Genomic DNA, 72,089 nt, shown 5'->3' on the forward strand with positions numbered 1-72,089 from the left:
GAACCATTTTATCCTCATAAAGAGCGGAAATGTTTCTGGCTGCCTCCGTTGCTGCCACCCCTCTACTGAACTCAAACAGAAGAACATGTCGGAAGTGTTCCGATTTCTCTACGTGGCACTCCATTTTCTAGCGTCCACACTTCCACTCACTACCTCCAAATGACTAAACGACAGTACGCAAACTCAAATAACAACGGTGAGCTATAAAAGTAAAAAAGACAATAGATAAATAAACCTATAGCAACTGGAATACCACACGCAAAATAGAAACGGTACGAACTTACGCACCAACCTAATATTTATGCTCATTGTACTTAGTTTCCTTTCAGACTTGAATTATCTCGCAATTTAATGTTGTTTTTACAGTATTCAAAGCAACGGTGGAATCAAGCTTTCTTGATTATGTTGTGGGAAATAGAGACCCAATCTTTAGTTAAGGGCGTTGAATGGAAGCGTAAGCTTCTGCAACCATTGCCGCAATCAGTAAAATTCTTATGTGACTGCATTGTCAGTGTGTGCACATTGACAATGCGATCAAATACAAAAAGGAATTTTATTGATTGAAGAACTTCGAGGTTTGAAACAGTTTGTGAATAAATCCATTTGCAGTAGTTCAGGTCCACCGTTAAATCTTACGCAATCACAGGAAATAATGTCAGTATTTCGATATACAGTCTCTGTTGCAAATGTCATTTAAAATAGCATACAAAGTTAAAATTGCTCAGTAATTATTTGTAATTAACTTTGGTCTATATATTATTATATCATACACTAGAACGCATCGTAAATACATTGCTACGCAACTATTCAGAAGAATCCAGGGAAATATTTCATCTATGCAAAAAGTTATCTTTAAAAATGCAATTATGATTTAGCATATGTATCTGTTCTCATGTTAAGTATGAATCTGAATGTGTGCATGCTTGTCGCTAACGTCGATTGTCATAGACAAGAGCAGCAGTGAAGGTAAAAGCGTTAAGTTCGACTGTAGTCTACCACTGAATTATTTGGGTGGAACCGTAGGAAGCAAAGGCGTATCATTTTCAGAGACAGTTTATGACAGTGGTAGCTAGAAGCCATCGTAGCAAACAGCACAGGTATTCGGACGTACGAAAGCAGTACTGCAGGTTGCTCTCGCAAACGGTAGCAGTGCATCATATTTTAATCTTCTACTTGCTACTGGCAGCGACAGAGACAGTAAGTGGTCGTTTTAATGAGATTAAGCAGTATTTCAGTGTCATTTAATCTTTTTTTCGTTTTTTTTTTTGCCCTAGTGATGTTTAGGAAGACAGTGTAAAGGCTGTAACTTGTCAACCCTAATGGTCAGTGTAGTTTTACAACTGCGTTAACTTATCAAAACAGACTTTTTGCTTTTGCATCTCAGTGAAGTCTTTAGTCTTTTCCCTAACTGTGTATGTGATATCATTTTATGCTGGATAGGTGCTGTACGTAACCATTGCTTACACCGGTGGTCGGTTTAAATGAAGATACTAAAATATCTCGAAAACTGTGCATTGGATCAAAGAAAGTGAGCCATAAAATGTTTTAGACTCGTAATGGGAAAGTTCATGGTGAGCAAAATTTTTCCATCCTTCTGTATTAGGAATGTAATTTAAGATTTTCAAGTTATCCACCCATACGCCACTCCTAATAGAGAAGGATGGACATGTACTCAGGTAAAGTGTTTCCTGTAGCAAATATCACAAACAACAATGTAAAAACCTATCAAGGCATATGTTTCCAAGTCACAGTTATATCACGTTATTAAAAATATTATCATCAGCATATTATTTACAACATAGAACCGGTTTGTGTGACTTCTTTGGATGTGAGTAGGCCAGACAAATGAGTGTGTTTTTAAAATATATGTTGTATTAATAGACTGATATGGGAAGTAGGCCGATGGATACGTATGCGCCGTATTTAAACCAGTTATTTTTATAAAACTGTAACTGCAGGCTAAATTCGAAAAAAACTCTGCGAGTGATACAGCTTTTTCGAAGACTGTCGCATTTAGAACTATTCATACGGCTATGAATCACGATTGCCGTTAATGAATTGCTGTAGTTTGTTCAGTGGCTAGTAGTGCTGCTGTAACGGGGATGTCTCTGATACGAGAATAAACGCAAGTTTAAACCTTAATACACCAATTTGGACTACATCACTGAGGCTTTCTCTAATGGTTCAAATGGCTCTGACCACTATGGGATTTAACTGCTGAGGTCGTCAGTCCCCTAGAACTTAGAACTACTTAAACCTAACTAACGTAAGGACATGAGACACATAAATGCCCAAGGCAAGATTCGAACCTGCGACCATAGCGGTCGCCCGGTTCCAAACTGTAGCGCCTAGAACCGCTCGGCCACTCAGCCGGCAGGCTTTCTCAGATCACCTCGTCATGCATCGACTAGTTTTCTGTGATCCAACTGGGCACAGCAGCTCACAACGTTAGGTTTTGTGCAAAGAGTCCGTAGTCTTCCCCTGTACAACGAAGAAGAGCCGATTTATCGCATAGCACTCTACTCTTAGGAGTCTATCTAAAGTAGGTAGCAGCATCAGGTTTAATAAGTGCGAGATTCGTTTAATAAGTAACGCAACACACTTTTTCCCAGCCAGTTTCGGTTCCAGAAATGGGGAACTCGTTGTGGGATATCGTGGAGCATTCCCGTTTCAGATGCTAGAGGTTCATGAGGTGTCAATTGGTGGCGGCGATATACGTAGCCTTTAAAATGGCATCTGAAACGGAGCTGCGTTCCAAGCCCAGGGTTGCCATTGGGTTTCTTTTGGCGGAAAACCAGAGCATCGCAGATATTCATAGGTGCTTGCAGAACGTCTGCGGACACCTGGAAGTAAACAAAACCATGGTGAGTCGTTGGGCGAGGCACCTGTCATCATCACAACAAGGTCGCTCAAACCTGTCCGATCTCCCGCGTGCCGGCAGGCCACACCCAGCTGTGACTCCTACAATGTTTTAAAGTGTGGCCACCTCATTCGATGTGAACCACGGATCACAAACACCTCGCCAGAGCAGAGGTTGAAAATACCACTTCAGTTGTAAATTACTCTATTTTCACACGACCGGTTTCGGACTGTTATAAGTCCATCCTCAGGTGTCGTAGCTGTGCTGTGGTCCCCGAGCGCCGCGTGTACCAGGCGCGGTGTGCTGCCTATGAGCGCAGAACTAGACGTCTCTATTGGTAGTGCTGACGCATTCGTCCACCAAAGGTGTGTCCCGCTGGTTTCCTCGCCACCTAGCAGAAGATCGAAAAGAGCAACGAGGGACCAACTATGAGGAATTGCTTGCGTGTTTCAAGGCTGATCGTGACAATTTTTTGTCGAACGTCGTCACAGGGGATGAAACATGGGCTCATCACTTCGAAATGGAGAGGCGCCACACTACCTCGCCACCGAAGGAAAAGTTCAAAGCCGCACACTCAGCGGGTATAGTAATGGCCGTATCTGAAGTGGTTGTTCTGTTTGGTGTCCTCCCTCATGGTGCAACGATCAACTCTCAGGCATACTGTGCTACCAACAGAAAATTAAAAAAACGACTTGAGTATGTTCGTCGCCAGAAAAATGCCAACTTCTCCTTCTCCACGAAAAGAAAGGGCTCATACAGGTGTGAGCACTTGAGAGAAGCACACAGAACTTCGGTGGACTGTTCTTCCTCATCCAACTGCAGCTCGAATGTCACACCTTCCGACTTCCGTCTAGAGTGGCGTAACGAAGGGTGTAGTCCGCGGTAAGCAGTTGCGGAGGGTACTGATGCAGCGGGACGTTGGCTCCGACATCGACCAGGAAAGTGGTTTATGACCGTTGCATCGAACACAGATTATCTTGAAAAACAGAGTTTTATAGCCAAGACAAAGGGGAATGATATGGTGTATTGGAATCCTGAATAAAAACGACCTACTTTCGGAAAAGTATGTGTTGCGGGACATATTGAACGCTCATCGTACGTGACTGACGGGTAGTGAGCAGGCAGCAAGAAAGGCCAAAACCGTCGTAAGATGATAACAATGACGACGACGAAGGTGACGACAATCTCGACGAAAAGGACGAGGATGGTGATGTCAGCTAACTGGACGCAACAAACTGGGACACGACCAGTCCGCTTTTATATGTGTTCGCAAGTACGTGTATAACTGTCGCCATCTGAATTAAAAAAAAAAAAAAAGATTAGCACCTTTGTTAAGATGTGACTGTCAGGGAAAATAATTACTGTAGCCGATTAAAAGTACGCCATAATTCCGGTAATTTCTTTGTACAAGTAAGCATTGCAAACATGGCTGAAGGTAAGTGTTAATAACGCACGTAGATCAAGTATGAAACCACGGGTACTACAATGGAAATATTGATTCAGTCATCGAGGGTACCGTCCATTCTTCTGCGTCATTAAGCACCAACATCTCAATACAAAGTATTGCTTACCGCAAACAGGCTTCTTTGTCGTTCAGTCTGCCTAACGATTTCCCTTAAAATTAGAAGCAAGAGGAATGAAGCAATTTTTCAGTCGAATGTAAGGACGTTTATTTTGCCTGGGATTAAAGTAAACATGAAACAAACGACGGAGAAGGAGAGGGAGAAACACAGATTAGTGGTGTCCATTAGAGTCCATTTACACTACGTACTTTCTCCTAAAATAATATGTCCTGTAGCGCTATTAAACAATGGAATTTCCAATTTAGAGTCACTTATTTTAGCACTACCATGCCCGTGTAATTATTAGAGTATTTGACGCGGGAAACTTAGATCGTGGACCGTCATTTGCAATCCATTAACGAAGATCTGAAACACAGTGCCCGAATAAAAAAGTGAATCGACCAGAAGACATAATCGGGTTTAAAAACTTCTTACACGTACACACCATCGATGGTTTTGTGAATGATTAGAGATGCATTTCCCTGAAACAGGTAGAACGGTCAACATTACGCATTAGTACTGTTACCAGACGTGATAGGGTATACAAGGTGATTCGGTGATGACGTTACAAACTTTCGGAAATGATGAATAAGGTTGAATGTTTCATTTTGAGGTACGGGACTCTGGTCCAGAAACTACCGAAGTTATAAGCGAAAACAGTTCTGACGTTGGAAACCATGTACCGGTATTGCTGTTGCTAAGATTGTAGGGAAGACGACTTCCAGAGGTGGAACTATGGACCAAAAAAAGAAAAAATGTCTAGCAGACCTGGGCTCTAAAATGCATGTCTCTGAGAGCTAAGGGCACATGTTGAGTAGCATTTTCAAGAGTTGATATTTACTGCACATTTCTTCTTACTTTGGTCTGTACTTTTTCAAAAATCAGTCTTCTGACTGGTTTGATGCGACTCGCCACGAATTCCTATCCTGTGGCAACTTCCCTCTCAGAGTTTCTTTATTTCTTTATTTTGAGTCACCAATCTTGTGACTGGTTTGATGGGGTCCACCACGAATTCCTCTCCTCAGATTAGAAATTACACCAAAGGTCCTCAATTATTTGCTAGGTGCATTCCAATTTCTGCCTTCCTCTACATTTTTTATCCTCTCTAGCTCCCTTTAGTACCATGGAAGTTCTCCTCTGATGCCTCAGCAGAGGTCCTATCATGCTGTCCCTTCTTCTTGTCAATGTTTTTCGTATGTTCCTTTTCTCGCTGATTCTACGGAGAACCTCCTCTTTCCTTCCTTTAAAATTCTTCTGAAGCAGCACATCTCAAAGACTTCAATTCTCTCCTGTTCTGCTTTTCTCACAATCCGTGTCTCACTATCACACAAAGCTGAACTCCAAACGTACGTTCTCAGAAATTTATTCCTCACGTTAAGACCTATGTTTGATACTAGCAGACTTCCCTTTGCCCTAAAACCATTTTTCGCCAGTGCTAGTTTTTTTATGTCCTCCTTGCTCCGTTGGTTGTAGGTTATTATGCTGCCTAGGTAGCAGAATTCCTTAACTTCCTCTAATTCGTGATCTCCAAGTGTAGTGTTAAATTTTTCACTGTTCACGTTTTTGATACTTCTCATCGCCTTGATCTTTCTTCGATTTATTCTCCCTCCAAATTCTGTACTCATTAGACTGTTTATTCCATTCAACACATCGTGCAATTCTTCTTTATTTTCACTGAGGATAGCAATGCCATCAGCGAATATTATCATTGATATAATTTTGCCCTGAATTTTAATCCCACTATTGAAGCTTTCGTTTATTTCCCTCATTGCTTCTTCGATTTACAGATGGAATAGTGTGGACGAAAGACTACATGCTTGTCTTACAACCTTTTTAATCAGAGCACTTCGTTCTTGGTCTTCCAGTCTTATTGTCCCCTCTTGAATTTTGTACATATTGTATACTACCCGCCTTCCCCTACTGTTTACCCATGTTTTCCGCAGAATTTCGTACATCTTGCACCATTTTACATTTTCGAACTCTTTTTTCCAGCTCGAGAAATTCACTGAGGGCGTCTTTATTTTCTTTCAATCTTGCTTCCATTACCAAGTACAGCGTCAGAACTGTCTCTCTGGTGCCTTTAGCTCTAGTAAAGCCAAAGTGATCGTATTCTACTAGATCCTCAATTTTCTTTTCCATTCTTCTGTACATTATCCTTGTCAGCAACTTGGATGCATGAGCCCTTAGCTGATCGTACGATAAATCTCGCACTTGTCGGCTCTTGCAGTCTTCGGAAATGTGTAGATGATGTTTTACCGGAAGTCTGATGGCATATCGCCAGTCTCATACATTTGATACACCAACGTGAATAGCAGTTGCGCTGCCACTTCTCCCAATGAGCTTAGTAATTCCGATGAAATGTTATCTGTCCCTTCTGCTTCAATTGATTTTAAGTCGTCCAAAAAGCACTCCGTCTTCAGGCAACGAGTGGCCTACCGGGACCATTCGACCACCGTGTCATCCTCAGTGGAGAATGCGGATAGGAGGGGCGTGGGGTCAGCACACCGCGCTCCCGGCCGTTATGATGGTATTCTTGACCGAAGCCGCTACTATTCGGTCGAGTAGCTCCTCAATTGGCATCACGAGGCTGAGTGCACCCCGAAAAATGGCAACAGGGCATGGCGGCTTGGGTGCTCACCCATCCAAGTGCCGACCACGCCCGACAGCGGTTAACTTCGGTGATCTCACGGGAACCGGTGTATCCACTGTGGCAAGGCCGTTGCCTTTTAAGTCGTCCAACGCTTTTTTAAATTTTGATTCCAAAAACCGGAGCCCCTAACTCCTCCCTGTCGACTCCTGTCCATTCTTCCATCACGTCGTCACACAAGTTGTCCCCCTCACTGAGGCCTTCAGTGAACGCGTCCCACCTACCGATTTGCATTTAACAGAGGAATTCCCATTGCAATGTTAATGTTACTGCCTCTGAAAGTTACCTACTTTACAACCTTAGGAACAACAGTTCCGGTATATATATTTTACTGTCAGAGATACTAGGTTGATTTTCGCTTTTAACTTTCGACTAAGTCGTTTCCGGTTCAGGGTCCCTAACCTCTAATTGATACATTTACCATTCTCCATCATCCCTGACGTTTGTAAGATCATCTCGGAACTACTTTGTGTAGGGGGCGTGTACGGCGTCAGATGGTGAGTGACGAGATGCCGTCTAATCGCATGAGACGTTGTTACGAACAGTCTGCTGTTTGCAATGGCCCATCATTGTGGGTCTTCATTTGGCCGACTGGTCGAATCGTGGAATATACAGATTTGTGGTGCATTCAGATTTTACAGTGGCGCGATGCTGGACTGCATGGAAACGTGAGGGAGGTACACTCGTCGTGAACGTTCTGGACGACCACGTCTCACCACCACAAGGGGAGATCGCCGTATTGTGCGCCAAGCGTATCGTAACTCCCTCCCAGCTGCGCCTGCCATCTGATAACAAGAAATGTCTCGCTGCAAAAATCTGTATCATCCCGCCCCAGGGGTTGCAGACTAGCAGCTGATAACTAGGACATTATCTTACCACGCGCAGGCTGCCGTTGTCACCAGAAGATAAATGACTGCGTTTGGGGAGGTGCCGTGACCGGGTGTAAACTACAAGTTGTTTCAGTGTACAAGAAAATAGGTCTAAATAGAAACAGATGATGGGAACTTGTAGACAGAGTGCATCGAAATAAAAACAAATTCTTGGATGGGAATCTAGAGGGGCAGGACAAGGGTGTAGACAACGGAGAGCGACGGCTGTACAGATGAAATAACCCAATCAACAAAGCATAGCGAGCAGAAGAGAAAGTGTGCTGACCCCTATACATGACCGTTTCCGCCCCGAGATGTCAGTCTCTCCGCTTGTGACTCAAGGCCGGCTGGAGTGGCCTAGCGGTTCTAGGCGCTACAGTCTGGAACCGCGTGACCGCTACGGTCGCAGGTTCGAATCCTGCCTCGGGCATGGATCTTTGTGATGTCCTTAGGTTAGTTAGGTTTAAGTAGCTCTAAGTTCTAGGGAACTGATGACCTCAGAAGTTAAGTCCCATAGTGCTCAGAGCCATTTGAACCATTTTGAAGACACTTGGAATTGCAAGTGTAAGATACTTTACGTCTATCTTCAAGAGCCTTCCAGTTCAGCTTACTCAGTATCTCTGTGACACTCTCCCACGGATCAAACAAACATGTGACCATTCTTGCTGCCCTTCTCTGTACATGTACAATATTCTCTGTTACTGGTGCGGGTCCCACACACTTGAGCAGTATTCCAGAACCGGTCGCACGAGTGATTTGTAAGCAATCTCCTTTGTAGACTGATTGCACTTCCCCAGTATTCTACCAATAAACCGAGGTATACCAACTGCTTTACCCACGAGTGAGCCTAACTGATAATTCCATCCCATATTCTTACAAAGTGTTACAGCCAAGTATTTCATGAGTTGGTCGATTGCATCAGTGACTCATTGATATTATAGTCATAGGATACCATGTTTTTTCGTTTTGTGAAGTGCACAATTTTGCATTTCTGAACATTTAAAGCTAGTTACCAGTCTTCGCACCACTTTTAAATCTTATAATGATCTGACTGAATATTGATGCAGCTCCTTTCATATAGTAGTTCATTATGGATAACTGCATCATCTGCAATAAGTCTGAGATTACCATTAATATTGTCTGCAAGGTCGCTTGTATACAACATGAACAGCAAAGGCCCCAACACACTTCCCCGGGACACCTGACGTTGCTTCAACATCTGACGATGGACTCTCCATCCAAATAACATGCTGCAACCTCCCTATCAATAAGTCCTCAATTCAGTCACAAATTTCACTTCACACCTTATATGATCGGACTTTTAACGATAAGCGTAGGTGTGATACTGACTCAGATGCTTTTCGGAAATCAAGAAATGCTTCATTTACCTGACTGCCTTGATCCAAAGCTTTCAGTACGTCATGCGAGAAAAATGAGGGTAGGGTTTCATATGAACAATGTTTTCGGTATCCTTGCTGGTTGGCACTGAGGAGGAAATTGTCTTCAAGATATCTCATTAAGTTTGAGCTCAGAATATCTTCTAAATTTCTTCAACAAACTAATGTCAAGGATACTGGGCGGTAGTTTTATAGATCACTTCTACTACAGATGGGTGTGACCTGCGCTTTTTTCCAAGAACTGGGCGCGACGTTTTGTTCGAGAGGTCTATGATAGATTAAAGGTAGAAGAAAGAATAACTCACTCGCAAATTCCTTGCAGAATGTGACAGTGATCCCATCGGGCCCTGTAGTTTTGTTCAGTTCTATTTCAGCTATTTCTCAACAGCGCTGACATTAATACTTATTTCATTCATCTTTCCAGTGATATGCGGGTTAAATTAGGCCAGTCATGGGTTTTCCTTTGTAAAGGAACATTTGAAAACAGAGATAAGCATTTCAGCTTTTGCTTTGTACCCTCAATTTCATTTATTGTCTCATTCACTAGGGACTGGATGCTAACTTTGGTGCCACTACAAGAGAACGAATGAAAAGATGTGGTACAGACGAATGTTGAAAATTAGGTGGACTGATATGGTAAGGAATGAGATTCTGCGCGGAATGGGACAGGAAAGAAATATATGGAAAACACTGACAAGATGAGGGACAGGATGATAGGGTAACACCGAAAATTCGGATAAAATACCTTCTGCGCCATCCAAAATTTTTCGGCGTTTAATATCCGTTGACAGCTTGTACTGTACTTCTGGTTCTAAATCTGAGGACTTTATTACAGAAATTATATTTAATATGTAAAGAATATAATAGTATATTTATTTGTGAATGTATGTAATTGAATGTAATTATAAAGTAAATATTGTAAACTGCTGGGTAATAGCCAAGAGAACTTTATTTTAATGTATCGATGGCAACGTAGCTGTTCCGTTGTTTATCTTTGCGTATGAAGAGCCTCTGTAACGCCGAGACCAGAGAGAGGAAGCAGAGCAGCTTGAGTCATGATAGAATGCGGAAGGGTTAGTTCACGCTCCTGGAAACGCGGTATGCAGCTGTGATCGCGCCACTGTAGACGCACCTAAGTCGTTAGCCCGCGAGTATTGAGAGCGCGATAGTAGTGGACAGGTGGAGCAAGCTTCAGTTCTAAGTGTTGCCTGTCCCATAATTATCCGTGGCTCTGGAGGCGACTCATGGTTCTCTACCAGCACCAGCACCAGCAACAACAGGGGCAACTCAGTATTGTCGTCCGCCGCATTCTTCGTCGTCCGCACAGCTACAACATCGTAAAACTGTTAACTAATATTGTACAGTCGTTACCCGGTGGCTTTTCTTTCATAACCTTTAAAAATTTTCTTCAATGATAACCCGCAATAGATAAAACTTGTAAGGCGCCTGCGTCGCCATTATCCTCAGACATCATTACCAAGCAGAGTCCTTTTCCTTTCCAGGCAGTCACGCAGTGTCGTAAAAATATAAAAACTGATTAACTATTTACTACCAGTTTTGTTTGTTTGCTATTGACCAGTTCCAGTCTAAATTTTGCAGCCTCAGTAACAGTTTATTCCTGTATTGCATAACAGCGGCTTAACTAATTTGCTATTTTGAGTATTAACTTCACTCACTTCAAGCAACATAAAATTTCACTCTAAAAACTAATAAACAAAGATACAACACAAAGCTAGTCCTCTACTAAATTTTGCCTTACGTTACGCCGAGGTTACTGGATGTCATTTTTTGCGTAGCAAAATTTAGTACTTCAGAATAAGTAACTGCAAACTCAGTGCTTTCTGATTCATTTATTTTATCGTGAACTGTTATGTTGTGAAAGAGCCTGACAACCTTCTGTTGCCACGGCAGTGATTATTTACTTAACTTTCTTTGCAGTTACCTTTCTTAGGATTGTAGGTATTCATTGTAATAGTAGTATGGCTATCGTTTAATTATCCTTTTTTTATTGCCAATCCGTATTTTTTGTATTAAAATATTACGTGGTACTCTTTTGCCCCGCGTGTGGTTGCTGAGCGATCGCTCTAAAATTCCACCCATTTCAGTATTATTTACAGTATTTAGAGTTGGTTTGGAATAGATTGTTCCTTGGTTCAAATGGCTATAACCACTATGGGACTTAACATCTGAGGTCATCACTCCCCTAGACTTAGAACTACTTAAACCTAACTAACCTAAGGACATCACACATATCCATGCCCGAGGCAGGATTCGAACCTGCGACCGTAGCGGTCGTGCGGTTCCAGACTGAAGCGTTAGAACCGATCGGTCACAGCGGCCGGCGATTGTTCCTTCAGAAAGGTCTGTTGTACACTTTTACCCTACTAAAGGTATTATTTTACTTAGCCTTACTCGCTGTAAAATTTCATTAGGTGTACACGATTGTGGTCAATTACATAGCTTTCAGTTGGCCGATTATTAAGGGGGAGGTTGCAACAGAACGTCTTCTAAATGGTTCAAATGGCTCTGAGCACTATGGGACTCAACTGCTGTGGTCATAAGTCCCCTAGAACTTAGAACTACTTAAACCTAACTAACCTAAGGACATCACACACATCCATGCCCGAGGCAGGATTCGAACCTGCGACCGTAGCGGTCGTGCGGTTCCAGACTGTAGCGCCTTTCACCGCTCGGCCACTCCGGCCGGCTCAGAACGTCTGTTAAGACTTCACCGAATGACTTCCATGGTACTAGAAGGAGCTGTGTATGATATAAACTGTAGAGGAAATCAGAGATTGGAATACATCCAGCAAATAATTGAGGAGGTTTTGTTGCAATTGCTACTCTGAACTGAAGAGGCTGGCACTGGTGAGGAATTCGTGGCGGGCCACATCAAACCAGTCAGAAAAGTGATGACTCAGCCTTTAGATACGACCAGAATTTCTTTGGGTTTCGTGAAATATCATTTGACAATATTCCGCTACGGTAGTGATTGAAGGCATCACGCCTTCCCTTCTACTTGCTATGCATGAAGAGAGAAGAAGAAGGAGGGAGGGGCGCTAGTCCAAGGAGTGTGATACTGGAATTCCATTCTCGTGCAGGGACCATCCCGACCTGTGGAAATGCAAGCGGTGGGGCGGTAGGAGGCACTCACGTCTCTACGCGTGACTGGTCGCCGGCGGCGGCGGCGGCGGCTGCGGTAAAAACCCGATCCTCCGCAGCGCCGCGTAGCGCTAGCCGACCGGTCGCGATCGCCTCTCGAGTTACTATGTAGCCACAAAGTGACCGGACAACGATTATTCAGTCATCCCGTAGCGGGATAAACATGCGCCGGTCACAACGTAGTCACCTTTATGAACTCTCTGCGCGCCGCATTTGAATTTAAAATGGGCCGCCATCCGCGTGCAGGCTGCCCCGGCAACGAGCGGCGGCTTACATGCGAAAGAAGTCTGCACGGTAGCTGAAGATATAACGATCGCGAGAATGGAACTCAGTGTTTTGTACCAACTGAATTATAGAATGTATAACAATATGCATTATTGATATCTACAGGGTTTTCTACATCAATTACGCTGAAATCTGCATCGGAAGCTACGATCGGTGACACACTTGACACAGAATGAAACATTCTGCCACTGGGAGAAATTTACAACAGTATTTTCTCTGGAAGCAGTTGTGAAGTGGTGGCACACAGTTCATGGTGGCTAGACTGTCTGCCGAAGAGCTGGTTAAACCTTAGACTTCTTCAGCGTGTTGTTTGCAGTGAGCACTTGTTAGACATAATGCCCTTCTGCAGGTGATTCGTCCATCGAAAGGGGTCACCAACGCTGGCCCGGTTAGCCATATTCGACGAGAACAGACTGTGTGTCGCACTTTGACAATATCACTTTTATCTAGTTATCATCAGCGCCATCATAATGACCATCATCATCATCAAAAAAATGTTCAAATGTGTGTAAAATCTTATGAGACTTAACTGCTAAGGTCATCAGCCCCTAAGCTTACGCACTACTAAACTAAATTATCCTAAGGACAAACACACACATCCGTGCCCGAGGGAGGATTCGAACCTCCGCCGGGACCAGCCGCTCATCATCATCATTAATAATTACAACAACAACGCAAATACATTACCCTCACCATTCACTCATCACAGGCACTCCACGGAACAGTTGATTGCACTCAAGGAACAACATTCGCACTTTGCAAAGAAATGGTATCCAATGAGAACTCTCTATTCTTCATTTATCCTGTGGAAGGGGGTTTGCAGGGTTTGGCAAATTTTATTTATGAAATATGAACAATAACGCCTTCAGTCACAAGGTTTTTCCTGCTTTATTGTATTACACAATGCATCTCAAACGCCGTGGCTCCATCTACAGTAGCATATCATTTTAATAAATTATTAGCTTTGAACGATGTACGTCGTTCTCGTATGCTTTCCTCATTTTGTTTCTCCATTGCTTATCTAATTCGGCTTCTGTCAGTATATTATTTTTGTCACATGCTGTTGCTGATGATAAGAGTTTATTGTGGAGCGGACTCCATGAAGTCACGGAACCAAGTTGTCAACAAGGCACTGTGCTAGCTAGTGGTGGCTCCATAATGGTGTACCATGTCTTTACATGCAATGGACTGGGTCCTTTGGTCGAACTGAACCGATAATTGACTGAGAAGATTTATGTTTGGTTACTTGGTGATTATTCGCAGCCATTCGTGGACTTCACGTTTCCAAACAACGATAGAACTTCGCATGACAATGCTTATGTCACTGGACCTCAGTTGTTAGCGACTGGTTTGATGGACATTCTGGACAGTTCGAGCGAATGATGTGGCCACACATATCGCACGACATGAATCCCATTGAACATTTATAAGACACAATCGGGGGTAAGTGCATGCACGAAATCCTACACTACCAACACTTTTGCAATTATGGACGGCTACAGAGGTATCAAGGCTTAAAATTTTTGCTGGAGACTTTCAACGACTTATTGAGACGATACCACGTCGCGATACTGCACTACGCCAGGCAAAAGGAGGTGCCCACTGCTTTTGTGACTGCAGAGTATTTTATATTTGATTTACTTGTTGACATTAACTACGTCTCTTTCGAGTACCAAGTCTTCGTCTTGCAGCCTCCAAGAGATGGGAACATGGCTCCATAGCTTCCTTTCTTGCCTTGTCGGGTGATGAGGAAACGTCTGTTAGCTCCTTCCGAAAAGAATTTGGTGGGCTTGAGGCTCGCTGTTCAAAAGTTGCAATGTTTGATTAGCCACGTTATAGCCAACATAGGATATTGTGGAAGGGTCTGGTCTTTGTCTCTGCTCAGCAGTCAACCCAAGGAAATGAACAGCCAAGCATTTTTCGAACCCTCTGGTTGGCCCAGGGTCTCACAGTTTTTCATCGCAATAGGGCGTGGCAAGAAGCACCTATGGGTCAGGGTTGCGTCTTGACTAGTAAAGGTCATGGGTCCCAGGTTCGAACCTCGGCAATCCTTCAATTTTGAATAAAATTCATCAGAAATGGTGGCCGAAGACTTCCTGCTGAGCATCAGAGCACTCTCTTGCCTATGGGGTGGGAAACAGTCCTTGAGGGGAATTGGAACGCCCTATCCCAACAATGTTAAAATTAATGACTAGGCTCCCCTGTATTTCAGGAACCACTGTAGCCATTGACATGAAACTTTTACAGGACATTAAACTGTATGTACTGGGTCTACTGAACTACAATAAGTCCATTTCAGCCACTCATTTCGTAAATACAATTTTTTAATTACGCGTTTAAAATTTTGTGTACTTTTCTTGCACGTTATCCTAAATCATTTTAATTATACGTAACATTATGTCCTTCTTTAGTTCAGTAGACTCAGGATATGTATGTTTTTACTCTCAGAAAGTTTGAATACTCTACTCCAAGTAGGAAATGCAATAGAAAATGTAAATATTCAGGAACGGCTTCTAAACTTTGAAAAGACTGTAACTCAATTACTATATGCTTCATTTTCAACCAATTCTTAGTATTATTTCTAATGGCCATCCCATAATTGTACTGTAGTTCATCAATCATTTTGTCTGTCAGCCTGCCTCTTATGGTTTTACCATCAGAAAGGTTCTTGTCTCTCAAACTTTATTTTAAATTCCTCAACCTGGTGCCTATCCTCTTCTGGACATGAATCGATTTAAGCTTCATAACAGAGAAATTCACAGCCTTCTATATAAAAAATTACCGATTAAATTAGATCTTGAGGTAAAGCACGTAAAAATTTTAAAATTTTTAAACGTGGTAGTTTATATATAAACAAGTAAAATGAAATATTTCCCATATGAGTTCATAAATTATATAATTTTATTCGGAAAATTAAAAATTTTATAATGAGATAAAAATCGGAAAATGTGAAAAAAAATTTCCCTTTGTAACTCCCCTTAATCAATAAAGAAATTTATTGATGTGTCTCCAACACCACGAACTTGAGACATGGTAATCATGAACGTCCGATAACCCAGAACATCACGAGGAGGTACTTGCTCTAAAGACGTTGCAGTAGACATATAATATGAACGTCAGTTCGTCCGTTCTGGTTGATATTTTGAAAGGACAGACTGTGTTTCGAGGAGGTCGTTTTGACTTTTCATTTTCTGTTACCGACAGTCCTGTTGGTCAGTGTTGGATAACTGTTGCAATAATACGTATTGATACAACTACGAAGTCTACTGCAACGTCTTTGAGCAGGTACCTCCTCGTGATGTTCTGGGTTATCGGACGTCAAACGGGCCGACTTGGAGTAGAAGAGGCACCACAGTACATTTTAATTTCCACTGTCTATACTTTTACAAACAAATTCATAAAACTTTGTCAGCATGACCAGGAAGAATTCAAAATTCACATTCTTAGCAGTGGAAGTTCAAAAACATAACAAAGTAAGTTTTTTTACATGTGAAATTTCATGATTTTTTCACTTACTATTGGCTGCATTTGTTGCTATAGGAACACTTTTCTTTATAAGTAAGAGAGATTCTTCGATGAATGTTGCACAGCATACAAATCATACTTACGGTGTATGAAACTCTACAATTTTCCGAATCTATTAAAAACTGTGGTAAAACCTGAGGTAATTATCTATAAAATTTTAGTTATTTCTAAACATGAAGTTTAAAATGTAATAGCTCATTCATTTTTCATAAATTAAATAAAGTGTAGCGTTTCATACACCTGTAAGTATGGTTTGTATTCTGTGCAAAATTCAACGAAGAATCTCTCTTACTTATGAAGAAAAGTGTACCTATAGCAACAAAGGCAGCAATAGTAAGTGAAAAAAAAATTGAAATTTCACATGTAAAGAAAAAAACTCATTTGGTTATGTTTTTGAACTTCCATTGCTATGAGTGTGAATTGTGAATCTTTCCTGGTCATGCTGACGAAGCTTTATGAATTTATTTGTAGAAGTATAGACAGTGGAAATTAAAATGTCCTGTTGTGCCTTTCCTGCTCCGCGTCGGCCCGTTTGGCGTTCTGCCTCCCTCAAAAGCCGGAAGAATCACGAATGATCAACGGCATGAGGATGCAGAAGACAATGGAAACAACGAAATTAAGAACACATAATGTGCATCCTTGAGGCCTTGATGATCTCTCCAAAGGCAAAAGATTATGGACTAGTCCCCTATTCTGGAATATGATGGAACAGTTGACAATGAGAAACATACTGGATAACCAACGACAACATAACCTTTTATGAGTTGGGGTATGAACGTCAGATGTTTGAATATGTGAGGGAAGCTAGAAAATCTAAAAACGGAAATGGTATGGCTCAATCTACATACAGTTGGGGTCAGTGAAGTGAAATGGAGAGGAAGAAGGATTTCTGGTCAGATTTGTGTAGGGTAATATCAACAGCAGGAGAAAATGGTGTAACGGGAGCAGGATTAGTTATTAATAGGAAGGCAGAACAGAGAGTGAGTTACTGTGAACAGTTCGGTCATAGGATTATTCTCCTTAGAAGCGATAGCGAACAAACACCTACAACAATAGTTCATGCATACATGTTGACGTCGCAACCAGAAGATGAAGAGACAAAGAAAGTATGTGAGGATATTGAAAGGGTAATTCAGCATGTAAAGGGAGATGAAAAACTGATAGTCATGGGAGACTGGAATGCGATAGTAGGAAAAGGAGTAGAAGAAGGGATTACTGGAGAATAAGAGCTTGGTAGTAGCAGTGAGAGTGGAGAAAAACTAATTGAGTTCTGCACTAAATTTCAGCTAGCAATAGCAAATACTCCATTCAAGAATCACAAGAGGAGATGTTATACTAGGAAAAGGTCGGAAATACAGCAAGATTCCAGTTAGATTACATCATGGCCAGGAAAAGATATCGACATCAGATACTGGATTGTAAGGCGTACGCAGCAGCAGATATAGACTATCACAATTTAGTAATGATGGAGAATAGGTTGAAGGTTAAGAGATTAGCCAGAAAGAATCAGTGAACAAGGACGTGGCATACGGAAGTACTAAGGAATGAAGTGATACGCTTGTAGTTCTCTAAGGCTATAGAAACTGAGATGATTAATAGAGCGGTAGAAAGTTCAGCTGAAGAAGAATGGGCATCTCTAAAAAGGGCAATCACAGAAGCCACAAGGAAAAAGATAGGTACAGGGAAGGTAACTGCGAAGAAACCATGGGCACCATAAGAAATACTTTAGATGATCGACGAAAGAAGGAAGCCAAAAATGTTCTGGGAAATTCAGGAATCCAGAAATACAGGTCACTTAGAAATGACATAAATAGGAAGTGGAGGGACGTTAAGGTGAAATGGCTACATGAAAAATATGAAGAAATGGAGAGAGAAATAGTGGTCGGCATATAGATACGTCAAAATAACTTTCGGTGAAAAAAGTAAGAACGATAATATTACGAGTGCAGTGGAGGACAGAGCGATGGAAAGAGTACACTGACCGCCTCTATCATGAGGAAACTTGTCAGATGTGATAGAAGAAAAAAACAGAAGTCGACAAAGAAAAGATAGGATATCCAGTACAAGAGTTAGAACTTAAAAGAGCTTTGGACGACTCAAGATCAATGACGATAGAAGGGATAGATGACATTCCATCAGAAATTCTAAAATCATGGGTTGTGGTGGTGGGGGGGGGGGGGGGAGGGAAGGGGGAAGGGGCAACAAAACGACATGGCTGGTGTGTAGAATGTACTAACCGGCGATATACCATCAGATTTTCAGAAAAAACGTCGTCCACATATTTCCGGAGATAGAATAAGAGTGAGGTAATTATTGCAGAATCATCTTAACAGCCATGCACCCAAGTTACTGACTGGAATAATATACGTACAGAATAACAGGCAAGAATATTGAGGATCTGTTAAATAACGATCAGTTTGGTTTTAGGATAGTAAAGGCACCAGAGAGGATGTTCTAACGTTGCGGTTGATAATGGAAACAAGATGAAGACAAATCAAGACACTTTCATAAGATTTGTCGAAATCCTGAGGAAAATAGGGATGAGGTATAGTGAGTCAGGCAGCAGTAGCCGACCGCGACAGACACAGCTACAGATAAGTAAACCGCTTTTGTGACTTTTACGAGTCCCTAACCAGGAGCGAATTTTATTATATCATCTGTGTGCTTTAATAGTTTATTTTCTTGAGTTTCTGTGGATAAATATGAAATCTAATAGCCACAGTTCTCGATTTTGCGTTTGCGTCAGAAAGTAAACCGATTTTGTGACATATTACAAGTTCCTTATCGGGGGCAAATTAGTTAGTTTCACCTGAGTGCTTCGGTAGTTAGGTTCTTGAATATCTGCGTATTACTAGAAACAGTTCGTGCGTTTTCATCAGGGTCTACATCAAAGTTGCGCAGCACGTGCCGATAGTCCGTTTATCTGCATAGTTTAGTTTTCCACTGTCTTTGGTATGGACAGAGACTGCGATTGTTGTGTACAGATGCGAGCCGAGTTGGTGACACTTCGCTCTCAGCTTCAGGCCGTGACGGTTTCGGTTACACAGCTTGAGGCTGCAGTGGATGGGCACCACCGTTGTGGGCCGGCCGTGGGGATCCAACGGACGTCCAGCGCGTCAGAGTCCTCCGATCGGTCCTCACCCGTGGCCAACCCACTTACTGCTCGCAATGAGGCTGACCCCTCACCTTTGGTCGAGTGGAAGGTCGCCCCGGGGCAAAGCACGCGGCGAAAGACTTCCCAGGCGGCCGCACGTAAGGCCTCCCCGGTTTGTCTGACAAACAGGTTCCAGGTGCTGTCTGTGGCTGACACTATCGCTGAGTCGGATGCTGTCATCTGTCCTGTTTCAGAGGAAACCACTGAGCCTGCAAGATCCAGGCAATCGCAGAGGGTGGGATTATTGACAGTTGGGAGCTCCATCGTTAGGCGCGTTATGGGGCCGGGTGGAGTCATTCCAGATGTGGAAAGGATCCTCCCGGATGCCATGAGGAGTACAGGGTGCAGCCAACTGCAGGTGGTTGCTCACGTCGGTACCAATGATGTGTGTCGCTTTGGATCAGAAGAGATTCTCTCTCGTTTCGAGCGGCTAACAGAAGTGGTAAAGGCTGCCAGTCTTGCTTGCAGAATGAAAGCATGGCTGACCATTTGCAGCATAGTCGACAGGACCGATTGCGGACCTTTGGTACAGAGCCGAGTGGAGGGTCTGAATCAGAGGCTCAGACGGTTCTGCGACCGTGTAGGCCGCAGATTCCTCGACTTGCGCCAAAGGGTGGTTGGGTTTCGGGTTCCGCTGAATAGGTCAGGTGTCCACTATACGCAGGAGGCGGCTACACGGGTAGCAGGGGCTGACATGAAAGCCGTGGCATTATCTAAGATTAGGTTTCTACATGGTCCAAAAGCACCAAAAACTCCCTTCAGACATTCAGAGCTGCCACAGCATTAATGTTGGTTATTCTCTTACTAGTACACGTAGTTGTGTTCACGCAACCCATAGCGAATCGGTTTCCCTCCTTTGGCAGTGGAAACAGACTTACGTAATCAATGTACATTTTGTGCATCAGGTGTGTATAACGCTAGAGAACACTATCGGTTATCGGGTGTTCAAAGCAGATTTGCTGAGGCAACAGATCTTAAAGAACTGTACGAACTTCTGACTCCCCTTTCCCATCCCTTTCCAAATAAAATTATCGCAGATCGTCGTCCTAGTTTTAAAATTTCCTAAATAGCCTCCCGTATGTATCTCATGATAATACTTGAACAAGGATGGATCAAGTTCCGAAGGTAACTCAGTTTTATCTCCGTGACGTCCACAAGGTGGATAATACAAAAGATTTTCCCCCGCAACACAAGGTTTTTCAAACGCTGTTTCATGGGAACCGACTCAGGTCCGCATCTTGCTGTTGCGAAAGTCCTTGGAAAGGAACGGAAGTCCTGTCACAATCGGGCACTCTACTTGGCCTGGCCCGAAGTTAATAACTTCATACTGCTCCTCTTTCTGAGCATCTTCACCATCTTCTTTGGCGATAATGCGGCTCAGACCATCAGCAACCTCATTTTCTGTCCCCCGGATGTATTTAACCACAAAGTTTCTTTCTTGTCATTTACTGACACCCCCATCTTTATGTAGCCAATTGCTGGCCAAATGATCCAGATGGTTACACCCGAAGCATCTGCTTTTATCCCTATTATGGTCCCTAGCAGGCTGTTCTCTATCCTTCTCCCATACTAATTCAAGTCACTCTCTCTCAACGTTTTCTGTGACCTTCCCGTATGGCTTCAACTTGTAAAATACGAGTAATTTACTCCAGTTGTGCAAAATTCCTTGGTCGTGTATTAAACATCTTCTTCCATATTATCCGTCGGACACATTCCTGCAAATACTTTATTAACAATTTCCTTCCCAGAAAAGAAGAGGGACATATATCGAGCGCAAAAGGAAAGGAGCAACGTCGAGTACCTCTTTAATTCTAGTGTCACTGTCCTCCACTGTAAGAGACTATTTTTTCTCGATAGCATCCATAGCTGCTGGTCTCAGACCAATGGTGCGAAATGACACAGAATGTTGCTGGGTGTCAATTACTTATTCTCACATGACAGGCGCAGACCGCAAGAGGTTTGCGACTTGCTTGATGCACAACACAGCGACCCTCTCTTGTGCTGTCAGACATGATCGACTGGAACACTGACCACCAGTATGCCTACCACCAAGTTCCCACGCAGTCCAACGTCGACCCACCGTCACATACAAATGCCCCACTGATCTCTGTATTGCATATTTCGAGAGCCGACCAAATGGAGACCTACAGTGAGTCCCCTTCCAAACTGTCATGTGCCAATAACGCTGTCTCAAATTTTCCTTAATTTCAGAACTCTCACGTCTTTTCAAAAATGAAAGCAGTTTCTTTCCAGATCATATTCTCAATTATCTGGAAAAGTTTACAGTAGCGGTTGGGACTGCGACGCAATGAGAAAAATAGAAATAAAAATTCTTAATATCTGCTCAAAGGATTTCTTTAGCGGTGGAAGCCATGAAACTACTTTTTAGGTCACCTGTTCAGTCTTTTCGGTATTTCGTGATTCTTCATAATGATGATTCTCACCAGGATCACAACACTTCATTTTATGTCAATCGTTTCGTAAACGACTGGTTCTACGAACAACACCCGGACGAGAAGCAGTACAGCTATTACATGACAGCTAAGCTATAGTGGACTCTAAGCTCTGAAGACCGGACCAGCAAGCGGAGAACCGTACATGGATGCATTATCTCCATTGTGAAAGGGGCGTTAAAGGGGTAATGTCTCCAGGCAAAGCAGTCCTCAGTGTCCCCACATAGTGCAGGAATGGCGTACGGGAGATCTAATGTTCCCCCGTCACTGGGCCCATTAGCTAAGCTGGCTACGACAGCACAAGCATTCGAATGTTGTATTGTTGATGAGATCATACCGGTACCTACGTAATGGGCTTTAGCGACACTGTGGAGAAGCCAAACAGACATGTCAGGCGGGTCTGGAAAAGTGCCACTTTTGAAGATAACACTATAGAACGAATAGAGTTGTTTCTTTGTTCCTATACTTACTTTTTCATTCTTTTCTGCTTTATTTCTATGATACACTGAGAGAGTTATTTCAACATGGGTTTTGTAAATTTAATTCTTTGTGCAACTATGTTTCTGTTTATGCCATGTAGTGATCATGAACGCAATTTTCGTTTGTTCTTATGCTCTCCGTTCTTATCTTTATTAAGATGTTTTAATTCATTTTCCCTCAATAAAGTGATGCTGCAGATCTACATGAGAATGTCAGTCGACGTATTTGGAATTTTGAAAAAATAATGTGAAACGACATGTGTTGAGCGGTATAGAGATATATCGATAGGTAACAAAGAGTGTGTAGCGAGGAGAAGAAGAAGGTGATTATTGTGGACGGTGATACGTTTTGTGCTTTCGGTGTGCATAGCGACAAAGGAACTAATAACTATACGTATCACGTTGATAATTAGTCAAACTGTTATTCACCACATAATCTGTGATATGCAGTCCGATAAGCTGCGTTAACGCGAAAAGTGTACTATTTTTGACTGAAGACAGCACAGACTGTTTAGTGTAAACCGCCGGTAGGGAACTTAAAAAGAAATATGATAATGCATTTCCATGTCATGAATCGGTACAGAGAACTTAATCATGAATGTGCGGTATGAAGATCGCCGCGCAGTTGATGTATCTATGGGGATTGTTGTGCACGGTGCGGATTGTTTGACGCACTCCGCGGGCTGTTTATTGAAATTAAAAATACACTGACGGAAAAAAATTGCAACACCAAAAAATAATTAATGTAGTGTAATGAAATTACTGGAATGTATTTGTCTAGGTAACATATTTAAATAATTCTCTCGAACAGGCCATGAAAACCCAAATATACCGACCGGCCGCCGTATCATCCTCAGACCACAGGCGTCACTGAATGCGGATATGGAGGGGCATGTGGTCAGTACAGCGCTCTCCCGGCCGTATGTCAGTTTCCGAGACCGGAGCCGCTACTTAATCAAGTAGCTCCTCAGTTTCCCTCACAAGGGCTGAGTGCACCCGGCTTGCCACCAGCGCTCGGCAGACCGGATGGTCACCCATCCAAGTGCTAGCCAGCCCGACAGCGCTTAACTTCGGTGATCCGGGAACCGGCGTTACCACTGCAGCGAGGCCGTTGGCAACATATTTAAATAGCCTAATTAATATTGCAAGATGAGATTAATGTAAGCGCGAGATGCAAATGAGAAATGCTGGTACATTAATAACTGTTGTAATCACCATAATGTTGAATGCAAGCGTGTTATCGTCAACGTATTGTGTTGTACAGGTGACGAAAGTCAGTTTGTGTGCCCGTTGCACTTAGTCGGTAAATAGAGGAACAGTTAGTGCCACTTGTGGATGACGCTGGAGTTATCGGTTGGTGATGTCCAAAATACGCTAGATTAGAGACAGATCTGGTAATCGAACAGGCCAAGACAACATGTCCATACTCTGTACAGCATGTTGAGTAACAACAGCTCTGTGGACGAGCGTTGTCCTGTTGGAAAACACCACCTGGAACGCTGTTCGTGAATAGCAGGAGAACATGTCGAATCACCAGACTGAGGTACAAATCTGTAGTCGGGCTGATTGTCGTACAAAATCGCACCCCAGACGCCAGGTGTAGGTCCAGTGTGTCTAACACGAAGGAAAACTGGTTTCAGGACCTCAAATGACCTCCTTCTAAGCAACACACGTCCATCACAGTCTACGAGGCTTTCATCAGAACACACAATGAGCTCTCGCTTGACACCAGTGAAGTTGCAAATGGCGGTGGTTCGGGGTTAGTGGAATCCACACCACAGAGCGTCTGACTCAGAGCTTTCCTTGAATTAAACGATCTGTAACAGTTCGTTGCGTCATTGTGGTTCCAACTGCTGCATAAATTGTTGATGTAGATGCAGTACAATGCACCAGAGCCGTACACCGAACACGACTGTCTTCCCTCTCGGTAGTGCGACGTGACCGTCTAGAGCCCGGACTTCTTGCGCGCGTACATCCCTGTGAATACCGCAGCCAGCAGTCATTTACAGTGGCTACATTCCTGCCAAGTCTTTCTGCAATATCGCATTATGAAACCCAGCTTCTCGTACCCTATTATACGACCTCCACCAACATCAGTCAGGTGCTGATAATGGCGTCTTGATCGTTCTAAAGGCATTGACTTATATCAACCCACCACGTCCAGTCTCAAAGGTAACTAACGGTCACGACCGTTACAGCGTATATTTAAATCAACCTGATTTGAATCCTTATGGTGACGCCACTAGCGCCACTCTTAAGCGACTGGCGGAAAATTTGGGTAGACTCATCCTTCAGATGTAGAAAAACGTCTACAAACTTCCGTTTATATCACGCAACTCCTTGGCGCTGTCATTTTTTCCGTCAGTGTATCTTCTCATTGTGGATGGTTGTACAGTGACACGTGCAACGCCGCGATCGAGTAGAAGACCATAAAACTGAAACTGTGATCGGTAACCGCTATAAGAATGCGTGGTGTCGGTTATATTGATACGCCTAGCTGGGCAATGGGTTCACATTCTTCAATGCGGATGCACAAATACGTCCGACCTCTTGTGGGAATCCCAGAGTAGCAAGCATGGAGGCAATGGACAGGGACTGTGGGTAGTAGGCACTGGGTGGGAGTGTGGATGGATAGTGAGGCGTGCCAAGATATTCCGCGCAGATCCGGACGGCGCAGTGGGTAACGCGTCTGCCTAGTAAGCAGGAAATCGCTGGTTCAAATCCCGGTCTCGTACACATTTTCACTCGTCGCCGCTGATTCCGCGTAATGTGTGTGTGTGTGTGAAATCTTATTGGACTTAACTGCTAAGGTCATCAGTCCCTAAGCTTACACACTACTTAACCTAAATTACCCTGAGCCGGCCGAAGTGGCCGTGCGGTTAAAGGCGCTGCAGTCTGGAACCGCGAGACCGCTACGGTCGCAGGTTCGAATCCTGCCTCGGGCATGGATGTTTGTGATGTCCTTAGGTTAGTTAGGTTTAACTAGTTCTAAGTTCTAGGGGACTAATGACCTCAGCAGTTGAGTCCCATAGTGCTCAGAGCCATTTGAACCATTTTGAATTAACCTGAGGTCAAGCACACACACCCATGCCCGAGGGAGGACATTCCGCGTAATGTTCCGCTGCAGCTGACAGCAGCGATATCCTTTAATTTACATACTAGTAACAGCTAACAAAGCTTTATGAAGTCGGGATTCGTCACGTTTTAATTGAACGCAGTCGCCTTTCGGCTGACTAGCGGCTCGGACGTCTTGTTTACGTCCTCGACGTGCAGCTCGCTCGCTTAGTTGTTTACGTGAGTCTGCCGTCTGAGTGCGCTACAGTTCCCTCGAAAGAGAATGGCTCATCCCACAAAAAATCGACACTGAAGATTAGCTTTCCACCTGAATATGCCCGACCTAAATCACTTGTAATCGAACAGTTTACCAGAGATGAAGTCAAGATTGCAACGATCTTGTTGGGAGCCACCTGTATATAGTCAGCAGTGTGCTATACGTGAAATTGGTTAACGAAGACACAAATAACAAAACACTAAGTGCAGCCCGAAACGGTCTTAAGTCCCGTCACTCTGACGGATGCATCGGTGACGTAACTGTGGAGCATGCGGTACTTGGGCAACGGACGATCCGTGTATTTGAACTACCTTCTCGAGGTGCCTTCAGAGGTAGTGGTACGTGCATCCCACACATATGGAAAGGTGATTATTCATACAGCTGAAAAGTGGGTTCAATTCACTACATACCCGGTTCTCAATGGAGTACGACAGATCCGAGTAGAGCTAACCAAACATGTGCCGTGTGCCGTGCAATTACAATTTATGATGGCCAACCGAAGACATGCTCGGGTTGTGGCAAAAAAGGACACCTCCGTTCTAGTTGTGTGCAACGCAGAATCACACAGTTACCGCCGGGGGACCTGCAGGCAACGACCGCTTCGTCGACGCTCCCGCTTCGTTTGTCGAAGATCTCCTTAACCACCCCCGACGCGATCACCAATGGCTCCTACTACTGACACATCATCGTCTCCGGAAATGCTTTAGGCTGTTGCGAACGGAGCGACGACCTTGCCTCCTCCTCCTCCCGTCATGTGCAGTGGTGAGGAATCTCTAGTACAGGGGATGGCTCTTGACTCCATGGTTGTGCCTACCGATGCTTTTGTGCCTGACCATCCGGTTCCCCAGGCGTCTTCGGACACTGAAGATCACGTGCGCAAGCAACGGCCGCCGAAGAGACGTCGGAAACGGTGGATCGCCCCGTCCGACACCTCAGGATGCTGTCTCAAGACGATGTGGGTCACAACTCCCAAGATGGTCCCCCTATGGGGAAACACCCACCGTTGCGACAGCAGCGAACGCTGCTGTTCTAACCACAACTGCTAATCGACGGGGTTACTGGATGGGGATACGCAGCCTGCTGGGACAACGTTCCTGTTCGCTGCTGCTCTTCGTGCCTCCATCAGCATCCCATTAGTCCCGATGCTGCGACAGGCTTACAGGATTGACTCCATCAATGTCAAAATCTTTGGCACCCCTGTCGAACTACAACTTCTCCCTGAAATGCGAACGGCGTCTGACCTCAATGTTATCCTTCTGCAGAAAGTTCACCAAACGACGTTTCCTAATATCTGTGGCTATGTTTCTTACCTCACGCTGTGTGGTAACGGTGGCAGTGAGACGGCTATTCTCTTACAGGAAGGCCGTGAGGTAGACGACGTGATTTGCCTCCCATCGGTTGGAGGTCTTCCTGCGACTTTTCACGGTGTTCGAATCATCAATGTTTACGCTCCCTCGGGCACGGCAAAGCAACGGGAACGGTCGCGATTGTATTCAGAACAGGTCGCTCCTTTGTTTGTGGGCCGCTACGACCATATTATTCTTGGCGGCTACTTCAATTGTTTTATTCCCCGAAGGACCAACATACCCATTTCACCGCAGGCCAGGAACTCAAGCTGCTCGTGCAGCGATACTTGTGATACTTGTGATACTTGTGAGCGCGTCCATGGTGATCGACCTGGATATACGATGTCACCAGCCATTCAGCAAGTCGTCTTGACCGTGTCTACGTTTCCAAAGGAATCGAAACTGCCACGCTTGACGCTCAGTTATGGCCTAACCCCTTCTCCGACCATACCACCTATATTTTCAGTGTTCCGCTCCAGAGGCAGAAAGTGTGGCGGGAAGCTGAATGGCGCCCATCTGAATGATCCAGAATGCAGGAAGATCGCAGAGAGGGCGTGGAACAACTGTGAGACGCCTTCTAGCGTATCCTTCAACACTCCGGCGGTGGCTCCACTGCACCAAGCTTGCTTTACGTCAGTCGATGATAAATTGAAGTCGCGACAAAATGCTGTGACAACGACATACCACGGAATGCTATTTCACAACGCTAATTCTCAAACCATGCCCCCTCTGTTCAACGACAGGTTGAAATTCCACGGATTAATGCCAAGATAATTTCTCTTATGCGTCGCCGCCTTGAAGGCACAATACGACGCGCAAGATGTCACGATTGTGTACTAGGAGAACCCCCGTCAATGTAGCATATTATCCCAGAGAAGCAGCGGTGTTCGAAACAGGTGTTCAACGCCCTCGACATGCCAGCTTTGTGGATCACTACAAACAGTTCTATGCAGAAGTGGACCAGAACATGGCGGTAACGACTGATGTCCTCCGTTCCTTGACAGGTACCCTCGACGGGGCTGCTGCGGAGATTCTCACAGCGACAATACGGCTGATGACGTCGCTGATGCTCTTCATAAGGGTGAGGCGGGCAAAGCACCAGGTCCTCACTGGTTTCTACTGGAGATTTACCACAAATTCCACGACATCATGGGAGCAAGCTGGACTGCGATGTATGAAGAACTGATGAACGCTGTCCGTTCCCTCCCACCCGAATACGTAGAAGGCTTGCTTATCCCGGTCCCCAAGCCATCGGGATTTTTACGGGGATTCTTGCCACTCACCTTCGTCGCGTCATCCCTCAAGTCATTTATCTGGATCATACGTGCTTCGGTGGTGACAGTAACATTCAGACGGCACTCAGCGATTATGGTGACGTTATAACCCTGGTCACGACCTTCCTCAGTCACCGTGCCTTAGCGACAGTGGACTTCGACCATACGTTTGACAGAGTGACTCACGACGTTCTAGAAAACATACTCCGACGGATGGCCTTCCCCCACAGATTTATACACTTCCTCGTGCCTCTCCTCCGTGGTGCCACGTTGCGAGTGCTGGTCAATGACAGTGTGGCGGGCCCTATTAATAACATGCCGTCGGTACGTCAAGGATGTCCGCTGTCGATGCTCCTTTTCGCCATCGCCCTTGAGACATTGTTACACGTTTTGAGGAGCCGGTTGAGAAGGATAACAAAGAGGGGTAATGACTTCATCTGCCACGCCTAAGCAGACGACGTGGTGTTCTTGGTTCTATCGGAGGATGAAGTGCGAGAGGCACTGGCACTGGCAGTACGGGATTGCTGCGGGCAGCCGTGTGAACCTGATGAGATCTAGTGCTATGTTCGTCGGTAGAGGTCTTTCAGCAGAGAGTGTGGCTCCATTGGCATTACAGGACAAGCTCAAATGTTTGAGGATCACCTTCACGCGTGATATACAGCGCTCGATCTCATTTACCTATAAACGCCTGCCTCAAGCTCTCCTCTCGAACGTTCGTGGCACCCTCCTGAGAGCATTGGACATGTTACAAACGGTGGATTCTGTTAACACTCATTTAGTTTTGCGACTAACCCATTTAGCACAGATTTTACCGATGCCAAAAGCAACGGCACACAGACTTCAGGCGGTGTTCGGCTACTTTGTAAGCTGGGGTCTTATCTTCAAGGTCCGCTACGACACCCTGACACTTCCCCGTCGAGATTGCGTCCTCAGCCTTGTCCACATCCAAGCGAGAGCAGCTGCTCTTTGTGTAAGTACGGTGGTTAAATCGTGGACCCGCCGCCGAACCGGATTATCGGGCAGCCTGATTGAAGAATTGGCCCTTGCCTCTCGAGTGACACCTGTTGCAGTAGCCCATATTTCTTCCTCTCTCTCACATGTCAGGACCTTTTTCATCGAATACAGTTGTGTCCATGCCGACTTGCCTAGTACCAGGAACACTACGGCACGTGATGTTTACCGCCTAATGATGATAAATCATACTCGGAAAGCTGTGGAAAGCCGATATCCTACGATCACAAGGCCCGTGGTTTGGCGTCCTGTGCCCCATGTGCACCTCGATGCGAGCGCTCGTGCGACCTGGCATCTGGTCGTTAAAGGAAAATACACGACACAACTTCGTCTACATACCATAAAAATGACAGATTCGCCACTATGCCCTCGTTGTCACACGCTTGATCCGGTCGAACATCGACTGATGTGTGCATCTTCTGCAAAGGTGTGGCAGGTGATTCAGAAGGTGCTTGCCTTTCTTCTACGTACGGCACCCCATGTCAATACACCGAAATCATTTCTGTTCCCAGCAGAGCCTTATTTCCCACGTGTGAAGATCAACGTTGTGATCTGGATAAAAGGCCTCTCGATCTCTTATTTGTTACATGAAGGCGATAAGAGTGTTCTTGATTTTTGAACGTTCCTGCAAGATCGCCTTACTTTTCTCGTGCACCATCCGCGATACCGTCAGTACTATGCCAACTTTTGGGTAGTTCCTTCTTCGATCCGCCCTGCAGCTGTGGTTTCCCAGGTATGAGATGGTGATTTCAGGGTAACTGTGTAATATCAGAACTCGCTGCAGTGTACCGGCAAAATGGAATATTCTTCGCGAAGACATGCCTGGAACATGCCTGTCTGCCTTGGGATTCAGAGTGCGTCTGTTCACAAGTTGGCGGGACGCGGATGCCAGAAGGGCGTTTTGTTTAATTTCCTATATGTTTTGTTGGTTATTGACGCTAATTACGCATCATTATTTTTCGCCTGGAGGGCTACCTATGTGTTCTAAACAAGTAAAAAGAAAACCAAAAAAAACTAAGGAAAAAATTGGTATGGTACACGATCTGGAAAATAAAACTGATGTTGAAAAAGTATACTTATTTACTTTTTTCAAGAAATATTTTTTTATTTTATGAAGAAGACCGTCATTTATTTTAGAACACAAGAAATTTTTATTGGATTTGTCATTATCTAAAATATTTTACTCATGAAGTAGGCGCAAAAATAAAAAAAATAATCTAAAAAATAAAAAAAAACTGGATAGAATTACCTTGCCTACACTTATGTTTTTCTTCCCACGTAATTAAAAAAAGAAAAAAAAACAAAAAAACAAAAAAGATGGTAGAGCACTTTCCCGCGAAAACAAAAACCTCGTTCGTGTTATTTTTGACATAATATTATATAAAAAAAGTAACGCTGAGGAAGATAGTGCTTTCACTTCCCTTTTCCTCTAAATATTTTTCTCCCCTCGCCTTTTCTTTTCTAAAGGATTTTGGGTCTTTCTTATTCATTTCATAGACGTAATGAAAAAAACTGAATGAAGCGTGTCTTACTTTCGTCACTGCATGTAGATACGCTAATTAAATTCACTAAACAAGCACTGTGTGTTCCTGCTACATTCGCAACGGGCGGCCACGATCAAAAGGAAGAGCAAGATGGCGATAAATGCTGCACTGCCACTTCCCGACATCACCAACAAAGTGGACACTGACTTTGAAAAACATTGAAAAAAAGACTCAAGTCTCGCGAACTGTTTCTGTAAATGATGCTATGAAAACGTTTCGCAAAAGCAGTAGCAGTTTCTCGTTATCGCTGATCTTACGTACCTGTAAATTCTCTCACGGAACTACAGCTTTTTTTCTCTGTTCAGTAACATTCAGAATTACAGTTAAAAGCTGTTTCGTTCATGAAACCATTTTTTACTACAGACGCCATAATTTAGCAAATCCATTCACTTCCGACACTGTCCTTATTATTGAAATAACCACTATTATTACCAATGAAATCAAAGTTATTCATCCCTATTTTTCATTAGCCTTTTAATCACTTATGCATATTTGTTTGTGTTGTTTGCTGGTGCTATTTTCTTCTTTTTACATGTTCCTTTGTGTTTTAATATTCATTTAGTCCTTGGAAAAACTAAATATTCCTCGTTTCAGTTACGTAAAACTTACGTCTGTGAGAAATCTGGTAGGACTTTCAGGGTTCCTCCAGTTTTATTAGAAAAGCACGGTCATTTCTAGTTAGATTAATATTCGATTAGGGTCCTGTTTCGTCACACTGCGCCTAGTTATCATATCAACTGGCTCCGTGATAAGGATTTAACCCTTTGACTACCATCAGGATGCATGTGTCCCGCGATAGGTTATCAGAGAATCAATGCGAATTTGTTGCCTGGATTGCTATGTAGCAATGTCCCACTGGTAAGGCTTCTAATGGTTTACAGAATTTTTATAATTAAATCTTGTACCTTTAAGTTGTGTTATCCTCAACATTCATTGTTAATTCTCTGCTATGATTTGTGCATCGAATTATCTCGCACCTGCAGATAGCCAATCAACGAACAGATAAGCTAAGTGTGGTGCTGTCGCGCCTCCCCGGAAAATTCACCCCAGCGAATTGCACGCTCGTATGACGTTTGCCACGTCACGACCGGTGGCCATATTGAGCACCTGTAATGTGAGTTAAAAACTTGGAAAGATGCTGAAGTGTCCAGAATGAGATTTTCACTCTGCAGCGGAGTGTGCGCTGATATGAAACTTCCTGGCAGATTAAAACTGTGTGCCGGACCGAGACTGGAACTCGGGACTTTCCTCGTCTTCTGATATCCCCCTTGAACTTAGGAACAAAGCAATATGTCCCACACCCTCACTATGTTACAAAAGGAAAACGGCGGGAAACATTTTTTCACATTGTTAACTCTTACTGTGACATTATTTAAAATAAGCAAGCATTAATATCTTTCACTCTGAAGAAACACATTGGTAGTCAAAGTCAACAGCATTTTCTTGCTGCTCTTAGACGTCACTAGACTTTTACAAAGAAAGCAGTACCAATCAGTGTTGGAAATTGAGCTTGGCGAGTAATTGTTCGTCGAAGTTAGGCATCTGACTGACTAACTAGTAGAGTGGCTCACATTTGTAGAAGACACTTTTGGTAGCAGACAGTGAACGTGTACAATTAAATATATGATTTCGGTTAAATATCTTTACTCAAACATTACCCATTCTCTGGGGGACGAAAAGATCAAGCAAGAACATTTACAGAAATTCGTTTCATTTCTCGTGAGTTTGTTTTGAAAGCATTAGTTCGTTATTCCAACCAGGTGAAAGTCAGCGCGGTTTAGATTTCAAAACTCTTGTCTTATTACTGTTGCAGGGGCAAGAGTTTATTACTTCTATTAAATCAATTCATGTGAGTTTAGTAACTTAAGTAAGGCAATCGCGGTCGCAAAATTTTGTAGAAAAGATTATAAGCTTGCTCAATTATTACTTATCGATGAGATTTTCAGTTAAATCTAGCATAACTTTACCTGTCTGAAATAATTCGCGATTTTTCGGTTCTGGATGCACGTCACGTCATCAGGAAGTATAAAATCTGCGACTTTATTCCACGTCTCTTCTATAGTCTGTTCACGACGTCCTGACCGAGGTTTCTGAAGGGTTTTGGGGAATGGGGGAAGCAGCCTCCACCTACCGGCGCTCAACACGTTGACTGCCACGGGGACAGTGACGGTGCATGGTAAACAAGTCGCGCTTCTGTCACACAGTTCTCGCGCCACACGGTGTGGCACCATAATCACTTCGTAATGGCTAAGCCTAAATAACAAGACGTGTGAGGTAGTCCACATGAGTGCTAAAAGGAATTCGTTAAACTTCGGTTACACGATAAATCAGTCAGATATAAAGGCCGTAAATTCAACTAAATACCTAGGAATTACAATTATGAACGACTTAAATTGGAAGAAACACACAGGAAATGTTGTGGGGAAGGCTAACCAAAGACTGTGTTTTTTTGGCTAGACACTTAGAAAATGCAACACATCTACTAAGGAGACTGCCTACACTACACTTGTCCGTCCTCTCTTAGAGTACTGCTGCGCGGTGTGGGATCCTTACCGGATAGGACTTGTGGCGGTTTTGCGTATCATCAACATGGACAAATGCAATGAATATGGATGATATGATACTCTGTGGTATTCTGCGGTTTGAATTCACTCTGATACTTAGCAGTTGCATTGATTTGATTTTTGTAAATGATACTGACAATATTATACACATGTATAATGCAATATTCATGCTACAACTTCTCCCGGATAATTATTTTGTTCAAACTGCACAAGAATTCCACCTGACGGAGTGTAATAATGTTGACTGTAAGTTGTGTTCATATCACTAAAATTACGGATCGTACATCAGAGCTTTTATAATTTTTGTCTTCGATGGATTTAATTATTCTTAGCAAATTGATCATGAAAAGGAACCACAGAATACCACCCGCACACAACACTGACGTATGCTACCAAAAATATTTTTCTCCGTGATTCGTGCGTAGTTTAATTTTGGCCACATACATCAGGAATGAAATCTTGTTCAACAATAAATACCAGCAGCACTGTTCTCAGAAGATGCAGCCTGATTCGAGTAATTTTTTTTTTAGTAAATATAGTTCAGTACCACCGGTGCACATTTATTTCTTACACATCGGAATATTGTTTGCAGTTTCAAGTAATTTAAATTTGCCGCTGAGATAAAAGTTAAGATGGCGGCCAACAAAAGATAGAGGATTTCCGTTTTAATTAAGATTTTCCTTTGCTAAATAAATAATTAATTATTGAAATTGATGCCACCAAAAAAATTATTAATACTCTTTTGCAAATTAGTTTAACACAAACCCTTGATATTTCAACCAGAAGTACAGACGAAGTTGCTATACAATAGCAACTAACAATGGCTGCGCTTATTGCAGCTATGATAAAACAATTAAAACAAAATTATAATTAAAAGAGGAAGTGATTTTTCAATAATTAATCATAAATAGTTTTAATGCATTTGGCTCTATTTGTTTTTACCAGCAAATGAACATAAAACTACAATAATTTTACGTTAAATGTTTTTCATTCAACAGACCTCAAATCGATTCGCGTCTTGCGTCAGCGACGTACATCAGAAGAAGGCGACAAAAGGGTACAAAGCAAAAGAAAAGAATGGCATAGATTAACAAAGAATGTGAGGCAAATATTGTCTCTGTGTTACATAATTATCAACTTTTTAAGAAATAATTACATAATTGAATGAATATTATTGAGTTACGTAATTTTCCACTCGTTCATATTCCACTCGTCACATTATAAGTAAAAATATATATATATATATATATATATATATATATATATATATATATATCGTGGATGTTATAGAGTGACGGAGTACATCGAAAAAGTTCAAAAAAGGGCAGCACGTTTTGCATTATCGCGAAATATGGGAGAGAGTGTCACTGAAGTGATACCGGATTTGGGCTGGACATCAAAAAAAGAAAGGCGCTTTTCGTTACGACGGAATCTTTTCACGAAATTCCAATCACCAACTTTCTCCTCCGAATGCGAAAATATTTTGTTGGCACCGACCTACATAGCGAGAAACGAACACCACGATAAAATAAGGGAAAGCAGAGCTCGTACGGAAAGATATAGGTGTTGGTTCTTTCCGCGCGCTATACGAGATTGGAATAATAGAGAATTGTGAAGGTGGTTCGATGAAACCTCTGCCAGACACTTAAATGTGATTTGGAGAGTATCCATGTAGTAGATGCTTTCTTGCGGCGACTAGGATTACTAATCCCAGAGTAGTCTCGCTCCAAAAAATGTTGTCGCTAAGGAAGCTCTTTGACGAAGCAGGACGTGAGCATGGAATGGTGTGGCGGGCCCGCAGCCACTCAGCCGGTAGACAGCGAGTGAGGCACTGCTACCTCGGAGGGCGGCGAGTGAACAGCAGTAATCAGTTAGCAAGTGACTGTTATAGCGGGGACTCTCTCTCTCTCTCTGTTGCTTGCTCACTCTGCTGCGTACAGACGACGGATTTTTACCTCAAGTGGTGAAAGCATCGCTATGATCCTGTACATGGAAGTGAAATTAATGGCTTAACTCGTAATACAGGGTGTATACGCGGACAAGGGAAAAAAATTCCCGGGTTTTTCCCGGATTTCCCGGTTAAAAAATACACTTTCTTCCGGGTGAAAATACGCTTTTTCCGTGGTAAGCGACAACATACTTTCCCTCCTTGAAAGGGTACAGTACTGCCTGACGTAGAAAAGATGTACAACAACATACTTTGTTGTCCTTGTCAGAACAGCATTTTTTGTAGAATAACACCATGTTATTTAATACACCGAAGCCAGTTACCAATGTAGAAAAGAACGGCAGTTTGTACGTTTAATTATTCAGATGTGCACTTCCTTAAAATAGATCCCTGAATGCAGTTTGGTAATGTTTGTGAATTGAATGAATGGCTGGCCATCTGCTGACCACAGATAGTGAAGGTAGATTCTATAATTATCTTTGAGGCGGTTCTCTGGTCACCTTTGGCCGAACCAAAGAGAGGAAGTATACCACAGCACCAGAAGGCCTTGAATGTGGCTGACCAATAAGGTGGCAAGGTCCTCCCCCACTTCTGCGGAAGCGCGGGATGACCAGATGAACGGCCATGTTTCAGTACTCTGTCACTGGTTCCTGAGGTGTGGAGACGTGCTCTATGTGTACTCCAGAAAAAACAAGTTAAATGAAAATGGTATGCGTGTGGAATGTTTAGGAGTAGATGAACTAATAATTTCTCTTTTCAGAATCTTTGGTGGAAGGCTGACGTAAATTGTTCTGAAAAAGATAGGTAGGTAAAAATTCATGTGGAACATGGGATTCCTCAGAAGTGACAAGGAAACCACATGTTGTAATCATAAGACGAAATACTAGCGTGTGGTAGTATTAAGATGAAATACTTGCGTGTGTAAATCTAAGTTGAAAATAATTAAGAATTCCGTGTGCAGAACTTGAATTAGAGACAAGCACTACCACGTGGTGAGTCCAGTGTGAGTCTCAACCTATGAGACAATAAAAAGAATTAGAAGTGCTTGTCCTAGCATTCAGTGTGTGAGATAAGTAAGATACCAAAACTTCCATTATGAGATACATTTGTGTGACGCCAGCTTGATGTTCAGATACTATGAGAGTAAATTAAGGTGAGTCAGCCGTCTACTTGGCAACTCCATGCGGATTGCATTGCACAGGCAGATGTGCATAAATCCTCCAGAGTTTGGGGTAGGAAAACTATTACGTGGGTCAGGTGACGAGTGAATCTGGCATGACTGTTGTTTGATGTGAGAAAGCAGAACGAGAAGAAAACCAAACATTTTGTTTTTTGAGATTTGTTTTATACTGTCAGTGTGATTTATCAAGTGTATTTAATCTGTGTGATTTGCATGAGACAGTAGCGAATTTAGTGGGTCAAGCATGATTTTTCCTAGTACAGCAGTAAATAAGTTATGTTGCTAATGAGTGAGATTACGAGAGTGTGTGAGAGAATGAAGTACCGAAAGATTCCTTACCAATCCAGAAAGTGCACAGTAGCGATACACAGAAACATTACGAGATCATAGAATAGTGAAATGCTTATGATATGTCATGCCCATTGGGAGGAAAATCACTTGTTTAACTATTGTGTTTAAGTGTAATGCAAAGAATTTTTCAACATTAGGTTGAAAAAATTTATTGTAATCAAAGAGGATATATATGAAACAAATAGTGGACTTGATTATTGAGTTGTGGGTAGCCATTTTGTTGAAGTATTTTACCATAACTCCATTTTCTTGCTGGGATGTCCAAGCTTTGGATAAAATATATACCACAGGAAGGAAATGTGGGCTTGCTAGGGTGGAGTGAGTCCATCAGAAATGTGCAATAGCTATTAGATGCGTTATCCACTCCGTTTCATTAAGAAGTAAGGGCGAGCATAAATTATAGCTCAACTAATAGGCACTAGGGCTCATATTTCAAGCATAGTTGCAGTGGGTATGATAATTCATGAAAATATTTCTGATGTACGAATAATAATTGCACTCGCTTGGCAAGCCACTCATCTAGTAGGCCTGACTATTAGATGCTACAGAATGGGGTAGGAACCTCCCAATCGGCGTAGAACCTCCCGCCAGTTTAGTAAACGAACCTCAGAAAAAAATGCACTTTGGAAAGATCTTTGATGCGCAGCAACATGTACGCTGCATATTTTGGTATTACGAAAGTACATAGTCGAATTCCACCAAACAGAGAACGTTAGTTTCCGAAGCACTGAAATAGAGATCACAAGGCGCTTTTCTAAGCCAGTCATAGCTCATGTTACGTGATCTCGCCAGCCGATTATAGCAGATATTCATTGCGTTTACATGGGTCTCCCAAATCCGAATTTCGTAAACCGATCTCCCAGTACCACTGCTGGGTGGTCATGTACATTTCAAAATCGATTCTGGAAATCCGCTTCTGGTTGCCGGTTTTCCAATCCCGCAATTGATTTTCGCTCCCATGTAAACGTAACCGGTTTTGAAATGTGCTTGGGCTGTCAGGTTTCGTCTGATTCTTTAAAATTTTTGGGTGGTATGGACACAGTGGCTTTTGTACAGTGAAAATGTTAGACTATCTGTTTACAACTAATCTAATTGAAGAGAAATCGCGATTGTGCTGACAAAATCAGAAACTGAAACTTCCTGGCAGATTAAAACTGTGTGCCCGACCGAGACTCGAACTCGGGACCATATCAGCGCACACTCCGCTGCAGAGTGAAAATCTCATTCTGGAAACATCCCCCAGGCTGTGGCTAAGCCATGTCTCCGCTATATCCTTTCTTTCAGGAGTGCTAGTTCTGCAAGGTTCGCAGGAGAGCTTCTGTAAAGTTTGGAAGGTAGGAGACGAGATACTGGCAGAAGTAAAGCTGTGGGTACCGGGCGTGAGTCGTGCTTCGGTAGCTCAGTTGGTAGAGCGCTTGCCCGCGAAAGGCAAAGGTCCCGAGTTCGAGTCTCGGTCGGGCACACAGTTTTAATCTGCCAGAATGTTTCATATCAGCGCACACTCCGCTGCAGAGTGAAAATCTCATTCTGAAATCAGAAACTGTCACAGCTGTTTTCCAGGCGCCGTAGTTAGCTGCGCTAGCAAGTCCACTTCAGACCTTAACGTGTGAACACGACAGCAAAAAACGGTTTCCGAAATTCGGTTTTCGTCTTTTGGAAGGTGTGTCGCATGTAAACGTAGTGAGTCAGAGCATAGGACACGTGATGTGGTCAGCCTATAGCAACACAAGTGTTAAGTAGCGGGAAGACACAAATACGAAATGTTAATGGTTTAAATTAATGTACATAGCGTAGCGACAAGAAAAGATAAGCTTTCACATATAACATTTGCCTTCTTTGCCTGTGTTTCACTTCGATACATCTCACAAATGTGCCAGTAAAATTTAATGTAAAAACGTAAATGTCTGGTCTTCAGCGTTCGGAATTTTTCTAAGTGGCTGACCCTCAAAGTGTTAAGCTTTAAATTAAAATCAAACGCTCTGCGATTTAAGAAATTCAAAGCACGTTCGTCCACGTAACATAACTCATGTTGCATATAATAAAACGTAGTTAGAAACTAACGTTTTTCAAACGACCAATTGCAATATTTTCCCACGACCTGTCTGAATTCATTTCAGCAGTTGTCAGAGAGCGCCAGAAAACGGCATTACTGTGTATGCACAGCAACGATGACGTAGGTAGCCCGTATGTTCTTACGTATATGGCATTAAGAGATCTTACATTACGTCATAAATGAAACAGAACATCAGGGGGTACTCCAAGGGCATCGGAATTTCGTAAACCATTCTAAAATGAATCATTCGACATAAAGGGCACATCCATAGTACAATGGTCGCCTAGTCGTAGATATTGCTGTAATCGCACTATTTCACTCCCATTTACGGAGCTTGTTAGCACTTGATATTAGGTTAGCGCCATTAAAATGCATTGTAGTAATCGCTGCTGCTTGCTGGATCGCTGCTGTGTCTCGATGCTAATGCTGGCTCTAAATCTGGTTGTCTAGGGGTAAAAAGATGAGGTCCCGTGTTTTTTGATGTGCTTTTGATGATAAATAATGAGCGAAACCAACAAATATTTAAACTTCAAATATTTATTTCTCTGGTGGCCATCTTAATTCCACTGTCCACCATAGACAATGACACAACACAAAGTAGCACTTCTTTTACATGTTCTTTGCAATGTTTACCCACCTCGAACAATAACACACATACACTTTACCAAAGTGAGATTCAGACTCCGCTCCCGACCTTTCTTGCTGCTTGTATTTATAAACTTGTCAAAGAACTACTAAAAAGAGATATAGTTTATAAGTCACATGCACATCTGTTATCGTAATTTGTGCAGAAAAGTTATTAATTTATATCGAGTGACATAATTTAACGGATTATTAAACTGACAGACAGATTTGTTGACTTGACAGAATAATTCTTTGTTACAAAAAGGCCGTTTTTTAGAAGTTTGTCAATTGACTTCTCTAATTTGCATAAATAAGTAAATAACATGAATTATTAAGAATTACATTGGTTTTCGTCTAAAACAGGAGTGTATACGCGAATACTGAGTGAAAACGGTCCTAGTGAACAAATAGGTTTCACTGGGTGATTTTTATTTAAGGAGATCCAAAATACGTAAGTTGGCCACTATTTTTCGTACTTCATATTAATTATTTAAGATGAACTTAGTGTTTTTACATGACGACATTTGCTGTATCAGTGATTAAGTGATATTAACTTTTGTGTGGGTCAGTTATTCAGTATAATTTAATGGGTTGACTGTTTATGGAGACATGTTATTCAATCATTGTTAACATACACAATAACTTTTCTATAATCATAAATACTCGTTAAACTGGTTGAATTTGGAGGGTATCGCATACTTCGGTAAAGTAAAGCCTTTAATAGGTTCCGTTACAATATGTCCAGATTCACAAAGAAGCAGGCCCCAAACTGACAAACTTTTCAGTGTGGTTTTCGGAATCTAATTTTCTTGGAGTACCAGTACTGTATAATCTCATGTTGAGTTCTTTATTATGGCTTAATGCCATACGACCCAAAAGATAACAACGTGCACTTTACATTCCGCAAACAGTTGACACTAGCCAATAGTGTTTCCAATAAATTGACAGCCTCTGCGGAAAAGATTAATTACAACCATTTTTTTAGGAAATCGACAAAAATAACTTCATTGTTCTCCAAAGCAATCAATACCCGACCACCAAATACGTGGAAATAAAATAAAATCAGAAAACAAACTAATAACATATTTTAGTCTTCCATAATTATGTGAATATTTTAATTCTCTTTATAGCTCCCGGCCACAGAAATCCATTTTGTTCTTGAGAGCTGTAAACCAAGAGAAAATAAGAAAATTACTAAAGGTAGACATGGTTCACGTGGAGACTGCCCCCTCATCCCAGTACAACTCAGACTGCTCTGCGCATGCGCAAATCTGGCAGCTTGGGTCCGCCAGATAAATGTTTCCGGGTAGCATCTGCCTGCTTGGATACATCTAACAGCCGCACCTGAAATAGCCTGAAGAGGGAGAAGGTATTGCTCATACGCGACTCAACTGCGCATGCGCAAAAGCCCGCTGGCAACTGCTCAAATGAACCTAATGTTAACCGTTGTGACGTAACGCCCACCGGAAGCTGTTTGTTATTATGAAATATTGCATAGTCTTCGTCCTAAAGCAACGACTTATCGGCACAGTGGTTATAGTAGTTGTTAGCTACCGTATTATGTTTGGGAGGCTTAACTGAGGCTTAACTTATAAGTTCTTAGTGATCTAAATGTCGATGTATGCTATTAACATTAGTTTATTTGCAGATTGTCTCAACTGCTCGACCTCTGTTATGGGTGAGTAAGGAAACTGAATGCTATTGAAAGCAATATGGTATAAGGTCAATGAGCAAGATTTCCTTATATTTATTCTCGTGGAGGTCACAGCGGAGATGTCGCAGCATGTCTGGATTCATCACCTACAGTTTTAAGGACTATAATATCTGAATTTAGCTAGGTATTTCCAGCTTTTTGAGTTAAAGCCCACTCTATGAAACGTTAGCTGATGTTACGTTTAAAGGAAGTTGTGTCTGATAACAGTTTGGCAGTTGAGGTTAGTTGTGGTTAACAGAGCAGAAACCAAATTACTAATAAAGCGTGTTTCAGGCTGATGTAACTTGCGCTTTTGAAAATAAATGTGTAGTGAAAGGTGCAACTTGTACGTGTCTACTTTTTTTTCCCGTGAGTCACAGGATGCGGGCTGTGATGCTATCTACGCGTCTGGGTAGAATTACTCATTGACATGGTCCATCAGGAGACAGAAAGTGGACGAGAGCGATCGAAGGGTAGCGGTTGGTAGGGGAAAATGGAAAAAAGTGCCAAGGCAAGCGCCAAGGGAAAAAAAACCTCTGCGACGGTAGGATGGATAGTAAGGGCAGTAGCGGCTTGCTGGCTGCGACAGTGCATGCAAGGTTTGGTTATGTTAGTGCGAGGAATCGTACATCGTTACCTTCGTCGTTGCGGAAGCTCGTTGTAGGGCTTGCTGCAGCTGCTGCGTCCCTGTAACAGTTTGAGGTCGTCATACATTAGTGGGCGATCGGTCATAGATCAGCTCACAGTGTAGGGGATGTGTATGGCTGGTTTGCGTGTTGTGTACAGTACGGTTTCCCTGCGATTGCCTGTTTTTCGGCGGGTCGAGCATCTGTGGTTACCAGTAGTAACTGTGTTGCAGGGGCTCGCCAGTACTGTCGTGTTAGTGTGCTATGGACCATAGATGTTTAGTTTCTTGCTAATAGTGTCTTTGGTCTGTTATGTTTCCATCTATGGTTGTGGTCGTAGTTGCCTAGAGAAAGGATAAATGGGTTACGCGAGTGTCTCGTGTAATTGTACAGTTGTGTGGATAGTTTTTGGAATACATGCAAGATGGTAACTAGCCGATATTCCCTGTGAAGATCCGCGGTGCGTGTGTAGCGCGGAGCGTTGCTTATGATTCTGAGTACTTTGTTCTACATGAGCTGCAGACGGCGCAGCCGTGTAGGCGCAGCGTAACGTACGTCTTTACGTGTCGCTCCAGTAGTTTTTATATCTGTTGATGGCTGTAAAGCCTCTGTCGGTTATCAATTTTAATACGACAGCACATGTTCAGGATATACGCATTTATAATGTAATCGGTTACAAAGAACGCGATTTTTCCCGTCAGATCAAGATGGCCTAATTTTGCTAAACCTGTTTTGCTTGCCTACAAGACTGCCCACGGTGTATTTGGCCGTCTTCTCAAGGTGCGGCGGTGGTTTTTACAGACTAGTGTCCAAATTCTCCCGAATTTTATTTCTGTCGCTTCCTATTAGAAATCTTATGGAGCGGCAGAAAACGATCGGACCAACACCTTGGCGCACATACATGCTGTAGCATACTTGGTCAACACCAGTACCCATAAGGACAGTCTACGTCTCACTGCTGTACAACTTAATAAAAGCACTAGTTTGTGTTTGATCCACGTACAAAAGACCTACGAGGCCTTAATGAGCCCACAATGGATTACGCAAGGCGGATTGATTTTAGTAGACCCTGAAGAACACCAACATTTTATACTGTAGGATTCTTCATTTGCGCTTCGTGTATATACCCAAATATGACAGTCGGAAGGACAAAAGGCCCCTGTCTGTGCTAGAAAATATGACGCAATAGTTAAATTTTTAGACAAAGAAGATATCCGTTCCAGAAACAAGCGTTTTCTTGAATTCTCTGGTGTGCAGCGCAGTGAAACCTGCAGTCGAACACCTATGAATTTTGCAAACCAATTAGCTTGGCTCCAGGACAATGTAAGAAAGTGAGAGGTCAATGACACATCCGTTCAGTACTAGGCAATTAAATGGATTCTTTTGTCTCATTAGAGGATGGTTTTGCGTGTGTTTCCGCAAAATCTGGTTGCGTGCGATATAAGTTCGCAGGCTTCCTCGGCGAGTGTCGTTCTGAGTAAAACAATTTTAGACATTAAGCCGCTTCATTGTAATAAACTAAAACAACAAATTGCCGACATTTCGACCGACTTTACAGCGGTCCTCTTCAGGGTGGTTAACTGGCGGTTAACGGTTTAGCTCTATGTGCTCCTTGGTTTCAATTAACGCAAACAAACCAAAAATACAGCTTTCATAAGTTATTCTCTTCGAATTTTGCGATTGCAGTGAACGTAATAGATGTTAAACATGAAATTAATCCAATACATCACTTAACATAGCCATATATCATAGTAAGAATTGTCTAAGCAAGCTTTTAAAGTTTATTTTTGTCCCTTTCTTCTGCAATGTATAAATTACTGTCATTTCTTGCTGGTTAATTCGTTAATAACGACAAAATTTTCTCTGTCGTTCGGATTCATTTTTTTTTAATTCTCGATTTTTTTCACTGTGGACCTTACAGTATTGATATATGTATATGAACAGAAATATATTTTTTGAATAGTTTATACATTTATTTCCTAACACGTTCAACATACTTTACTTAATCACACATATATGACACCGTAATTTCAGATCAAGACCTGAAACAAGGTGACAAACATAATCACATAAACAATATAAACAGATGTAGTGTGGATACACCTGGTGGTTACAATTAAACTGACAATGTCTTGAGTGCTGCAATGTGCGCAGTGTACATCGCAGGACGCTGAAACATCACAGGTATGTAGGTTAATTTGTGTGATCGTTGAGTATGCTGAAAAAACTAATAGTTACACTTTCTGCCAGCAGGTGAAAACATGGTGCTGTAAGAAGTCAGAATGTGATGTGGGTGCAGGAAAACGAAGGAACAATCAAACACATGATAACGGTGGTTCTGGCAAGTTATAACATGTGATCAGTACGGTCTCCTGATTCAGAAACACGCTGCTTCAGTGACACGGCACAGTCGACAGTTGCTCTCAGCATATCCGGCGTAATCAGAGCGGTATGTCGTCGTATGCTGTCCTTCAGATTAGGAAGAGCCCGGGTACATCCATGATAGACACGACCCTTTAGATACCCCACATCAGGAAGGCATAAGGATTTAGGTCTGGAGATCTGGAACGCCAGACGTCTTCACATTACCCAGAGATTACGCTGTCGCTATTTGTCGAAGCAAATCTTTCATTTGACCAGCGACATATGGTGATGATCCATCTTGCATAAAAATAGTGGTGTGGACACACTTGCGTTCTTTCAAAGCTGGAATCCATTTTGCTCAATGAGGTGCTTACAACGTGGGGAAGTTCAGTGTATCCACTGCACCGTGCAGAGAAAAATTTGCCTCGCCTGTCCAAAGAATATTCCTCGGTCACATGTAATCTTATTGCATGCGAAGGTCATAGTTACGGCATTGTAGCCTGTACGGGGGTTTCGTTAGGTGCACATTCTAAATCTTTTAGGGATACGAGTGAAAAACGAGTGAAAAAACCTTTTGAACTGTTGACCAGGGGAGAGACAACTCCACTGGCTGCAGAATTTGAGGCATGTGATGCACGGTCGGGTAAAGCTACAGCAGCTTCATTAACAACTGCCACGGGTACAAGTCGGCTCCTTCACCCTGCTGCACCATATGATCAACCTGTTTCTTCAAATTTCTTGATAATATTCTTCAGCCCATTTAACGACATGGGGCCTCTTCACAGCTGTTTCTGCCGGCGGTATTACCGCAACGTAACGTTTGTATTGCTGCCATTCGGATAAAACAACTACACCAGTACTGCACGGTCCATCTTCTCTTACAACAACAGTCACTTCACAAAAGAAATGAACAGGCGAACGATAAACAGGGTACTGACGTCAAAACGTTAAGAATTTCACTTTATGACTGCTTACAGCGCCATATTTTCACCTAGCGGCAGAAAATGGAATCATTATTCATTCAGCACACTCCACGAGTGCACCGATTAATAAACATACTTATAATGTTTCAGCGTCTTGCGGTGTATGCCGCTCGCACCGCAACACTCGGAACATCATCAGTTTAATTGTAATAACACGGCTCTAGTGAAATATACTTGCTTCTTATACAGGGTGTTACAAAAAGGTACGGCCAAACTTTCAGGAAACATTCCTTACACACAAAGAAAGAAAATATGTTATATGGACATGTGTCCGGAAACGGTTACTTTCCATGTTAGAGCTCATTTTATTACTTCTCTTCAAATCACATTAATCATGAAATGGAAACACACAGCAACAGAACGTACCAGCGTGACGTCAAACACTTTGTTACAGGAAATGTTCAAAATGTCCTCCGTTAACGAGGATACATGCATCCACCCTCCGTCGCATGGAATCCCTGATGCGCTGATGCAGCCCTGGAGAATGGCGTATCACAGCCATCCACAATACGAGCACGAAGAGTCCCTACATTTGGTACCGGGGTTGCGTAGACAAGAGCTTTCAAATGCCCCCATAAATGAATGTCAACAGGGTTGAGGTCAGGAGAGCGTGGAGGCCATGGAATTGGTCCGCCTCTACCAATCCATCGGTCACCGAATCTGTTGTTGAGAAGCGTACGAACACTTCGACTGAAATGTGCAAGAGCTCCATCGTGCATGAACCACATGTTGTGTCGTACTTGTAAAGGCACATGTTCTAGCAGCACAGGTAGAGTATCCCGTATGAAATCATGATAACGTGCTCCATTGAGCGTAGGTGGAAGAACATGGGGCCCAATCAAGACATCACCAAGAATGCCTGACCAAACGTTCACAGAAAATCTGTGTTGATGACGTGATTGCACAATTGCGTGCGGATTCTCGTCAGCCCACACATGTTGATTGTGAAAATTTACCATTTGATCACGTTGGAATGAAGCCTCATCCGTAAAGAGAACATTTGCACTGAAATGAGGATTGACACATTGTTGGATGAACCATTCGCAGAAGTGTACCCGTCGAGGCCAATCAGCTGCTGATAGTGCCTGCACACGCTGTACATGGTACGGAAACAGCTGGTTCTCCCGTAGCACTCTCCATACAGTGGCGTGGTCAACGTTACCTTGTACAGCAGCAACTTCTCTGACGCTGACGTTAGGGTTATCGTCAACTGCACGAAGAATTGCCTCGTCCATTGCAAGTGTCCTCGTCGTTCTAGGTCTTCCGCAGTCGCGAGTCATAGGCTGGAATGTTCCGTGCTCCCTAAGACGCCCATCAATTGCTTCGAACGTCTTCCTGTCGGGACACCTTCTGGAAATCTGTCTCGATACAAACGTACCGCGCCACTGCTATTGGTTCAAATGGCTCTGAGCACTATGGGACTCAACTGCTGTGGTCATTTGTCCCCTAGAACTTAGAACTACTTAAACCTAACTAACCTAAGGACATCACAAACATCCATGCCCGAGGCAGGATTCGAACCTGCGACCGTAGCAGTCGCACGGTTTGGACTGCGCGCCTAGAACCGCGAGACCACCGCGGCCGGCTCACTGCTATTGCCCCGTGCTAATCCATACATCAAATGGGCATCTTCCAACTCCGCATTTGTAAACATTGCACTGACTGCAAAACCATGTTCGTGATGAACACCAACCTGTTGATGCTACGTACTGATGTGCTTGATGCTAGTACTGTAGAGCAATGAGTCGCATGCCAACACAAGCACCGAAGTCAACATTACCTTCCTTCAATTGGGCCAACTGGCGGTGAATCGAGGAAGTACAGTACATACTGACGAAACTAAAATGAGCTCTAACATGGAAATTAAGCGTTTCCGGACACAAGTCTACATAACATCTTTTCTTTATTTGTGTGTGAGGAATGTTTCCTGAAAGTTTGGCCGTACCTTTTTGTAACACCCTGTATATCAGTGTAACTCAATTTCAAAAAGTCTGCTAGTGCATAAAAACCAGTCGTTTAGGGTGCAATAACTTTAGTCTATTTCTTGTCAAATTTAGTTACTGGGCATGGTACGCCTTAAATTGTATAAAAAGTAACAGTTATAGAATCAAGCCCTCTTGGAATAATTTCTGTGGACACCCATGTATCTTTGTTTTGTTACCATAATATTTCGACTGTTTTGTTATTGCCTTTGTCATTCAGTGATTACCATGAAGTCCAATTCCTGAAACTAGTAACAACAAAAATAAAGTATGTAAGAATTTGTTTATTCATTATATTATAGCCTGTTACCTATAATTCAAACACAGACTCTATTCATCCTTCCACCAGTTATTACCCGCCGGCCGGTGTGGACGAGCGGTACTAGGCGCTTCAGTCTGGAACCGCGTGACCGCTACGGTCGCAGGTTCGAATCCTGCCTCGGGCATGGATGTGTGTGATGTCCTTAGGTTAGTTAGGTTTAAGTAGTTCTAAGTTCTAGTGCTCAGAGCCATTTGAACCATTTTTGAGGACGCATGGATCGAAGCATTCCAACGTTCTCCTGATTTGATTACCGATATGAAGAGAGAGTTTCGCGTATAGCAGACTTCGAGCTCATTAGAGATGGAGTAGAAACTGACATGGATGAGAACTGGGCAAGAAATCGTTCATCGAGCTGTAGAAGTAAAGGTGCTTTAGGGAGAATTATTAAGCGAAAGTGAGCTAGTGAAAACTAATTTGGAGAAAGCAATTAGGGGAAAGTGATTTAGCCAAGTCGCTGAGAATCTAAACGAATGTGGTTGACAGCACCTGAACGCTGCTCTTCAATACACGCCTATTGTTCCATTAATTACGCTTTGTGGCCAAAAAGAGCGTGTGTAACAGGTGAATAGGCATATCGGAGGGTGAGGGTTCCTCTTGGGCAGTTGGTCACCTTAATCAGTGGCAGTGTATTGGAGCAGTTACTTGTCGGTCTCACGAGCATAGCACTCGAAGGACAGCCTCCCTTATATAATTGTAGTCACTACATAGAAGTTTTACTTGTCAGGCATTTATCTCGATCCGTCTTACAATATGGATAACGTGAAGAGGACAAATCTCAATCGCTGGGACGCAGACCATGAAAGTCAACTTGTTCTAGTAGTAGCTGTGATAGGAAAGCCAGAAAATGTAAGGTATATTCCTTAGCACATTGATCACTCAGAGGCACAGTTTATTAGAACAAGTCGATTGCTAGTACGAAACGAAAGCTGATCTAACGCGTGTCACACCATAGGAAAAATCTGGGGGCACACAATCTACACGTTAAATATAATTTAGTGAACTTGTTACCGAACATTTACCTTTGTGTTTAACCCTAGGACGCCCAAGCCTTTTTTTCTAACTTGGATGCCTAAGGAGGGGGTTCGGCGAACCCACAGGTATTAAATAAGTTTACTGACGAAAAATTACAACTTTCAAAATGGGTTATGTATTTTAACTAAGTCATCGGTTTATAAATGTTGTTAATTGTTATAAATATTGGATTGAGTGAATAAAAAATTGACATATTACAATACAAAATACAGATGTGTTCATATACAATAGACTTCTCTGAGTCCTCAACTTCAAGGCAAGAGACTAACTTCACAATTTTTTCTGAATTTGTGTTACACACATGATTATGACTCTGTCCACAATACTGTTTTGGTTTACTTAGATTGTTGTACTTCTGCTTCTTTGTTTTAGCTTTTCTTACACAAACATGGCACCGACCTTTCCCTGCACGAGGCTGACGTGCTTCTGTTGTCACTTCTTTGATTTTGCTTTTGTAGAATAGTCTCCATTGACTGAACGATTTTTTTTAGATAACCCTCTTGCATTGGCACTTCTTTCTTCTACCTGCAATTTCACTAGTTCCATCCCGGCTTGCAGAAGATTAAGTTTCCATTTGTTGTGTTTCTCTTCATTCCATCTTGGATGTTGCTGGATGAATATAGTGGTTGCATTGATAGCACAAATGTCGATGAGAGAGTAAAATACAGATAGAAGCCATCTCTTTGTTCCCTCTTGTAGGTGTACATACGCGCCATTTGATCAATGGTATCAATTCCACCTTTAGTGGAATTATAATATGCATTTATCTTGGTTTTATTCTTCTCTCCTCCAATAGTGCGTTTATCTTGATGCACTGTTGACAACATCAGTAAGTTCTTACTTGGTTTCGTTTTTGCTGTGTAGGACACCAAAGTTACTGGAGGCCTGCGTGTTGGGAACTGCACTAACTCACTGCAAGTTTACAAGATAAATAACAGATGACTGACATCAATAATAACTTCCTCTGAAAGTAAACCGATTGTTGTGAATATCAAGAATACCAACCAACAAGAAACTAACTTGCATTGTTGTGGAGATGAGAAATAGGAAATCCTACTAAGGGAAATTTTCTATAGCATGGAAGCCTAAGGGGAGGATTTGTTGGACCCATAATAAGTTTATTTATTTTTTCTTTCAAAGCAGGAATTTTCTATAAAATATATTGACACTAACGTTTCACAAAATAGCCAACAAACAATAACTCAAAGGGAATATGTAGTATGAAAGTTACTTGGGCAAAAGCAGGGGACATAAAAAAATTGTGGGTTCAACGAACCCCCCCCCCCCCCCTTTAGGCGTCCTAGGGTTAATACATTTATAATAGTCATAGTCATGGTAAGTATTTAACCACTTGCAAAGTGAAAAAACGTAATGCACGTCATCTTAACAAGGTTAACCTGCCTCCGCAGCAGACGTCCCTAACGCTCGCTTTTGGCGCTCTGCTCGGAGATAACGTGTGTTCGAATCTCGATGGTGAAATGAAATATTGAATCATATGGTAAAAACTATGAAACATTTGTAAACGTTCCATTTGTAAACTTTCACTACAACTGCATCTATCTTACGAGTGAACTGCAAGCTTACCATTGCGACTTTGTCTCTGTTGCCTCACGAAGGTTAATGAGATGGAGTCTACTTTACGGAAAAAAAATTGGACATTTTCATTTTGAAACTTTCGTCATAACCTTAGGACTCATTAAGACATTCTATTTTGTCATTGATACGTAATATAGCTTCCATGACGAAATGGCCACGAAAATTAAGAAAACAGCGAACACTGATCCCTGTCAATTTCTGGCATTAGAGCTGACTGCTCCAGAACCACTGATTGTCTCCAACCTACATTGTGTAGCCGCCTCAAACAAGTTTCATCACATCTGTGCCATCATCAGCGAGTCATATTTGATTAGATATATTTAATTACCAGTTCCGTTTGGCTTTGCAAACTATTTTGGGCTTTTCCTCATGTTAATCTCCTAAAGCACGTCTTCCTCGCGTATAAAGAAGACTCAAAAGCACCACACACGACGTTCACCAACGGTACTTAAATTTGGTACGCATATCTTCATAAAACAAGACTTTTGTATTAGTATTTCATCATTTGCCTGCCGCTGATGTTCACTTGTTTTCAACTTAAATACAACTCTCATCCATTGTTAATAGTCTTTGGTACTAGTAGTCTGTGTCCACTATTTCTTCATAGCGAAGCATGCCTGGGATACACAGATATCTTACAAACAAAACAAAAAAAAAAAAGAAAAGAAAGTCTTCTTGCCGTTGTATACCGGTTACCAACGTTCAGGGGATTCACTACCGTCCTTGGAATGTTTATAGCACTCGTAAAGTCGTGAACGAGTCGTAAATGCTCTCTCGAGACTATTTGCTACTTGAAATATTTATCTTTGGCTGTACGACACGCTTAGGACAAAAACTGTGCAGCGTTTGCGCCGACGAACCTAAAACTAACCTTCTTTCACATACAGATAAAATGAGTAGAGTACAGCCGATGCAGGGGGCAACGTCGCCTCTGCCCAGCTCAGTGTGGACACCCGCCGCTACATGCCCGTGTTTTGCTAGAAAGCTTATATCCACTGGCTAATACGGTATAAGCCTATCAAATAATCATATTATAAAAAATGAGACAAAGGAGTTAGCTAGAACTACAGTTCTGTTTACTTCATGAAACTGTGCAGTCCGCCACTGTCAAGAGATCCACACAGTTTTCCATGACGTAGGTAAGGCCTACATTATACGTACATTTGAGGATGTCGCGTCGATAATTGTAAAACCTGGGCGTTGTTTTGTCAACTTATAGGGAGAGCTAATAAAGGAGCATTTCTAACGACTGCTATGCGAGGTGGTACCCAAAAGTTTGAGCTCAGATGGTTACGAATACACTGAAATACTGTCTGGTGTATCCCATCATATCTTCTTGAATAAATGTGTCAAGTGGCTGCGGCCTGGGTGGTTTGGTTTCTTGCTGTGACTTCGCGGTTTAGCGATGGATGACCCGAAAGAGCACCTGACAATGTAATTTTTTTAGGAACTTGGGAAAACCGTAACGGAAGCTCCCTAGATGTTTAATAAACTTTTGGAGACAACGTTTTGCATCAGCACTAGACTTACGACTGGTAAAAACATTCCAGAAACGGCCTTCCACATACTGATAATCATGACGACCGTTGTGATTGGTCTTTAAGTTAAGAGTAATATAAGTTCGCGTTTATGTACAAATGTATTGAATTGTTCATAAAGAGTTCTTCGGCAAAGGATTTCACCGTTTAGGTTACACGAAGATAAGAAGGTCGCTATGACGTTGAAGCCCCTAACACTGTTCTGCAGGCCGAGCGGTTCTAGGCGCTACAGTCTGCAACCGCGCGACCGCTACGGTCGCAGGTTCGAATCCTGCTTCGGGCATGGATGTGTGTGGTGTCCTTAGGTTAGTTAGGTTTAAGTAGTTCTAAGTTCTAGGGGACTGATGACCTCAGATGTTAAGTCCCATAGTGCTCAGAGCCATTTGAACCATTTGAACTGTTCTGCATTTTCGTTCCGTATCTTCACTGATTATATGGAGGTGTTTCAGCTCACTGGCGTCTTCTCTAGATGTCTCGTGAATGCTATTTGTAGATACTGAAGTCCCCATTGGATCCTTCTTCTCAGAAGGCTGCGAGTTCGTTGCTCTTGTATTAAATGGTGCAAGGACGAACAGTGGTGCAAAATCAAATTCCACATTATGAGTCGGCCGAAATAGAGGGACGGACACTGACTTCGGATACCACAAATGCCTCTCGAAAGTTATCCAAACTTTGTCGTGAACAGCCTGCAGATGCAGAGAGCTGGTGTGAGTAAATTTAAAAACTGGAAATATTTCCTGAACTCTGCGAATGACAGTCTCATTTATACCGTCGCCGGTGAGATACTAAGAAAAGACTTAAAAACATTATTTATAAAGAAGAGACATTCAAAAATTGAATAATAAGTGGACACCAGCCGCTCAGGCAAACATACATTTTTCTCAGGTATCCGTATTATAATAATTTCTCTGTGTAAGTTTCGAGGGCAAAGAAATATAACAAAACGATCTAAAGACACGACAAGATACGCTCGTTAGTTAATTTTTTAGTTGTCTTCACTTCTTCTCTTGCCTTGATTGTGTGTTGACGGATATCTTGCGAGTGCTGGCAAATGTAAGCACATTTGTACTAATTAAGCAGATAATATATTGATTTAATATTATTGTTCACTTTTAATTTGTAAGAGGTGATTACGATTTCATGTCCGCCTTCCTTGAATTAATCTGCATTCGAGTAATTTACAGTGCAACAATCGCAGCGGCCGTTCAGCCAACGACGCCATTACGTGGCGATATTAACTTATAAAAATTATTATCGGAAGCGAAAAACTTGCCCGCTATTAACATAATATACATTTTTCTTCGCAGGTGCCCGACGTTGCAGAAAATACGTAGCTTTAAGATTCTTATTTTCAGTACAACAGCCGAGAACCGGAGCCAGGACTCCGACTACAATGCAGTGGTTAACGGAGGTAAGAAGAAATACTCTCGCGCGTGCGTGGACCGCAATTGTAATTAATAGCTAAAGATTTTTGCTTTAAATTGACCTGACTAGCCGAAGAAATTAATATGAAAAGTTTATTCCATTGTTCATCTTATATGCTCATGGTTCAAGATTCAGCGAGTCTTACGTCGTTAACGTAATAAATAATTTCCACTGAAGATTAATTGTGTTAAAAAATAGACAACAGCACAAAAACATTTAACTGCAAATCAAAACTGAATGAAATATCATTTTGACTGAGGCCCACCACGTAAGTCGGCAACAATCACCATTACCAATCAATTTCTGTAGCAAAAATAATAAATTAATTTACGACGCCCGACGGACGCGAGATTCGTCTTCTGTAGATGTCTCGTGAATGCCATTTGTAGATACTGATGTTCCCATTGGATTCTTCTTCTCAGAAGGCCGCGAGTTTGTTGTTTCTATATTAGATAGTGCAAGGACGAACAGTGGTGGAAAATAAAATTCCAAATTACGAATCGGCCGAAATAGAGGAACGGCCACCGACTTAGGATACCACAAATGCCTCTCCAAATTTATCCAAACTTTGTCGTGAACAGCCTGCAGACGCAGAGAGCTGGTGTAAGTAAATTCTGAAACTGGAAACATTGCCTGCAAATAACAGTCTCATTGCACTCAATATCCTTTAACATTTGGTTTATATGTCTTCTGGTAATATCACACGAAACATTTCAGAGTCACTCAATGTCTCATCACGCACAACACACGTCTTTACACCTTTCAGTCCCGAACGCGACGCCTGCAGACGGTTAACCAACTTTTCGCGTCTGTTTCCTCCTTCTCGCTTCTGATTGGTCCATTTCACGTTCTCAGTACAAGCAAGACCACCGGTATGGCTGGGAATTAAAATTTCACAGGAATCTATAAAAGCAAATTGTGAGCGATATGCGGCCTAGCGCCACGTCCGAACAGTTACTCCCCACGGGTCCAGCATAGGTAGCGCGTTCCCACACGAACGTCACCGTCTGGGTTCGCGTGGTGTCAGGTCGGCTGCCGGCTAAGGACAACCGATGCAGTTTGGCTCTGTACACTGCAACCTGTAATGTACAGGGCTATTAAAAATGATTAAAGCGATTTCATAAATTCACTGTAGCTCCATTCATTGACATATCGTCACGACACACTACAGATACGTAGAAAAACTCATAAAGTTTTGTTCGGCTGAAGCCGCACTTCAGGTTTCTGCCGCCAGAGCGCTCGAGAGCGCAGTGAGACAAAATGGCGACAGGAGCCGAGAAAGCGTATGTCGTGCTTGAAATGCACTCACATCAGTCAGTCATAACAGTGCAACGACACTTCAGGACGAAGTTCAACAAAGATCCACCAACTGCTAACTCCATTCGGCGATGGTATGCGCAGTTTAAAGCTTCTGGATGCCTCTGTAAGGGGTAATCAACGGGTCGGCCTGCAGTGAGCGAAGAAACGGTTGAACGCGTGCGGGCAAGTTTTACGCGTAGCCCGCGGAAGTCGACGAATGAAGCAAGCAGGGAGCTATTTTCATCTTTCAACAGGATGGTGCTCCACCGCACTTCCATCATGATGTTCGGCATTTCTTAAACAGGAGATTGGAAAACCGATGGATCGGTCGTGGTGGAGATCATGATCAGCAATTCATGTCATGGCCTCCACGCTCTCCCGACTTAACCCCATGCGATTTCTTTCTGTGGGGTTATGTGAAAGATTCAGTGTTTAAACCTCCTCTACCAAGAAACGTGCCAGAACTGCGAGCTCGCATCAACGATGCTTTCGAACTCATTGATGGGGACATGCTGCGCCGAGTGTGGGAGGAACTTGATTATCGGCTTGATGTCTGCCGAAGCACTAAAGGGGCACATATTGAACATTTGTGAATGCCTAAAAAAACTTTTTGAGTTTTTGTATGTGTGTGCAAAGCATTGTGAAAATATCTCAAACAATAAAGTTATTGTAGAGCTGTGAAATCGCTTCAATCATTTGTAATAACCCTGTAATGTAGGAGTAAAAGAGGGGCGCACTGTGGCATAAAAGGCCAACCAAGGAAGTTTCGTAAACTTCGTGAGTCATTTATAAGGACAAGTGAGTGATGGCACTGATCCCTCACGGTACACAAAACGGGTCAGGTCGCTGTTGCAGAAGCAGCGAAAAAAGCATACCAAATTTAAAAGTATCCAAAATCCCCAAGACTGGCAAAGTCTTACAGAAGTTCAAAATAGAGCGCGTACTTCAATGCAAGATGCTTTTAATAATTTCCATACCGAAACTCTGTCTCCAAATCTGGCAGAAAACCCAAAGAGATTCTGGTCATACATAAAGTACACCAACGGCACAACGCAATCAATACCCTCACTGCGCGATAACAATGTTGAAGTCACTGATGACAGTGCCACTAAAACAGAGTTATTAAACACGGTTTCCCGAAACTCCTTCACTAAAGAAGACGAAGAAAATATTCCTGAATTCCACTCAAGAACAACTGCCAAGATGAGAAACATAGAAATAGATATCCTCGGTGTAGCAAAGCAACTTAAATCACTTAACAAGGGCAAGGCCTCCGGTCCAGATTGTATACCAGTCAGGTTCCTCTCAGAGTATGCTGATACCATAGATCCATGTTTAGCAATTATATACACAGAAAGATCCGTACCTAAAGACTGGAAAATTGCTCAAGTCACACCAATACGCAAAAAGAGAAGTAGGAATAATCCGTTGAATCATAGACCCATATCACAGTAGGGTTTTGGAACATATACTGTGTTCGAACATTATGTAGTAACTCGAAGAAAACGATTTATTGACAAATAATCAGCACGGATTCAGAAAGTATCGTTCTTGTGAAACACAACTAGCTCTTTATACTCATGAGGTAATGAATGCTTCTGACGGGGGAGGTCAAATTGATTCCATATGTTTAGATTTACAGAAGGCTTTCTATACAGTCGCTCACAAGCGTCTTCTAACCAAACTGAATGCCTATGGAATATCGCCTCAGTTGTGCGACTAGAGTCGTGATTTCCGGTCAGAAAGCTCACAGTTCGTAGTAAAGGCATCGAGTAAAACAGAAGTGGTATTCGGCGTTTCCCAAGGAAGTGCTATAGGCCGTCTATTGTTCCTGATCTATATTAACGACATAGGAGATAATCTCAGTAGCCGTCTTAGATTGTTTACAGATGACGCTGTCATTTACCGTCTTGTAAAGTCATCAGATGATCAAAACGAATTGCAAAATGATTTAGATAAGAAACCTATATGGTGCGAAAAGTGGCATTTGACGATGAATAAAGAAAAGTGTGAAGTACTAAAAGAAATCCGTTAAATTTCGAGTACGCGATAAGTCACACAAATCTGAAAGCTGTAAATTCAACTGAATACTTAGGGATTATAACTACAAACAACCCACATTGGAACGAACGCATAGGTAATGTTGTGGGTAGAGCAAACCAAAGACTGCGATTCATTGGCAGAACACTTAGAAGGTGCAACAGGCCTACTAAAGAGACTGCTTACACCATGCTTGTCCGCCCTATTCTGGAGTATTGATGTGTGGTGTGTGATCCGCATCAGGCGGGACTGACGGATGAAATCGAAAACGTACAATGAATGGCGGCTCGTACTATCGCGAAATAGGGGAGATAGCGCCACAGACAAAATACGTGAATTGGTGTGGCAATCATTGAAATAAATGCGTTTTTCGTGCGACGGGATCTTCTCATAAAATTGCAATCACGTGTTCACCTCCGACTGCGAAAACATTCTGTTGGCACCCACCTACATAGGGAGAAATGATCATCACGATAAAATAAGAGAAATCAGAACTCGTACAGAAAAATTTAAGTGTTCCTTTTTTTCCGCGCGCCGTTCGAGAGTGGAACGGTAGAGAGACAGCTTGAAGGTGGTTCATTGAACCCTTTGCCAGGCACTTTATTGTGAATAGCAGAGTAATCATGTAGATGTAAAAAAAAATTTAGAAAACAACAATTCCTCCAACTCCTACTTGGTCCTACCTGCACTCTGACATACAAAATTCTTATATAAATTTCTCTCAGGTAGAATGCAGTATACTTTTTGTCATTATTTCCTAAATGTTTTCACTACTTGTTTCTTGCAGTGAAAATGTATTACATTAGTTTCCTAAAAGAAACTGAAAACAATCCTTGATCTGGTAATTATACAGATAATGCATCTTTTTGATCGCAACTAAAATACAGATAGTTACTAATTTTTTTATGTTGCTTTCTCGTACTATACAGAGAATGAAATATCTTCACATAAAGTCATAACTGTTCTCGTCAACACACACAACAGCATATTCTTGCACTTGTTTACAGCATTTTGAGGAGTCCTTTTCGCCCATTGGTTGTATCGACTGTGTCAGTGGTGGTGGCATTCTTTCTCTTTTCAGTCATTTCCATATCTCCCACAATATTTAGTAATATGAAACACGAGATATAGAGATTAGATACTGCTTACACATTGACACAATTACAAACGGAAAATGTTATCAGCTATTCTCATCTGACAACAAATTGTAAATTACTTTTAACTCAGCACCCTGTTTTTTATTGATGAATTTAAGTTTACTTTACTAAGTATTTAATTTTATTAGTGGCTGTGACAACAACTAATCTAATGATAAAGAAACCTTTGACTCCACAAGAAATTTTGGGCGTCTCAATGATATAACATTTAGATTACTCTAAGAATTTATTCTATTACTACTCTGACAATTAATGGCATTATTGCCGTTTACAATCACGACTGACTTGCAGTTTGCCCTTTCGGATGAACATAATGTCTTATGCGTAGCCGCCCAATAGGTTCAGCCGTGAGTCACATGGCTGACACCATTTCAGTTGTCCTTTAAACGGCCTCGCCGCAGAGCTGCGAGCAACCAGGTTATTACTCCACAATGCCAACATTGCTCCCAAGCGCTCCACTGCTTACACTATCTATACAGTGAACTCATTTGCAACATACCTATTGCTTACATTGTACTGTATCATATTGTACATAACTATTATCTCATGAATCTGCGCAGTAATAAGCTTTTTTGTCTTCAACATTATATAAACCTTTTGACACGTTTGTTACAGGTGTTGCTAGTTCCATGGCACGAGCTATACGAAAAATCTTACAAGGTCCCTCATATATTTCGAAGAACTTCTTTTATTTCACTATTTACTTTTGAAGATTTGGTCCTTGCCTTAACTGAAACTAGGTCCCCTAACTTAAATGTTCTTGCTGCCCTCTCTAGATTATTTTTATGTTTTTCCTGTCCCTTTCCTGTCTTTTCCTTCAAATTATTTAATGCCATTTTTCTAATGTCATTAATGTCCATCTGTCTTCTAGGTGGGAATGACACAATTTATTGAAATATATTTGGTGGCCTCTCACCAAACATTACTTCGTAAGGCGAAGTTGTAGTTGAGTGTGGCTGTTCATACACTGTTTGTTCAATGTCCTTTATATAGTTTCCCGAATTAGAATGTTTGTTAGCACAATAAATCCTAAAAAATTTACCTATTTCTCTCATCATTCTTTCTGCTATATTTGATATTGTGATAGATGTGATTTCCTGCCAAATTTTTGATACAAATTGAGGTGGCTTCTCAACTTTCTTAAAGTACTCTTTCCTCATAATGCTTCAGAGTGGGTCAATGTAATCTTACTATTTTTGTAATGTCTAAAAAACTGTTATCTCCCTCTAAAGACTGGCATGTTCAACCGCTCTGTTTTCAATTGTACACGTTTGTTTAAAGGTGTAAGTCTTCCCTGACGTCTGCTTAAGCTTGAGAAGTTGTTTTCAAATTCACCTACAATGACGCCTCGAGATTTCTTTTTCTATTTTAATCCACCATTTAAAGGAGGTTGATAGTAATTTTTACCCTGATTTTGGAAAGGATTTTTATACGCTTTTTTCAAAGGGGGTCAGTCTAAATTGTACCCTGTAATCATTAGTTTAAATCAAACCTTGTGGCCACGTTATTGGTTATGTTAAGTCTCGATTAACTGCCACCAACTAACTTGGTGCTTAGTAAAATAGCCTGTGTTAACTCCTGGTTAGTCGGTTTAGCTCCGCTAAGCCTATTTTTGTAACATTGTTGAAGTTACTCCATGCGTACCCGGTGCCTAGATCAATCAAGGGGACCGGCTCGTGTTCAACATGTCATATATTGATCTTAATATGGTAAGGAAGTTGCCTTCCATCTAAATTTGGAGTAAGTTATGAATTTATGGGCACGTTATTTTCGAGTGTCTGATTTTTCCCCAGTTCCTTACACTGAAAATTTTTAGGTAAATTATGTTGTAATTAAGCTGTGTTTAAATGCTGGATTGGAGTATGTTTTTTATATTGCTGATTCTGCCTGTAAGATAATGTTTACCTAATTATTTCAAGTTTAATTTTCCTTTAACTGACCCTCCGTCTGTTTTGCTATTCAGATTGCTGAGCATGCCTGTAAAATCATATTTCGCTTAATTATTTACTCAAGTAATTTTTGGTTTTGTTAATGTATGCCTACATATTTGTTTCAATAGTTCACACTGCTGATCTTGTCTGTAAAACCACAAGTCGTTAGATTGTTCTGTGTATGCTACCAGTGTAAACTCTCCCACGCTTCTCAGTAAACAAAGAAAAAAGGTATATTTTTGTGGTATCCTCTGCATCATGTTCTTGGAGTGAGATACTGCCGGGAAATGCGGAAGAATCAACAATGATGAGCGGCACGAGTCTGTGACCTGTAACTGAGAAAAAGGTCATGACGATCTATCTATTGGCAAAAGATTCCGGGATACGTCTTCGTTCAGATCACTGGGAGGGGACTGAATGAGGGAGCAAACATAAGAAAAAGACTATCTAATCAACGAAAGAGAAATATTTTGAGAGTGTGGTAGGGAAGTTAGAAAATCCGGAAAGAGAAATGCGAAAGTTCAATCTATATATAATGTACGGGTCAGTGAAATAAAACGGTAAGGAATTCTAGTCAGACGAAGAAAGGGTAATATCAACATCGGCAGAACATGTTATAAAGGGAATAGGATTAGTTACAGATAGGAAATTAGGGCAGAGAGTGAAGTACTGTGAACAGTTGAGTGACAGAGTTGTTCTCATCAGAACTTACAGCAAATCAGTGCTGACATCAATAGTGATGTTGACGAGGTCCAGTACTCCGAGGAGCGTAGGGTACGATGAGGGAGACCCGAACCACCGTCTAGGCAAGGTGCTAGCGGAAGTGGTTTGCCATTGCCTTCCTCCGACCGTGATGGGGATGAATGATGATGATGAAGACGACACAACAACACCCAGTCATCTCGAGGCAGGGAAAGTCCCTGACCCCGCGGAGCATCGAACCCGGGACCCCGTGCACGGGAAGCGAAAACGCTACCGCAAGACCACGAGCTGCGGACAACGTCAATAATATAGGTATACAAGCCATGACGAACAGAAAATGAAGAAAAAGTATATGAGCACACTGAACGAGTAATGCAGAATAAAATGGTTCAAATGGCTCTGAGCACTATGGGACTCAACTGCTGAGGTCATTAGTCCCCTAGAACTTAGAACTAGTTAAACCTAACTAACCTAAGGACATCACAAACATCCATGCCCGAGGCAGGACTCGAACCTGCGACCGTAGCGGTCTTGCGGTTCCAGACTGCAGCGCCTTTAACCGCACGGCCACTTCGGCCGGCAATGCAGAATACAATCGTGGGGAATTGGAACGCGGTAACTGGGGAAAGAATGGATAAAAAAACTTCTGGCAGGATATGGGCTCGGCAGAAGGAATGACAAACACTAATTCAATTCTGCCATAAACTTCAGCTAATGATAGCGAATACGTTGTTAAAAAGCGCTAGAGGAGGAAGCAAGATTCCTGCTGGGTTACTTCATGGTCAAGAAAGACTTTCCGAAATCACATATTGAATTGAAGGAAATACCCAGCAGCAGATGTACCCTCGGGTCAGAATTTAATAATGATGAGGAGAACACTACAGTTTACGAGAATCGTTCGGAAGAATCAGTGTGAAAAGAAATGGGATACTCAAGTACTGAGGAACGCTGTGACGTGTTCGAAATTCTCTAAGGCTGTAGATACTACGATAATGAACAGCACAATAGGCAGTTACGTTGAAGAAGAAGAAATATCTCTATAAAGGGCAATCATAGGTGCCGGACAGATAAACATAGATGCAAGAAAGGTAACTGCGAATAAATATTAGGTAACAGAAGAAGTACTTCAATTGATCGACGAAAGAAGGAAGTAGGAAAATGTTCAGAGGAAGAAAGGGATGTTGGAATATAAATCGTTTATGAATGAAATAAATAAAAGTGCACGGCATTCAAGGCGAAACGGCTGCAGGAAAGATATGAAGAGATTAAACAGAAGTGATCGTTGGGAAGACTGACTCAGCCTATGGGAAAGTCGATGAGCGAGACATAGGAGACCCACTATTAATCTCAATTTCAAAGGGCTCTGGAAAACTTGAAATCAGTTAAGGTGTAAGGGATGGATAACATTCCATCGGAATCTCTAAAATCGTTGGCGGAACTGGCAACTCAATGACTACTCAAGGTGGTATGTAGAATGTAGGTGACTGAAAGCGTACTCAAACGAAACCATATATTTGGAGCACGAGCCGGGATGACGAACGCTGTCCTGACTAGAACGCAGCACAGGAGGGCCGAGTAGACTTCACACTACTCTTTTACAGTCGTGACGTCACTAGTGCGCTTTGGACTATCGTCTTTAGAGAGCGCAGCTGAATGACCCCTATGTGTGCTGTGTGCATTTCTATTATTCATTTACTGAGTAGTGTGTGTGCCGCAGTATGGTGTTTCAAAGCAATGGCGGAATGAAAATGTATGACGAGAACGACACCCTTATCATTAAATGTCAGTTGATAACGCATGAACGATAAAAGCCTTGAAATAAGATTATAATGAACATGAGTCAGTAGCTGTATGATTAAGCCTTATTGTAATTAATAACGTCGTAGTTTATGGAGTGAAAGGATGTAGGGTCGTAATATTCCTTGTTTTCACCTTGGTATTAACACAAGTATATTCTGATTTAACATTTCTGCCTAGAGAACGAAGGATGAAATAAATATTTCGGTGTTTATTTCCAAATATGTATTGATTTCCGAGTTTGTGGTTCGGCAGCAACCTACGAGGACAGGCTTACATTGCTGCGAGTGAAAAAAAAAAAAGCAGCAACAATATTCATATTCATCCATATTAAACACTTCGATATTTAGAGCTTCTGTAAAGTTTGGAAGGTAGGAGACGAAGTACTGGCAGAAGTAAAGCTGTGAGGACGGGGTGTGAGTCGTGTTTGGGTACCTCAGTTGGTAGAGCAGTTTCCCGCGAAAGGCAAAGGTCCCGAGTTCGAGTCTCGGTCCGGCACACAGTTTTAATCTGCCAGGAAGTTTCACTTCGATATTTACTTCCGGGTATGTGGCGATTTCCGAGTGTTTGGTTAGGCAGGAACCTAAGAAGACTGTAAATTACTGGGAGTCCTTTCTGGACTCTTTCACAGCGTGAGTTCGTCACGATTGCGTCAGTTCCTGCAAAAAGTAGTGTGAAACTTACGCGACTGCAGCACAGGATGGCGGACGAGTTCTACCGAGCCGAAAATGTCGACTAATCGATATGGATCCGGATTGCCGAAGGGTGGAGCAACAGTCGAGTCGACGGGGAGACACGTGATAGAAGACTGGATTTGATTAAGTGATCGGAAAATAATTATTAATGAACAAGAATATTGGGTGTGGTGGTGTTGGAATGCAATTATATGATGCGTCCTTATTTTCATAATCAATCAAGTACACTGATGAGCCAGAACATTTTGAACGCAGACGTACTCTCTATATAAACACGTCCAGGCGATAGCAGCGTCACCTGGCCAGGAATGACTGGTAGTCAGATACATGCACAGAGCATGTCGTATCAGTAAGCGTGCTGTCCGTGTGTAGAAAGGGGAAGGCGCGCGATCTATATGAGTTTTACCGAGGACAGATTGCGATGGCCCGGAGGCTCGGCAAGAGCATTTCGGAAACTGCACAACTTGTCGGGTGTTCGAGAAGCGCTGTGGTGAGTGTCTTCAGCACGTGGCGAAACCAAGGTGAAACCACGTCCAGAGGTCTTGGAGTTGGACGGCCACCCCTCAGTACAGGTATCGGACGTCGTAGGTTGGGCAAAATGCGAAAGCAGGACAGATCGCTGAACTGTGGCGGAGTTAACATCAGATTTTAATGTTGGGCAGAGTACAAGAGCATCTGAAAACACAGAGCACGGAACACTCCTAACTATGGGCCTCCGCAGCCGACGACTCATGTATGTGCCAATGTTAACACAGTGTCATCGGCATCTAGGACTGAAATGGGCACGTGACCATCGGTACTGGACGTTGGTGCAATGGTCGAGCGTTGCATGGTCTGACGAATCCCGACACCCACTTCATCATGTCGATGGGAGGGCGTGAATCCTTCGTCTTCCAGGGAACACCTCCTTGATATTTACTACTGGACGGGGACAAGCTGGCGGCGGCTCCACTATGTTCTGGTTGATCAGCGTACAAATCTCAGTTAGGTAAGAAAGAGTGTGAATATTATCCATCGTGTTCTCTCAGAGATTAAGCGATCCCCGCACTAACGCTGCGGAAATAGTGCTGTAGGTGCCGTCGCACGCCTGACTTCTGTAACACGTGACGTACAACGACGTACACTGAGGCGCTTGGCTGCCTGCCGCTCAGTGCCATTGCAGTTTCGCGGCGTGGCAGCGTTTTTTGGCGCGTCGCAGCAGTGCCACACCGCTGCATGAAGCGCATGTTCTCGGGACGTAAAACTAGAACTATATCATTCTCAAACGATTTTGAGGCAACTGTAGGTTGGCGGCCGTAGCCGCGAAGACATAGAACCGAAAATAAAATGGGCAATTACAACTTTGGTGCAGGAATAAGTCCACATACCTTCTGTTAAGACGACAACTCATAAGAAACCCTACAGTAAGAATTGAGGGCTCGCCAGTTCTTCGACGACGCAAGGCACGCTACTTGGGAATCAACATTGACGAAAGGTGGAACTTTTGAAATTACATCGAAACTGTAACCCAAATAGCCCTATAAGTACTTAATAACCTTATCTCCTTTGGTCACAAAAGATTTCATCTCCCCCCCCTCATTTGATAAAAGTGTACCACAACATCATACTGACGTCAATAGTGGGTTACGGCTCAGGAGTCTGGGCGCACAGGCTCACGAGGGTGGTGCCCGCCATGTCAGTGAGGAGAGTGCAGAGGAAAATGATGTTAAGATCAGTGGGGGCCTACAGGACATCTCCAGGTGGGACCCTGTTAGTGATAATGGGCTCTGTCCTCTGGACATCAAGATTACAGAGCAGGCAGCATGGTTCTGGGCCAAGAAAGGGACTGCACTGTAGCCACTTGTAATAACTGTAATTAGCAGCTAACTATAATGATATTGTAACATCTTAGGACCCACTAATCACGTAAGGTGGTGGGTTGCATAGGTATATTATTAAGATGAAGAATAAAGAGTTTTTTTAAAAACTGTTGGGCTAAAAAATTTGATAACTTCACATGATACAGTCTGACATTGCTACTTGACTAACGACTAGAAATATTTTTAATTATGGTCATAGTCATTACGATGCTTCGAATTTAACTTACCCATTCGTCGAGTTTCCACTGAAAAATGTAGTCGCCAGCTGTTTTATACGTGATGCACTTTACGTCATACTTTCTTCCGTACAAAATGTGTATAAGATATTGAAGCTATTTTAAGTCTGAAAGCAGAAACACATTTACGAGTGCTATTCACAGAATATGGTCCGAAAGATCGCAAAATGGAAATGACAGTGAAAATTCGGTGACGTCGCTCTTTTCACTTCTGAGCACTACAAATGCGTAGAACCATAGTGTCTCCCGCCAAGTATTGGTGCCCGCTGCGAGGTTTCACCTGATTTCATGCAACCCCACAAACGTATCTGTGATGCATTTCCATCGTTATGACAGTTGTCGGCAGCACACTGAAGGGGCAGTGAGGAAGCCCCTGCAACGTTATCGATTGGAAGTATTTGATCACCCACAATACAGTCCGGACTTGGGTCCCTCTGATGTTCATCTCTGTTCACGTGAACCGCTGTGTATGAAGACGATATTTTGGAACAAACAATGAACTGCAGAATAGAGTAGAGAAGTTGTGGGAAGCACAGGAGGTGGCTTTCTATGACGAGGTATCGGAAAGTTGGTACAATGTTACAACAAATGTCTAAGCTAGAACAGCGACTATGTAGAGAAGTAGATGGAAGGGGTGTAGCAAACTGTTGCAAATAAAGCATTTATGATCTTCGCTGTAGTTTCTATTTCGCAACTGATCGGACCTTACCTTCAGAATAGCCCTCGTATTTCAAGTCTAGGCTAAACGCATTTTAAAAAGCGGAGGTATGCGATGACGCACTGCAGCAGACATATGTACTATGTGACAAACAGTATCCGGACACCGCAACAAACACACTTTTTTCGTATTAGGTGAACTGTGCTACCACCTTCTGCCAGGTACTCCATATCAGGGACCTCAGTAGTCATTAGACATCGTGAGAGAGCAGTCTGGAGCACTCCGCGGACTTCGAACGTCGTCAGGTGACTGTGTCATCAGGGGGGGTCCACACTCCTCAACATCCGTAGGTCCACTGTTTCCGATGTGACAATGAAGTGGAAACGTGGAGGGACACCTTCAGCACGAAAACGTACAGGTCCATCTCGTCTGTTGGCTGACGGAGACCGCCGACACTTGAAGAGGGTCGTAATGTGTAATAGGCAGACATCTATCCAGACCATCACACAGAAATTGTAAACGGCATCAGGATACACTGCAAGTACTATGACAGTTATGCGGGAGGGGAGAAAACTTGGATTTCATGGTCGAGCGGCTGGTCATAAGCCACACATCACGCCGGTAAATGCCGAACGACGCCTCGCTTGGTGTAAGGAGCCTAAACATTGGACGATTGAACTGTGGAAAAACGTTGTGCGGAGTGACAAATCATGGTACACAATGTGGCGATCCGATGGCAGGATGTGGGTATGGCAAATGCCCGGGGAATATCATCTGCCAGCTTGTGTAGTGCCAACAGTAAAATTCGGAGTCGGTAGTGTTATGGTGTGGTCGTGTTTTTCTTGGAGGGGGCTTGCAACCCTTGTTGTTTTGCGTGGCACTATCGCAGAATACGCCTACATTGATGCTTCCCACTGTTGAAGAGCAATTCTGGGATGGCGATTGCATCTTTCAACGCTATCGAGCACCTGTTCATACTGCACGGCCTGTGGCTGAGTGGCTACACTACAATATCATCCCTGTAATGGACGGGCCGGAATCCTACCGACCGACATTGATACCTCTCTTCAGTGCAGCACTCCGTGAAGAATGGGCTGCCATTCTCCAAGAAACCTTCCAGCACCTGATTGAACGTACGCCTGCGAGAGTGGAAACTGTCATCAAGGCTAAGGGTGGGCCAACACCATACTGAATTCCAACATTACCGATGGAGGGCGCCACGAACTTGTAATTCATTTTCAGCCAGGTGTCCGGATACTTTTGATCACATAGTGTATATCTTGTAAGTGTATTTCTATATATGACAGAGTGAAAGCGTTGTTCAGAAAACTACATTTAGTAATTGTTAGTGTTAGCGACATATTAACAGTAATTTAAAGAAGGAGTTTAATAATGTCAAATACGTGCACTGTCTAATCTGAAAGGGAAAGGTGATTTTATGAGATAGGTGTATTAGGATTGTTTATTCCTTTTGTTGATGTTGCTTGCAGAGGATCCCTCCAGCTTCCGAGTAAGTAATGGAATAGAAATGCAAGGCGACGTAATGTAATGCCCAGTGTGAAGGGAATCAGTTCACGGTAATTAGCATTCTGTGTAGAATGTTTCTAACGAGATTCCAAGGTGAAGTAAAGTGACTGTAGGTCATTCTAAAGTGCACGCAAAACTGTTTCTCAGCTTGAAATATGGCCGCAGCATCCGCTGTTCGCATGAGATTTGTGTGACGCTGGGGCGGCTGTCCACCATGCGGTGTAGAAGCGGTGCAATGTTTCCTGCCGCACCGGCTAACAAGGGAACCTCCCCATCGCACCTCCCTCAGATTTAGCTATAAATTGACACAGTGGATAGGCCTTGAAAAACTGACACAGATCAATCGAGAAAACGGGAAGAAGTTGTGTGGAACTATGAAAAAATAAGCAAAATATACGAACTGAGTAGTCCATGCGCAAGATAAGCAACATCAAGGACAATGTGGGCTGAGGAGCACCGTGGTCCCGTGGTTAGAGTGAGCAGCTGCGGAACAAGAGGTACTTGGTTCGAGTCTTCCCTCGAGTGAAAACTTTACTTTCTTTATTTTCACATAGTTACGATCTGTCCGTTCGTTCATTGACGTCTCTGTTCACTGTAATAAGTTTAGTGTCTGTGTTTTGCGACCGCACCGCACAACCGTGCGATTAGTAGACGAAAGGACGTGCCTCTCCAGTAGGAACCGAAAACATTTGATCGCAAGGTCATAGGTCAACCGATTCCTCCACAGAAAACACGTCTGATATATTCTATACGACGTTGGTGACGGCATGTGCGCCACATGACGAATATGTTGTCGACCCACCTAACTTGCACACCTGGCGAATGGATAAAAAGATTCTTCTACCTTGCCCGATTTAGGTTTTCTTGTGGATGTGATAATCACTCCCAAAAAAGTGATGAAAACATAAGAGTTTGTCACATAAACTGCAACAAATGAATGCAACAGTTTGACAGTCGCACAGTTTTCCCTCTGCTCTGTCAAAACATATGTTTTTTACGTTTTCAAATGTTTCCGTGTGTAGACCGTCAAATCCTGCATATGTCCAAGCAAATCTGAACATGTCCTGCAATTTTGGAGAGCGAAGTTAATTATGTGTGAGTGCCTGAACTTTGATAATTGTCTGAAAATAAAAAATTAAACTTTTCACTCGAGAGAAGACTTGAACCAAAGACCTCTCGTTCCGCAGATGCTCACGCTAACCACGGTACCACGGCGCTCGTAATGTCACAGGCTCCTTGATGTTGCCTACCTTGGGCATGGACTATTCAGTTTGTATATTTTGCTTATTTTTTTCATTGTTCCACACAACTTCTTCCTGTTTTCTCGATTGATCTGTGTTCAGTTTTTCAAGGCCTATCCCTGTGCCAACTTATAACTAAATCTAAGGGGGGTGCGATGGGGAGGTTCCCTTGTAAGTATCACGCCAGGTAGTGCTCTTGCCCACTGAGCTGCAGCACGGTGTTTACACGGCTACTTACTGAAGCAGTGAAGCGTTTTCCAGCTGCGTGTAAAATATCGCACAGTGACTACAAAAACACTAGGTAGGAAGACGACATTTGGAATGCAATAGATAATGAATCGGGAAGCAACAGCGGTAAGTGCCACATATGAGTATAATATGTGGGTGCCAAAATCGTTAATCATTTACAAAATAACATAAAATTTTACTGCCTAACGTCATCGTTTCGTTTGTACAAGACCTTATGTTGTGTAATCTTTATTTTAAAACTAGCAGTATTTGTAATACTTTAGTAGCTAAATTTTAAAACCTTATAACAGGTGATCAGAAAGTTTTCATTCGAAGACGTAACAGTCCACAACCAGTATGCCAACAAGGCAAAATCGCCGTGAGCATAGAGGTTCAAAAATGGCTCTGGGCACTATGGGACTTAACATCTATGGTCATCAGTCCCCTAGAACTTAGAACTACTTAAACCTAACTAACCTAAGGACAGCACACAACACCCAGCCATCACGAGGCAGAGAAAATCCCTGACCCCGCCGGGAAGCGAACCCGGGAACCCGGGCGTGGGAAGCGAGAACGCTACCGCACGACCACGAGATGCGGGCCAGCATAGAGGTAATCATCCCATCGAAGCACCAGGTTAACGTTTCCACTTTGGTAAAACACCATCTCCTGCTGCTTGAAGAAGTCCGTAAGTGCCTACTGTACATCCACGTCCGACAGGAATCGTCGACTTATGAAGACCTTTTTGAAAGGACCGAGGATCTGATAACTAAACGGGGAGAGATGAGGGCTACAGGGCAGGTGCTCCCACTTGAGTTGGCGTAACTTCTGCTTTATGGCATTTGCGATATGTGGAAGTGTGTTACGGTGAACTTGGGGCGCCATTTCATGACTTTTGTTTTCAACAGACTTGTTCCCCTCATATATATTCTTCATTCTCCAATGGATGTCTACCGGTAGCCAAGAAAAGAATAACAACACGTTGGTCCTGTGTAGAAGCATTTGCTAATAACGTCACCATTGTTCACTTTTCCGCGTTTCACGCACACACGACGGAAAAACATGAATGTCAAAGTAATTCCTTGCCTACATATCGCTGCTTATACAGGGTGGTCCATTGATAGTGACCCGGCCAAACATCTCACGAAATAAGCATAAAACGAAAAAACTACAAAGAACGAAACTTGTCTAGCTTGAAGGGGGAAACCAGATGGCGCTATGGTTGACTCGGTAGATGGCCCTGCCATAGATCAAACGGATATCAACTGCGTTTCTTTTTAAATAGAAACGCCCATATTTATTACATATTCGTGTAGTACGTAAAGAAATAAGAATGTCTTAGTTGAACTACTTTTTTCGCTTTGTGATAGATGGCGCTGTAATAAACGTATAAGTAAGTGGTATCACGTAACATTCCGCCTGTGCGGACGGTATTTGCTTCGTGATACATTACCCGTGTTAAAATGGACCGTTAACTAATTGCGGAAAAGGTCGACATCGTGTTGATGTATGGCTCTTGCGATCAAAATCCCAAACGGGCGTGTGCTGTGTATGCTGCTCGGTATGCTGGACGACATAATCTAAGTGTCCGGACCGTTCGCCGGATAGTTACGTTATTTAAGGAAACAGGAAGTGTTCAGCCACATGTAAAACGTCAACCACGACCTGCAACAAATGATGATGCCCAAGTAGGTATTTTAGCTGCTGTCGCGGCTATTCCGCACATCAGTAGCAGACAAACTGCGCGAGAATCGGGAATCTCAAAAACGTCGGTGTTGAGAATGCTACATCAACATCGACTGCACTTGTATCATATTTCTATGCACCATGGCGTCGTGTACAGTTCTGCCACTGGCCACAAGAGAAATTACGGGACGATGACAGATTTTTTGCATGCGTTCTATTTACCGACGAAGCGCCATTCACCAACAGCGGTAACGTAAACCGACATAATAAGCGCTATTGGGCAACGGCAAATCCACGATGGCTGCGACAAGTGGAACATCAGTGACCTTGGCGGGTTAATGTATGGTGCGGAATTATGGGAGGAAGGATAATTGGCCCCCATTTTATCGATAGCAATCTAAACGGTGCAATGTATGCTGATTTCCTACGTAATGTTCTACTGATGTTACTACAAGATGTTTCACTGCATGACAGAATGGCGATGTACTTCCAACATGATTGGATGTCCGACGCATAGCTGACGTGCGGTTGAAGCGGTATTAAATAGCATATTTCATGACAGGTGGATTGGTCGTCGAAGCACTATACCATGGCCCGCACGTTCACCGGATCTGACGTCCCCGGATTTCTTTCTGTGGGCAAAATTGGAGGATATTTGCTGTCGTGATCCGCCGACAACGCCTGACAACATGCGTCAGCGCATTGTCAATGCATGTGCGAACATTACGGAAGGCGAACTACTCGCTGTTGAGAGGAATGTCGTTACACGTATTGCCAAATGCATTGAGGATGACGCACTTCATTTTGAGCATTTATTGCATTAATGTGGTATTTACACGTAATCACGCAGTAACAGCATGCGTTCTCAGAAATGATAAGTTCACAAAGGTACATGTATCACAGTGGAACAACCGAAATAAAATGTTCAAACGAACCTACGTTCTGTATTTTAATTTAAAAAACCTACCTGTTACCAACTGTTAGTCTAAAATTGTGAGTCATATGTGACTATTACAGCGCCATCCATCACAAAGCGAAAAATGTGGTCCAAGTAAAACATACATATTTCTTTACGTACTACACGAATATGTAATAAAAAATGGGGGTTTCTATTTTAAAAAACGCAGTTGATATCCGTTTGACCTATAGCAGCGCTCTCTAGCGGGCCAACCATAGCGCCATCTGGTTTTCCCCTTCAAGCTAGACCAGTTTCGTTCTTTGTAGTTTTTTCGTTTGACGCTTATTTCGTGAGATATTTGGCGAGGTCATGATCAATGGTCCACCCTGTATACTCGCATCGGAGTCGCGGTACATCCCATATATACTGCAATAACGCTCAGAAACGGAAACTTTTCGCTCGCTCCTTATACATAATTAGCATGTCTAACATGATGAGTAAGTTGTCAACTTTTGTTGTACTGATAACAGCATGAATAGTTAATATTTTCACTTTCATTACACCGATTTAGCCATGTGTTCGTATTAGTTACCTGTAACTGCCCCACATAATTTCCATATAGATAAGTGCAAACGAGTCATGTTATGTGAAATAGACTAGTTAACAGAGTTTAAATAAAAGTTTTTCAGTGCTGCAAACAAACATTTCTGACTGTAGAGTATACAGGGTGTACCACTTTAATCGAAAATGGGGAATGACTCGGGATAGACACATATACAGCAAAACGTTGTAGATAAAAGTTGTAAGTGGAAAAGAGGGTCTCACACTGCTGCTGATGGCTGTTACCTTGAACGTGATTTTGAAAGTAATTGGGAGTCAGATTTTTTTGAACGGGAACCCTAATATTTGATTTAATATTCGTAAAGAGCGGCAAATTTTAAGTATAAAACAATAC

Source organism: Schistocerca nitens, chromosome 1 (genome assembly GCF_023898315.1).
Source record: "Schistocerca nitens isolate TAMUIC-IGC-003100 chromosome 1, iqSchNite1.1, whole genome shotgun sequence".
Lineage (NCBI taxonomy): Eukaryota > Metazoa > Arthropoda > Insecta > Orthoptera > Acrididae > Schistocerca > Schistocerca nitens.